The 62,450-nt window shown below is 41.0% G+C and overlaps 4 protein-coding genes across 6 annotated transcripts; 2 read left to right on the top strand and 2 right to left on the bottom strand.

The window, feature by feature from the left end:
- Positions 1–2,920: 2,920 nt before the first annotated feature.
- LOC117422859 (G-protein coupled receptor family C group 5 member C-like) lies at positions 2,921–13,534 on the bottom strand. The gene is made up of 5 exons (XM_034038062.3): positions 13,103–13,534; positions 7,205–8,266; positions 5,827–5,927; positions 5,276–5,404; positions 2,921–4,752 (listed from the first exon to the last, which is right to left on the bottom strand). The coding sequence occupies exons 2-5, from the start codon at positions 8,247–8,249 to the stop codon at positions 4,720–4,722; spliced, it is 1,308 nt and encodes a 435-aa protein (XP_033893953.2). The 5' UTR covers positions 8,250–8,266; positions 13,103–13,534; the 3' UTR covers positions 2,921–4,719.
- A 3,354-nt stretch (positions 13,535–16,888) lies between these two features.
- LOC117422860 (probable G-protein coupled receptor 142) lies at positions 16,889–25,835 on the bottom strand. The gene is made up of 3 exons (XM_034038063.3): positions 25,700–25,835; positions 20,262–20,416; positions 16,889–19,450 (listed from the first exon to the last, which is right to left on the bottom strand). The coding sequence occupies exons 2-3, from the start codon at positions 20,398–20,400 to the stop codon at positions 18,528–18,530; spliced, it is 1,062 nt and encodes a 353-aa protein (XP_033893954.2). The 5' UTR covers positions 20,401–20,416; positions 25,700–25,835; the 3' UTR covers positions 16,889–18,527.
- A 9,127-nt stretch (positions 25,836–34,962) lies between these two features.
- Positions 34,963–39,807, top strand: LOC117422858 (BTB/POZ domain-containing protein 17). The gene is made up of 3 exons (XM_034038060.3): positions 34,963–35,220; positions 36,897–37,179; positions 37,711–39,807. Exons 1-3 carry the CDS (start codon positions 35,127–35,129, stop codon positions 38,786–38,788), a joined length of 1,455 nt encoding a protein of 484 aa, XP_033893951.1. The 5' UTR covers positions 34,963–35,126; the 3' UTR covers positions 38,789–39,807.
- Positions 39,808–41,149: 1,342 nt separating this feature from the next.
- On the top strand, positions 41,150–54,398 carry LOC117422947 (dual specificity mitogen-activated protein kinase kinase 6). 3 transcript variants are annotated; one of them, XM_034038202.3, is made up of 12 exons: positions 41,150–41,522; positions 47,566–47,632; positions 48,062–48,110; positions 48,277–48,390; positions 48,685–48,804; positions 49,631–49,747; positions 50,111–50,162; positions 50,813–50,940; positions 51,290–51,367; positions 52,023–52,162; positions 53,336–53,381; positions 53,905–54,398. In XM_034038202.3, the coding sequence occupies exons 1-12, from the start codon at positions 41,504–41,506 to the stop codon at positions 53,980–53,982; spliced, it is 1,008 nt and encodes a 335-aa protein (XP_033894093.1). In that variant the 5' UTR covers positions 41,150–41,503; the 3' UTR covers positions 53,983–54,398. The 3 variants fall into 3 exon arrangements, with proteins under 3 accessions (XP_033894093.1, XP_033894095.1, XP_033894092.1); XM_034038204.3 differs by having other exon boundaries at positions 41,199–41,218; XM_034038201.3 differs by lacking the exon at positions 41,150–41,522 and adding an exon at positions 41,567–41,693.
- The last annotated feature ends 8,052 nt before the right edge of the window (positions 54,399–62,450 follow it).

Raw genomic sequence — 62,450 nt, 5'->3', positions numbered from 1 at the left:
ATGTTATTCTTATACAGTGTTGCATTGATCTGGCACTCCTGCAGATTAAACCAATATTGATTTCTGCACAAAAGCTAGTTTTAATATAACTTAATATATCTTCAGCTTGGCAAAGGGTGCAAGACAAACCCAACTCTGTTCATACTGGCTCCAGCACGGACTCATCAAAGGTGCTAACGTGCCTTACTTCAATCTTTTTCAGTATTGGAGGCCAAATTATCAGGAGGTTTGGCTTTTTATTTCCATTTTAGAACAGCCTTCACTGTGTTTCACTGTGCAAGTTTGTACTGAAGCTGGGGGAAGGTAGACCACAGAAGAGCAGAAACAGCAGCAGCAGCGGCACTTGACTAAACAAAAGTGACGTCAAAGTACGAGCGGCACTCAGAGTCAAAATCACCTAGAGACAGAAAGAACAAACAGAAAGCCAGTACTGATCTCTGTGGGGTCCCTGAACCTGAAAGACCGATACCTTCAGTGTGCACCAGGAATCATCTGACACTGTTATTGAACCACTTGAAGGGAAAGGGTCACAGGGGTTGTGAGCGCGCAGATCCAACAAAATATTGGGTTTTCAACCTAGACCAAGGCTGAGTACAAAATCACAGCGAGGGGAAAGACGATCTTCCAGGACAAAAAAAATCCATCCCTTGTTTGTCCTTCACTCACCTTATCGACTCTGTCTCTCTAGCACTCAGAGAGTGACAGCACTTTATATAGACACTTCCCATTGGAAATATATTACAGTAATATTGCAGTTTATCATGCTTTAAATCAGTGCAAAAAAAATTAATTGAGTCTTTAATTCTGCATTTCGGTTCTTCACATTTTTTTTCTGTAGGTCAGATTGTCTAATTGCAGCCATTAGAGTTTTACACACTGGGAACCTTTCATCAATAGCATTGTCTTAGAAATAAGTTTGACAATGCATGCAGGTCTCGGCCTCACTCTCATGCACATTACAATATCAGCTGCACTGCTGGCACCAGAGGTGTGCAGAAATCCAGATTTGACTATTCCTTCAAGAGTATTGTTGCTGTTACAGTCGCACTGTGTGCAATGCCTAAGAGAAGTTAACATAAAAACTAACTTGCTGTTAGAGTTGAGCAGGTCCAGTAACAGAGTACCGTCCTTGGCTCAGGAGGAAGGACACGAGAAACTGAGCAGCGCATTTAAAAAACAAAACCACCAAAAAGAAAAAATCTACTTTTCGATCTCATATTGCGGGACCAAAAAACAGTTTTCTGTGTTCACTTGTACACTTTCTTTTTGGAATACATGAAACAGTCTCTTGAAGGCACGTGGCATGATGTCATCTAATATCGGGTCCTAACCCAAGGCTATTCATATTTCTTTCTGTGTCTAATCTAGATAGCACCCTCACTGAGATCTTTAAAGCTGAGCCTCCCTGCGAGGGCAGATTCTCAAAGTGTTTCACCCCAGGCTGTACAGTAGTTTACTCTCCTATTTCAAAAGTGGACACATTTATTTTACAAAATGAAAGGGGAAACAAAAAACACGAGTGCCCTAAAGGCCCTTAGTTATATTAGTACATGAACAGGTGCTTCTCAACTTCATGAATAAAAAACACACACGTATCATACATAGATTTTCCTTCATACTGAATATCAAGCTCTCCGAGTAGGAGTGCCTCTTCACAGAGATTTGCCTTTTCAAAATGCTCTGCAGGAGGCCATGTGAATCCAGTAGGAATGTTTGTTAATTCAAGAGTGCATCATAATTACATTTGAATAGCCAGTTTGTTTCCTTTTCAATCACAGATCTGTGTTGACTCACAAAGCCGGCGAGTCGAACAACATGTTGAAGTGCAGTCTGGGATTTGGAATCCATGAAACCCGACACCTTGTTGATTTGAACTCTGCTGTTCTCAGTAAAGCCCGGAGCCATGAATAGCTGACTGTGCAGCGAGCAGACAGGAGAGCCGGGAGAAGCAGGCTCTGTGCTGCTGCTGCTGCTGCTGCGGTTTGATTTTCAGAGGCAGGCGTCACTGAGATCCCTCTCTTTAATAATTCAAAGAACAGCAGTGAGCTGATGCTGCTGTCATTGTGTAACAGGGGTCAGTGATCAGTGCCTAACTGGCAGTATCTATCTCACTTACACTTGTTTCCACGGGATATTCTCAAGATCGCAAAGATTGCAATCTCTGGATCCTGAACATGCTCTCCATTTGAAGGTGTTCTCATTCTATCAAGCATCCACCGCACATGCATGTGCACTTTAAAATTCAAGTGCCACGGGTAGTGTTGGGTGATACACTGCCGTTACGGATTCTTTTGCATTGTGGTTAAGATGCTCGCTTGCGGTGCAGGGGGTGGCCAGTTCGTGCCCAGCCTACGCCCTGTTACACATGCACGAATCAAGCACACAGAGATGAATGCAAACTCATAGTCTTATTAAAAGGGAACTACTGCAACTTTTCTAAATGCTCAGTAGGAATTAATAATGCAAGAAAAAATAAAAAACAATTAGGCAGATGGCAAACGCTCAGTTACTATTTGAACTTTAATCAAAAGCTCAGGTCCCATCTTTAAAAAAAAAAATAACAAAAAAAAAGATAATTAGATAGATAGATAGAAAACAGGTGTCATATTAAAATAGTAAATGTATGAATGACTTTACAGCAGCTGTGCAGGGTAGCAGGGCCATCACTGCCCCTTGTACAGGTGGGCTTGTGTGCCTGTCTCTCGACACAAGCTGTTCTACTGCAGAAATAAAATAAATCACATGAAAATGACTGCAGTCGGAGTAAGCGTACCAGGGTTACCTAATCGAGAGCAGAGATTATATATTAGATTGCACAGTTTAACTTGCAAACTGTGTGTAGATTACAGGTGTGTTCTGTGGCTGTAGAAGGGAGAAGGTTGGAAATAAAAACAAACACAATTCATGTTGAATCACAGGCTGCTGTGGAAAATCACATTTATTTTCCATTATTAACTCCTGCCCAGGTTCCATGACTTATCTTCACAGTAAACTAAGCAGACATTTCCTCCGAAGAGACATTTTGTAATTTTATAACCTTGGGACAACAATCAGTGATTAAGCCTTCTAATTTACATCAGAAAATAAATAAAAAATTACATATCAATGCACATTTGTCATATTTAGATATAGGTCAGTGTTATTTTAAAAGGAGTGTAGCCTACTGGTACTGGTCATATATTTAAATAAGTAATACAATTTCCATTACACTTTAATTCTTCATTCATGACAGCTTTTGGGCCCAATTCAATTAACTTTTCAGCAGAGAAATTCATGCAAAAAACCATGTGTCAGTGTTGACACCCCTGATTTAAGGTGGCATTGCAAGGTTATATTTTCTTCTCATTGATTGTCCGGGAATACCGTCTTTAGCTATAATATAACAATACCACCTTAAAATGTCTCTGTGTCTGTATCTGATACCACTATTCAAATGTGCTGTTGGAGACATATATCAGGGACATTTTTCTGGTTTATTTCCTGCTAAAACAATTCCCCCAGTTTAACACAATGATCACAGTTTGTTTAACATTCAATTGACATCCCCCGCTATCTTACAAACACTGCATTGAAGGAAGCGCTTAGTTAACGCAACAGAAAATGATATAAAACAAAACAAAAACAGAAATTCAGTCAACTGAAATGTAAGGCGCACTCCCCCTCTGGGGCACAGCTGGAGAGGCTGAAGACTGCACTCGCTAGTAAACTCTCAGGCACATCATACTACAAAAGGTGGGTTTCAGATCAACGGTCCCATGGATTTTTTGTTACTGAAGTGACAGCCATATTCTGGGCATCTGGAGAGCAATGATGTCTTTGTTTTTTTAACTGGAGAGGCATTTTAGTACTGCTGGTTAGGCGTTATTTGAACCCTGTATATTTTCTATGGTCACGAAGCAGTAAGTGTGCTTGCATTATTGATGCACCCAACTTTCTGAATACACTGGGTTTTGTATTGGTTCTGTACTGGTGGTTTCAGGGCTTCAGGGAACCTTTACTGCTGCATGTGGGTGCGTATCACATCTAGAACGGTAAGCTGCTTCCAGTCTTAGTTATTGAAACCCTGCATCTCCTCCTTGTCTGGCTGTCTGCGTCACACTGTCTGCACAGTCCAAAACAGCAGCAAAAAAAAAGAAAAAACATTCAAAAAGGTCAGGAAGGAGAGAAGGGGGTGTTTTTGTTTTTGTTTTTTTATCCACTGACCCCCTCCCCCCTCCCCCCTCCCCTCTCACTAGCTGACTGCCACTTCAGTTCTCTTTTCACAAAAGAAATCTCAGTCAAAATACCATTGTCTCCGTTCTGGACGTAGAAGCATTTGGGTTTTTTTGGTCACTTAGGATTAACATTTTGATAATAAAAAAAAGCGCCTTTGTCCGTGGGGTTTGTTATAGCCGTTCATACCGATGCCAGGCTGGTGCCAGGCTGACAGAGAGCATCCCTGGAGAGGCACAGCTTTTGAGATGATCTCACAAGGACCCCCTGCCTCCTCCTGCGTGAGGCTGTACCGAGAGAGTGAGGAGCTAGGATCTTGCTCTCTCTCCCTCTCTGTATCGGTAGAGGAATCTGCCATCAAGCATCACTGAGGCTGGGCCAGCAGTGAAGGGAACAACCAAAAAAAAAAAAAAAAAAAAAAAAAAAAAACAGAAAAAAGTCTTAGCTTTACAGGGTCAGCTGGGAGTCTTTGGATCACTGGAAAAGTTTGAGAAGTCTGAGGGATGTTTACCAAAGGGATTTGGAATAAAAGCCGTTTTCCTAAAAAAAAAAAAAAGAAAAAATAGACATAGTGAGTTTTACTGACATACTATTTTTTATATTGCAATGGTTTAACAGTAATCAAAAAAGGATCTTCCCTGATTAACATGTGACAGGAAGTAAAAGGGTGAAGTCCCATGTTACAGGAAGTTAAGTGATGAGAAGAGGTAAAAAAAAAAAAAAAAGCCTTTAGTAGCTCAGTCAAGAGAACAAGAGAACGTTGAAAATAACATGTCTTTGGAGAATGTAATTGTATCTATTACCCCTGTTTTGCACACTGGTATCAGATAAATATTGATCTATTAATGTAAAATAGATCAAAGAATATCCACAAACTGTACTGTATAACTACATGTCCAACAGACATTTACGTTCTTTATACAAGTGAACAGGAATGACGTCAATAGCTTTTTGGCTAATAAGAGCTTTTTTTGTGGGGTCTGGGTAAGCTAGAGAGAGAGAGAGGCGACGGTCAGGTGACACTGAAGCAACGGAGAGGCGAGTGTTCGTTCAGTTCACGTACGCTTCCTTTCCTCTGCTGCCCTGCTGTGGAGGCAGAGTCTTCGGCTCGGACTGTAGAGTTGTTGCTGCTCGCCGGCTGGGAGATTACACTCGCCCGGGGGATTACCACTTCATACTGCATGTCCGAGTGCTTTACACACACAGCATGCACCAAACCACACGCACAAACACACAGACGCACAACAGGAAAGGAAAAAGGGCAGCGTTAAAATCCAAATGCGACAATCGCACATAAATGTGTGGCTTTGCAAATACCCTTTAAAAACAGCATAGGGAAATTATAATCTGCTGTTATGGAATTGTGTGCAGGAAAAGATGGGGTGTATTGAATTGAGCTAAACAGCAGTGGATCTGTATACTAAATGGGTAGCCTAATTTGAGGGAATCTTTCATGGACAAGAGATTTAAGCCAGTTGAGCTGTATGAATTACACATGGGGTGCAGGTTATGTTGAAAAGCTGACTGTGCACACAGGTTAGGAATACTCTGTATCAGTGTGTTAGGGTGGATAAATCAACATTTATAAAAACTGTTTGTCTATCAATAACTTACATGTCCAGGGCCTTTACTGATCAGTGCAAGCTCTGTGGGTTGGTACACACAGCTGCGAGTCTGCCCATTGTAGCCACAGTATGGGGACACAGGCTTGTTAGCTGAAAAGGAAAAAATAAATGTGGTTACACGTGGAGAAGGTAAAAAGCATCAGAATACATTGAAACCTGTCTCTGCAGTTCTCTACTCTAACAGCCAACGAGACTGTGCTTTTCAAGTGACCGCCTTAATTAAAACTAATTAACTAAAACAAATAAGAAACAACTTAATCCTTCATTCGATTGTTTATTTCTAGCTTGGTAAATGTATTGGGTGTGCTTCTTCTTTCTGAATTTCATCCTCTGTATTTCACAGGACTGCCAGCACCTGTAATTCATAAAGGGAACTGGTAATAATAAAATATCTGTAAAAATCCACAGCAGCCACACCCCTGCATCCATCATTACCATGGGGTGCAACTGTGCTGTTGCTGATTATGAATGTCATTTGATGACCGATAAACCAGATCTCTCAGTGTTTTACTGGTCCATCAGTGAATGATGAGCAAACTTCATGGAAATGTTCTCGGAACAGGCAGGCGTTCTGTAGTCGGTTGGTGTTCTTTGTAAATGTGTAGTAGATTGGAAGTATACATTAACAATTTTATTTTAAACAGTGGGGTGCACTGGAACAACACTATATCTCACCATTCGTTTTTATTATTTCTGGCACAGAAATTAATATTTTTCTTTTCATACGTTTACAGTAGTAAAGGTTCTGGACATAAATAATAGGGAAATGAAACAGGAGCAGTCTCGATATCTGTGTCTAGCTGGAAGTAAAAATAATTGATTTAAATTCTGGCTTGATCTCAAAAATGATGTTTCCATTGTATTTCTGGATTTTGCCAGTGTCCTCTGTATATCATGTTATCATGGCAGTTATTAAATCATGGTTGTCTTTTGTCAGTTTTAAACATCATGCATGTGGAGACTTGTCATATTGTTAGCATGCTATTTAAAACTACACCATATGGGGATCCTTTTAAATCAATTGATGAAGTACATCAGCAATTGATATCTGTTGAGGTCAACATCCACAGTCCTACACATAGCATGCAACTAGTAGAATGTTTGGAAATGTAGCATGTTCCGTTGCGGAATGCAGCAGGTTGTACGCTACATCGCTGGCTGAGCTCAACATAACTACAAAACATTGTAAGACAGTCTAAGATCAGTGTTAAAGAGGGTGTGTGAATTCAAGATCTCAAAACTATGATTTTGTTAATCCCCAGTCCAAAAAACACCTACAGGACTAGGAGACAGTAGATCCTGGGTTTCAATCCCAACGGGCACCACCAACGGATTGATTATAAATTGGGAAAATTAATGCAGCATACCTGTGCTTGGTTCATCCATGGAGAAAGCTTTGTTTTCCACGAACATGTTCTGGGATGCCTGTTCCTTGAGGATGGTCTCGTAGCCCACCCCTCTGGTGGGGTACAGGTCGTCTCCGTAGCTTGGCTGCGCCTCTGACTCCTTGGTGAGCAGGCAGAGCTCGGGGATGATGTACAAGATAAGGAAGGTCCAGGCATTGGAAACCAGAGCGATGGCCAGCGTGGGGTCGTCCCAGAGGGAGCTCCCCACCCTGCTGTTCCCAAAAACGTACATCACGATCCACGCCACCCAGATGCCTATAGAGACGAGGGCCGTCAGCAGGATGAAGATGCCGTGCTTCCTCCAGTGCTTGTGCTTGCCCATCTGGGTGGAAATGCTTGACACCAGGGTGGCCAACAAGAGGACCATCACGTAGATGAGCGCCATGACGAAATCCATGTTGGCAATTGAGCACGGGTCCCCCACAACGGTGGTGCTTGGGGCGTTGCGGACTATGGTTATGATCAGCCACTCCGTGTTGATTATGACTTCAACCAGCCAGAGAGCCAGGGCACCCAGGCACAACACCCATCCCCGTGGACCATTGTCCTTCCGCACGAGCAGGTTCAGACGGATGCTGTGCACCAGCAGGCAGGAGAAGCAGCCGGCAAACAAGACGCCAAAGAGGAAGCGCCTGGAGGCACAGGTGGAGAAGTTTGGCTTGACGATGAAGTCGAAGGTGAGGGCGAACAGCCCCAGCGTGCACAGCAGGAATCCCACCTGCAGCCCCACCACGCTCTTCTTCTTCCCATCCGTGATGAAGGGCACGCTCGCCACAAGCACGATAGTTACCATGAAGGTGCCCACCATACCCGCCCCGGCGAACGCCTCCAGCACCACCCCCCAGGCCGCAGACAGGTCACACAGGTTGTAATAAAGGGAGTTCAGGTTTTGGCCGCAGCCAGACGGAGGGGATGGGCTGGCCTGAGCCCTGACCACCGGTGCAGACCACTGGCAGAGGAACAGCAGCACTACCAGGCGGAAGTGCTGGGGTAGTGCAGGGGTCATGTTGATGCTCCCAATGTCTGCAATTACAAAATAAGTGACAAAGTGGGTGATAAGAAGGATCTAGGAAGGGTATATATTCCATTGCATATCAATGAATGAATCAAGTGTATAAATTATGCTTTTCCTTGATGTTATGGAGGTGTATATTGTGATAAATGAACATCACTCTGGTCCTAGATTTGAGTGCCGAAAGGCAGGATTTCTATTTTCTAAAATTACTGAACAAAATATAAACCTGAACTGTTTACGCAACCAGATCATTTGTATTGTATTGTATTGCATTGTACTTATTTTACTGGACCAAAGGCAAAGCTTTGAGAAACTCTAGCTGGCAGGAGAACTGTTTAGTTAGTAGGTTCTTTTTTCTGTTCCTACCATAAATCACTGATAAAATTTTAAAACAAACACTGATTTGTGGAGGAGCTCTTTTTCCAGCAGTGAGGGGAAAGTTGGATTTGCATTTTCGCAGGGCAGTGAAGTGTGTGTGTCGATGGATTTATCACACAGAACAGCTAAGAGAAGCCATCCTGTATGTAAATACAGATGGAGGGTGATTGAATCGGGATGGGAGGGGTCCTTAAAACAAGACTATGGGGGTGGAAATGCTGGACTATGGAGTACTAGACCCATTAACCCCAGGCTATGCTACTAGAACTGGATTCACCTCGATCTCAGAAGCTCATTGTTTGCTCGACATTTCAGCTGAGTTCATTTGAAAGTGATGATTTTTAACTAAATTAACTTAACTCAATACTGTTTTGAAGGTCTACTTAAGACATGGTGCTCAGAAAATTTTAATCTTAAACTCTAAACAAAATGAGCTCTAAGTACACCTATTTGCAAATTTAATAAAAGGTTCAAATAACAAAAAAAAAACCTGAAATTCTTCAGTTCGGGCAGAATAAAAAAAAGCCCTAAATTCGGTATGGTTCAGCATTTGGGTTTCGGCTTCAAATGTTTATTTAAAAAGGGACTGTGCCTTGCACACAAACAATCTTTGCATATTCAAGGCGGCTGTGCCCAACACCATCAGCTCTATTGTGTTTCCTGTAATTTTGCTTCCTGATACTGAAGTATGTTTGGCTTAAAGAACGAGAGATGTATTGGCAAGCGGGTTTCATGTTTTCAGCTGTGGAATGATTTAGTAACCAATAGTGTAAACAAAGCAGTATACTGCAGCACTGCAGTTCAGTGTGTTCAGGTAAGTTTCAGTGAGATCTGGACACAGTGTTTCGATAAGTGTCTGAGGGGGGTTCTGCAAACAAACAGTGGCCCCCTACAAACATTCGACAGTATGAATACAGTGCATTCTAACAACACAGACTGGTCAAACAGACAAAAAAAAAAAACATTTAGTACTGATGCTAACTGTAGAAGTTTTTTCCATTCTTCTATTATACTGTGAATGACATGAAAGAACTTTGCAAGAAATAACGATCAATAGGTCAAACCTACACATCTGGTTAAATTGCAATATCCAGTTTCATTAAGGGTGTTTAAAATCTATGAATTGCTTTTATTTAGTAAGAGGTACTCTAGCCTTGTGTATTTTGGCTAGTTTTTCAACCCCTGTTACTGATAGTTACTGAGCCTGGTTAAATAAAGGCTGATAATTAGAACAAACAAACAGAATCGACCATTACGAATGTGGAGGATATGAAATCGCTTGTTTCCAGGGCTCAGGATGCTAGGCTGTGCCCTTCCCCTGTAGGGGGACCTCCTTCACACTCAAAGAGGCGCAGTGTAACAGGATAAATGGAAAGGAGTTCTGTTGCTTAATTCTGAGTCTCGTACTTTCTTTTTTTTCTTTAATAAAGAAAATGTTTTGGAGTCTACCACTGACTCTGATAGTGGTGTAACCCTTATTATGATCAGTGTCTGGCTGCAATATTTCTATATAATACTTTACCATGCACTATTTTTGTAGTAATGTGTTTTTGTAAAAAGGGTAACATCTTCAATAGGTCAAAATGCAAAGGTCTGCTCTGCAATGAATCAAGCCATTCCAGGCTTAAGTTTTGCAGGGAAGGTGTTTTTGATTTGTTCTTGTATGCATTTTGTGCTTATTTAATATTATTTAACATAGAGGTTATTATTTTTGACAAATGCATGTACTGTGCATGAATCACTGCAGGATGTATATTTGTATTGTGCAAAAGCATCCAAAATATTTGTACTTGCATAATTACATTTTGATTAAAACTTTGCCACATGGAAGGAAAATAAAATCTGTATTGTGCAGCACAGAGGATGTGACACGAAAGTGCTGCAGCCTTGTGTTCAAGTTTTATTTTTACGGATGGATTCCAGGGCTTGAGTTTTGCACATTTTGCAGTTGCACGACGGAATAAAAAAGACCATTGCAACAACACCATTGTCTGCTTATGTGTGACTGAAGGAGGCCTGGAATTAGAGGCAAACAGGGACTGGGTTATATCAGCAAAGGCTCTCAGTGGAAAAACAGAGGTACACTGAACCTGCAGCATCCCCCTTGGAAATGAGTGAAACAGGCGGATGCTTACTGGAAAGTGCTCCCGGTTACGTGGGGTAACTTTACAAGCAAAGAATTGCATCTGGTTTAATTCTTCCTTCTACCTCCCCACACAGGCATGGCAACACAAACCAGCCCTCAAGGGCAAACAGGGGGCGACGACATCAGATATGGAACACTAATTGCAATTCATTTATTTCTGTGAATTTTTATTTACCCAGAACAGTCCAGACAGACAGAGCCATGTTAATGCTGTACCTATGTCTACAGCAAGACCATTTAATGGTTAACATTGCTTTACCAAGGCTGACCACGGTTTTTACAGCATTTTAACAGAACGCTATGCCATTTACCATGCATTCACTGTGCTTTTACTTTAACTATGGTATACCACAGTAAACTTTGAAAAGGGCTAGAGGCTCGGGCTAAAAAATGGATGTGGGTAAATGGCCTCAAGGTCAAAGTGCTTTGCAGATCATTTGCAGCTGTCTTAATGTGCAAACCTGCAGCGATTAAACATTAAGCAGCAGGACCAAGCTCAATCACTGAGACGAAGCTAGAGGCGTGGGTGGTCAGTCGTGCCCGCCCCCACACCCAAGTGATGCCTTCACCTTGGAAACAGAGACAACACTCATTGGAGCCGCTCCTCCCTCCCACAGCTCCCCAGGCACATCCCTCACACTGGCAGACTAATTTCTCATGCCTTTCCTACATTAACACATTTCCTTTTGTTCTGTTTACACCTTGATATCAGAATATGTAAATCTGGCAGATGTTGCTAATGGTATCAAAACTAACATATATTATTTATATATAATGTGCAAGCCTGTGTTTGTTCAAAGGCTTGCCTGTTTCTTTTTTTTACTGTATTAGTACAACCTATTCATTCACGAATGAGCCCTTTTAAACATTGAGCTTCCTTCCTTGCAAAAGGTATTCGATGAAACACTACTTTAACTGTACCACACAAATGTGTGTGAACTCTTTAGAAGACATCAAATACAACTTGCGTTTCTAAATGCAATAATTCTGAAAGGAACTTTCAGAATTCTATAGCCAACGTTTAGACTAGAAGTCTCTCTCACTGACTTCGTTCCCGTTTCTAACTCGGGAATTAGCACGGCTAGGGAAGCCCTTTAACAGTCTGTGTGGTTCTATTTTTAAAGGATGTGAATGAAGACATTGAAAAAGATGTCAAGTCCAAACACTTACCATTTTACAAGCTTATCTTTTTGTATTAGAGTATCATTAAAAAGTCTAATGTCTTAATGTGACAGAACTTAAGAGTTTATGTAGGAAGATAAATAAAACATTGTTTTAAGTGTTGTTTAAGATTGTTTTGTTAAGCACATTTTGATAAATCAAAATTGCAGTTCTTAAACCCTTTTCACCTTGTTTTAGAGGGTTTACTAATTTATTCTCATTTTACAAACCACCGTTTAGAAGAGAATGTTTTCAAACACTTTTCAGAAAAACAGTCCTTAAAACATTCTTTAAAGTTTTGTGCCCATCAAGTCCCCCTGTGTATTCTCTAGTGTGAAATAGGACTAGCAAATCAGAAGTGCTGCCAGCTCTATCCGACCAATCAAATCAGTCTGCAGGCGGGACCACAGATCCCTGTTTATTTACTACCAAGACACACCTGAGCGGATAAACAATTGATCAAAAATAAATATTTTGATCAAGTTAGAAACTCTCGTCACAAAATATATTTTTAGCATTTAAAAAATAAAATGAATCCCACCAATAGACACTTTTAACTTTAGTTTATATTTAATCTTTCTTGATATGTTTACGATGTTAAATATATTTTTTAAAAAGAAATCGAAATCAAAACGAGTGTCTTTACACAAAAAAGTAAAAGGAAATAAATTGTTTGCATCTTCACAAAAACACGCAGGTATGACCCTTTGAAAAAGTTACAAAGTTCAAAGTTAAGTTAAAGGTGATTGTGAACATTTACCAACACCTTCAGTGTGATCCACAACGGAGATAAATTATTATTATTATTATTATTATTATTATTATTATTACCAGCCACAGTATAATACGGCGCAGTGAATAAAAAATATATAAATAAATAAAATTATATATATATATATATATATATATATATATATATATATATATATGTATATATATATACATATATATATATATATATATATATATATATATATATATATATATATATATAATGACAAACGCAAAATAATATAACAATATGGACATAATAGCATAGTGTGTTACACATCCCAAAAACGATTTAAAGAATTGAAAATAAGCGTGCCCTTATAAAAGGTCACAACTTTAACGCACACGGGTGTTGGCAAAATACACACCAAGGTAATGGTTTACTTACCTGCGTAGTTTTGTGTAGGAATCGGTTTAAAAGTTAGCTAGCAGGTCCGCGGCGTCCGGTATCCTCCGAGCTTGCCTATACTCAGGAAGGGTCCTGGTTTCAAATGGAAAACGTTGCGCTGGCCAACTAATCAGAGGTACTGATTCGAGTTTAGTTTTGTTTTTGGTATCAGTCGCTCCACTCTTTATCGCACGTGTATCTAAAATTTAGTGTCAACCCCTCTCTCTACTTTCTGCTTTTAAAAGTCCACTAGTGCCAGTTTAGTATTAGTGCCTCACTCCCGGTCCTGTTCTCTTTGTACTGTTTAGTGCACTTATGGTAGCATCTCTCCCTCCTTCACTGTCTATACCTCTCTCGCCCCCCTCCCTTTTTTCTGGCAGCTACCTACTCACCGCAGCCCTCCCACAACAGCGCGCGGCTAGCGGCAGTTCACACCTGCAGAATGATCATGCAACTCTGTTTGTTTGTTTGTTTGTTTCTTCTTTAACCTTATAGATTTACTATTGATATTTTTCTTATACCGAATATAGATCACATTTGTATCACATACTTAAAAAGTAACACATGTGATATATGAATGGAAATAAGTGATTGCAAGATTCCGATTCCATTGCAGTTCGATCCATTCCTGGTTTTACTATGTTTAATAAGACATACCTGAGATTGTTACCTGTACACTGGCGCTCATATTAAGCACATATTAAAACTTGGAATGGGTGAAACTGCTATGCAATAGGAGTCGTATTTCCATCCCTGTAAATACTATATATACATGAGGCACTGCACCGCTAACATTGGTAAATCTTTCATTCAGATTTCAGAAAATAAAGCTTATAAAGCTTCAGTGCCATCTAGTGGATTATCTGTGTTACTTCACTGCCTGGTACTTACCTGCAGGGTTAGGTGTAGTGGCTGTCAAAGGACCCGAAGCAGAACACGTTACCACTCAGATTCTCTATCAAAGTAACCAATTTGCACTGTAGTAAACAGTGGGTGACAGACCCAATTGATTAATTAGTGATTCCCATTCTTATAGGTACCTCCTTGATATTAATGCAGGGATCTGATAAACATGATACCCCCAAATGAAGCCCTCAAAGATAACGGAGATGTGTCTTGCATACATTTAAACAGTCATTCATTTTTTTCCCTCTGGTTTTGGAGAGAACAGGGAATGTTGTTGTTTTCACAAATGTCCACAGTGGGTGCTGTTTCTGTTTGCAGTAAACCCAGCCTCGTTGCATTTATCTTTAGTCAGGGCTTGTGAAATCTCTATATTGATGTACTAAATCAATAGCAGTACATCTGTCAAATAAAAATACTGTGTAAATAAACCAAATCTTGGCAAATTGCTGCAGGGTGTAGTTTAAAGGAACTTCAGTTTCACATTTAATTTCCTTTATGTGCTTTGTGTTCAGCAAGCTGACTGTGGGGCCTGTTATACAGTAAGTTACAGTCCGACAAGAATTGTAACTCTGTACTATACAATGTAACAACAGTGAAAGGAAAAACCGATACTTCCCACCATATAGGCTCCTACCTGGTTAATTGTCCCTTTTTGAAGGCTCTGTAGACTTTATGTTGTATATATTGTCGATGTGGGTAGAGCTACGCTCCCCTGCCTCCAGAGCCCGCTCCTTCTCCACCCTTGCTCCGCAGTGATGGAATGACCTTCCTACAGATGTCAGGACTGGCCAGTCCCTGACCACATTCTGGTGCCTCCTTAAGACTCACCTCTTCAAACAGCACCTGTAGAACTCCTCTGTTTGTATCCTGGGACACTATCACCCTTCATTTAAATGTGCTTTATTTTGCTCTTATCTGCCCCCTATTTTACTGCATTTAATCCTGTACTTCAGAATACTGTAATCTGCCAAGTGTTTAACCTGTAGTATTTTGTATTTAATCATATCCTGATGTAACTATCACTGTTATCTGCTGTATTATTGAATTGTGGTTTGTCACACTTGTACTTTGCTTGAACAAAAGTTATTGTATTTCTTGCTCTTATTGTATTACTTGTATTGTAACGCTTGAAATGTATTTGCTTACGATTGTAAGTCGCCCTGGATAAGGCCGTCTGCTAAGAAATAAATAATAATAATAATAATAATAATAGTAAAAAAACTCACATTACTACTTCCCTTATGATCAATGACTACGGTAGAGGCATACTGAAGTACAGCAAAGAACAGTTCAATCACATCAAAACTTGTTCAATCAAATGTTATATACAGTGTAACTCCACGTACTGCGGATTTTCTGTCTAACTGACTCAATTAAGTTCCCTTGATCATCTGCAAATGTTATAAAAAGGATTTGATTGATTATCTCACTGGGCAGTGTCTGCTGATCACAGACAAGTTAATAAACCATCCCATCTGATTATTAATTGATTACTGGCTCATTATCTCTTGATCTTCAATCCCAAGCATGTTGTGTTTCTTGCTGTCTTGGCTATTGTCAGCCAGAGGAAAGCTGGCTGTGAACTCCCCTCTCAGCACCATTCTTTCCTGGTAGCATCTTACCACTGGTAATCAGGAATAGGAATCATAACTGGCTGACACCAATGACACCAATTCATCTGTGAACTGTGCAGCCTGATTTTGAGAGGGCTAGTGTCTTTTTATAAATAGCAGGCATAAGTTATTGTTTGGAGGAGAGTTGGTCAGAAGGTTTAATTTATCCTTTGGGAAATTTCTTTTCTGTCCCAGGACGCCCCCCCCCCCCCCCCAGTATAGATTTACACTCAGAAACACACCAGGAAAAAGAAAAGCTGAGTTGCAGTGTACAGACATAAATGGCTGAACCTTCTCAGTAGCTGCTCAGTGATGTAGCTGTACAGCCTTAATAAATCTCTTTGAGAGCCTGTATGAGTTAGAAACTATATATCATTTTGTTTTACTACCCATAATAAAAAAAAGATATATACCACTATATAAACATGTAATCTCTATATACATAACCACTGATGTAGTTTTAATATATAATAAACATTAACTATCGTTGAAATATAACATCATTGGTATGTATAAATTAAAGGTGATCTGATATATAGCCTTAGTTTTTCAGAATATGTTATATTCCTGTCTTGCAGATGCCTCTGAATTATAAAGGACAGTTATTTATTCCTAGTTCCACAACATACATTTTTATTGTCGTCTGGGAAAAATGCAACATTTGTCTAGCTCTTGCTTTGTAATCAGGGCTTCATTAGGAAGCTGCCAGTTTTTAAAAGTGTTAAAAATGCTCTTGACAGTTAACAAATGTGCTTGGCGTAGATAAAGCCAGGATCTCTGGGTCAGCCTCCCTGTGGCTGCTTTTGATAGAGCACTGAATAGCAATCTGAATAGCGAACTGCACCAGAGCACTCTGGATATTCAGTTCACTCCATCAGCTTGGCTGCAGGTGGTGTTGGCATCAATACACTCAGTCTTTATTAAAGGTAATGAGAGTCCAGAATCACATTTTAAATGACTTCACAGTCAAGGAGTTTGCATAGGAGTGTGAAACTCTGAAGCAGCAGTCAGGCCAGCCATTGTATGAAGATACTGCAGTGAAACAGCATGCTCCTGCTGTACGCTCCATTTTTATAAAGACATGCTTTTCCACAATTTAACACAATATGTGCCCTCCTATCACTTGCTCTCTAACAAATATGAAAAGTAATTTATCACCCGAAAAGTTAACGAAACATAGTTGAAAATATGCTGTGGTATGTGGTGAGTATTTGAATGCATGTGAGACAACGACAGACGCTCAATTCAGAAGATTTATTGAGTGTGTTTATTCATTTATTTTACTTACAACCACAGCCCCTTTCAGGGACCCCAGCGCTGGCTGCAGTTTGCTTTGTATCCACCAGGTGTTGTAATTCAGTTTGCATGCTTGAATCTGCTAGGATTGATTCCAGCTCAGTTTGTGCTTTGTGGTCCAGACAGGTCACTTATCCTAGCATGACTGGATTTATTGTGCTCCTTTAGACCTAACCTGAAAATGAAGGAAATTGCAACTGGCATGCATGTAACGCATGCAAAAGAGGAGAGATACGTATAACAACTGTAGGTAGTGTGGCTCTTACCCTTTAAGATGGTATTGTTGGCCTTGCTAAATAAATTTAAAGGGAAAATCACATTGGAATTGTCCACACATCATTACATCAGGTTATTGAAATCCAAAGTTGGTGGTTTTTCTTTTTCTAACCTGGTTGTATAGGAGGCCACTTTAACCAATATAGAATGTTCTATGATACATACAGCATATAGTACTAGTATTGCTAACAGTAGTACTTTTGCAATAAACAATATCAATAGACAATTAAAAACAGAAACGTGGCTAGATAAGGACTGTTCACATTAACTTTAACACAATATAAAGGCCATTTTAGAGCTCTTAAACAAAGTTCCCAGTTTTTTTTTAATGATGGTTGGTTGTGTGTTTCATGGCGGCTGTGTTTCCAAGATCTATAAAAACTTCCACCCCATGGGCAGTGATATGGTGGAATCAATACAAAGTCCTCCACACACAGACTTCAAACGACAACTGGCATTTCCAAGGTTACATGACAGAACATAAATCTGCCATTCCCTTTATTCTGGATTTATAGGGCAAAAGCCATGCGTCATTTAAGCTCTTTAGACTGAGGGACTGGGGTTTAAAAAGCCTGTTTCACAAGTAAAGAGAAATCCATCCCTCCTTGTTCCAGAGTGTGCGGGCCCAGTCAAGCTCCATTATTACTTATACTCAAGTGTCTTCTATCGGGGAAGTGCTGTTCCAAATATAACTTCATTTAAAAAAGAAATACCCATCTTTTTCGACGTGGTTGCCACAATCCAGCCTTGTCCAGCTCTGCTCCAATGCAAAAGGATGATTCCAGGTCAGCTTTTTATTTAAACTGGGTTCTAAATATTATATGCATCTGGAATATGCTTTTTTTCCTGGTGAACTTTAAATACTAAAATATATTACTTAATCATTTAAATGTTCCCTGGACCAGTAAAAATTGAACCGTTCCCGAACCCTGACCATGTATGCTAATTAGGAATGTCCCCAATTGTTAATAACTAATCCTAACCCTACCCCTAACCCTAACCCTAACCCTGAGTAGTAATTAATCTCCAATAATCAGAGTTCTTGTAAACCTTTTATTACAATCAATTTGTATGATGTTGTTCCCAAATGTACAAATACTAGAACAGTCCCTTTATGATTCATTGATTGGGTGAAGTTGCATTATTCCTTGATTCTCTCATGGAACGCCTTCAGCAAATAAGAGATCCATCCCTGTAGGAATACTAAAAAGAAACTAATAGAAAATGATTTGCCAAACGTTTTGATGAGAAGTCTTTATCAATATCTTTCTTCCCATTCTTTAAACCCCACAGAATGGTTGGAGGACTGCCGTGTCTATGTGCTAATTCCTGGGTCAGAAATGGGAAGGGGTCACGTCAGGGGCGCTGAGGCTCTTGCCATCACAGGAGGAGTGCAGAGAATTGGGAAGTGGTTTGAGGGTCAGGGGATGATGGGGAGCCGGCGGGACCCCGCCACGCAGCAGGAGCACGTCTCGGACACCCGAGCGGAAACGCTTGCTGACGAAGCAGTACAGGAAGAAATTGACAGCGGTGTTGAGCATGGCAAGCATGTTGGCAAGGTCGTAGGCCAGGTGAACGAGCCAGTTGCGGTTCACCGTGGACACGTAGAGGTGGTAGATGATGACGAAAGTGCGTGGCGCCCACAGGATTGAGAAGGCGGTGGTGAGCGCCAGCAGGATGGCCGTGGTTTTCCCGCAGCGCCTCGGGGCTGGCTTTTGGCACTGCTCGCGGCATTGCTTCCTGTGCCGAATCTTCAGCCTGTAGATGATAATAGAGTTGAGCACCAGGAAGATACTGCAGGGCAGGAAATAGATAATGGTGCAATGGGTCCAGATTAGCGCCTTGTCCATTGCCGTCGGTGGGTGGGTGACCCTCCAGACGTCCGACCACCAGTAGAAGGGGACACCAGAAGCAAGTGCTAAAACAAAGACCAGGGCTATGACCTTTTGCGTTCGTTCCGGGTAGCTGAACTGCCGGTGGCGCAGGGGGTGGCACAGCGCTAGGTAGCGATCCACCGTCAGTGATACGGCAGACCAGATGGAGGCGTGGTTGGCGGCGAACTCCAGCACGCTGATGGTATGGAGCAGCAGCTCCGGGACCTCTCGATGGAAAACAGCCGTCTCCAGAAGGAAGCCCACGAAGACGATGAAGAGCTGGGTCAGGATATCGGAGCCGGTCAGGGCTAGCAGGTAGAAGTACGAGGACTTCTGGGTGCGGGCTGCGAGTCGGGAGAGGACCACTGCTGTCAGAATGTTCACTGAAAAGGGAGAAAAAGAAAGTGCGTACAACTAAGGTTAAAAAAACAGGTACTTCTAATAGAGGTCAGGCACTTGAGTTCATTTAGGTTTAGATTTAAATCAACAGGACTTAGTCTTGGATTTGAACCTGGACTTGGACTTGAATCACCATGTTTTGGACTTCAGTCATCCAGAATTGGCTTGAACGCATCTCTCTTGGGTATACAGGTATAGCATGGCATTAAAAAGTGTGTTTGTGTTTGTGGCAATGCATAACCTAGAGTACAGTACACACTGAAATCCTTTTTATTACCGGCATGCATCATTGATCCATGAATGGCAATCATCCCAAGGGCAGCAGTACAAATCTAAAAATATTCTCTCTGGGCATTACCTCATGGTTGATTAGGGAGCCTCGCTCCCTCCCAGAACCGAAGACCAATTTTTGGCTTGAAAATACTAATGGCTGCCAACATTACAACTCAGAAAGCAGCAGAACACCCACTGTGTCAATCAACTCCAATCCACACAAACAATGGCGTGTTTATTAATTATCTATCAAACATTTTATTACCCTAGGTTGATATCCTACTAAAAGTATTCAGGGTGGTCTAGTGTTTATAGCCGAGGGACTGGGAGACAGTGCTGCCTAGTGGTTAGAGCTGAGATACTGAGAGACAGTGTGTTCCAGTGGTTAGAGCTGAGTGGCAGATTAAGATATGCAGGTGCTTTCGTGGAAACTGAATTTGGCAAATAATATAACTGCTGAGACACATTTATCTAAAGCATTCTGATGGGAAGCATAGAGTAACTTGTGTAGCCTGGCTGTACCTGGCACTCCGATGCAAAGTAGGGCGCTGTAGTAAATGACAGGGATGAATCCCAGGACACAGACAGACCTTTGCAGCTGCCCTGACCCCTGGGTCCCACCCAGGGGGCTGGACGAAGTAGTGTTGAGCAAAGCGATCATCGCCCTCCGGCGTACCCTGCAACACAGAGAAGGAGGGAGAAAGATGGAAGGGTGAACTAACGAGTTCTAAAGTGCACTTTAATCAGCAAACAATGGCTTGTGTAATGGCGCTTGCGTACTTTCGGTATTCTGAAATCTGTTCTAAATGCCACATTACTTCTCCAGTCTGTTAGCATGCAACCCATGTGCTGACTCAGAGGGACACCTGAGTCAAGAACGGCAACTTGCCACAACTGGGATTTGAACTTTCAAGCTCCCGATTGAGGAGGACCTAGCCTTATCATGATTTAAACCATAACTATTCTTAATCATGCTTCTCTGTTTTCAGTATCTTACGGTGCTTGCCTGTGCTGTGGTATGCTACAGTGCACTACTATAAGAGACTCCAGCCCAATAATGCCCAATAATGGAGCAGAACGTTTTTCCCTCTCTCAGCTCGGCTTAACCCTGTCTCTGTGCTTGTTGAAGGTCTGTCCAGCCCTGTGGGAATGGGATTCTGAATGCAGACACTGAGCCCCAGATCACAGTAATCATAGTACATTTTGTGCTTTCTCCATTACGGTTTAATACAAAAAAAAAAATCTTCTAGTACGTTGTCACCTAAAGCCCAGCTCACTATGTGATCTACAAACAGTCTTTCAAACAAGCTGGTTACAAGGAAGGAGTTTATTATAACACCATTTGGGGGAAATGACAAAGGGGAAAGCTTGATTTCATCCAGAAAATAAAAAGAGCATTTGTCTGACACCCTATTGTTGCTCTGTCTAAGCAATTGCAGGCAGTGAATTTCAGCCACTCGCTATTCACAAGAAGTAAAAAACATTCTCTCTCTTGGATCACTGTGGAGCTTGAGTTTCTGTTTTAATCCAAATCTATTTTTATATGATAAACTGTACTGTACGTTTCTTAGCAACAGAAATCCACTTTATGTAGCCCGTTATGGAAACCCATATTTTACTTACAACTCTCAATAATGAGATATACACTGCCCATTAGTGCTAAAAAAGACTTATGAAAGACTTGTGATCAAAAAGTGTGTCTAAGTTGATGGCTATTTTTTTTAACAGTACAGTTAATACGCCACGAGCATTATGAAAATGTTAAAGTCTAACATCTTCGATGGCAATGCAATGATTGTGTACAGTGCACTATCAAAAGGGTTGCTGAGATAGTATTTTGACATACAGTACCAATCATGGTTTCACATGGTCTGATTGAATGCACCTTGGTAATCCATTGCAGTACCATTTCATTATATCAGAACCAGTGTGCAAATGAATCAACTGTGCAATATGAGATCCAAATCGGCTGCGTTGCTTGAAATGCTGATATCTGCTAAAGGTTCTGTACAGGGAGAGACAATGCTTGCTGGAGGATAGTGGAGATGTTATATTCTCCCACTCCTTTCCAGCATGACCAGTACAGAGTGGGAAGAAAGTGAGTCATAGCCCTCAAAGTACAAAGGGAAAGCAAGTGAAAAGTCAGCCACTGCTGTTTTCTTAAGTATTACAGCACAATACCTTCAGAACGTAGTATTCTGTATTGCTTTATTGGAAAATAAATTAAACAAAGAGTTGCTTATTACTCTAAGTACATGGCTCAGTCATTGGGCTGCATCGATAAAGCAATTCTTTACATTGAAATTTATTAACCTGCATTGATTTTCATCAAAGTAGCGCAATCAGTGTCTATATAGTTATATAGTTAGGGTTGAGTTCTGTGTGGGGATGATGACTGAAAGCTATCGTGAATGTGTGATGTTTCAATGCAAGAGTAAGGGCTAGGAACACCAATGGTGAGTCATTGAGGACATGGAAAAAAATCTAAATCTAAATGTGTTACGTGTTAGCGGTTCAAAATGTCGAGATCCTGAGTTTGAAATGTCCAGATAATCTTGACATAACCCATTTCTATAATTTTTTCCCCACTGTCCTTATAATGAGTCACCGTATAAACCTAATCCAAACCTTAAAGTCACTATCAGATTGCACAATTCCTCACTGAATTTCCGATTGAAATACTGTTCTCTGTGCAACATCCTTGCTATTCACCCCATGGATTCTCCCGGAGCATTTCAGTAATGGACAAATCAACAAACCTGCTGAACCTCTGTATGATTGCCTCACTGTGGAAATAATGTGCATCAGAGGTCTCCAAACAGCAGATGGGGTCTATTGTGAGAGCAGAAGGGAGAGAACGGGTTAGGTACTATCGGGGATAAGAGCATTGCAGGCCATTAGGGAACTGCTTACAGCAACGGAAGAGTGAACACATATGATCTCTTATCAGCCTTCCTGTCCCTTATCACTCTATCTAGTCACTCTGCCACCCTTCATCTTTCTATCTGGCTTCCTGTTTTTCACTTCTTCTCTACAAATAGTGCCTGTACTGGTGTAATTATCATAAAACATGTATATTTAAATATAAAACAATGACAATGTTTTTGTTTGTACAACAATAATACACTGAATTAATGCAAATGTAGCCTTATGTTTAACAGCTCAGTGGATGGAGAAACAGCTAAATCTGAACTTGTGAAACGAGTTGCTCATTAAAATCCTTAGCATATTTTTAAAGAAGTGACAATTATCTATTCAGGGATAGCAAGATATTTAGTGAGCAAGTAGCCTGAGTGAAGTTATCCAGTAACAAACTCCCCATCACCAGCTGTGCTGCTTTCCTAGAAAAAGGAGAACATTTCGATGTACCGTCCTATTTGGGAGATGTTTTGCTCGTTCAAATATTTTTCATATTTTATTATGAGGAGATGATGATCTATTCAGAGATACCAAGATATTTATTAAGTAAAGGGTCTGAGTGAGGAAAACTGGGCAATACAATCCCCACCCCTAGTCTTGCTATATATCATTTATATATGTGTGTGTGTGTGTGTGTTTTATTCAACCTGAATGCAAGAACTAATGTCAAAACTAAAATTACAGAATGAAACATAAAGAATGTGACTTGGAAAAAATTAAATAATTCATGCCCCTCTTATTATAAACAGTTTAAAAGCTTTAACCGATCAAATGTATGCCACCTGGAGCACCTATAACTGTTTTTTGCAATCCACAATAGGGTTAAGCATCCTTTTTATTAACAAACGAGATGATATAGTAACATTTCCACCACAAAGCTAATGGGGACAGCACTAATCGCATTTCTTTTTTTATATAAGCCCACCAACGATTTGGACAGATGTCATAATTACAGCCTCCCTAATGCTCATTAGTTACTCATCAGTTGAATTCAGAATTTGTCTGTGAGACACAAACGCAACACAAATAAGATTATTTCCCTATCTCGGTTGTTTATATAAGCATTGCTGCCTGTTGATTGCACTTTACATGTTGTACTGAGGCATCATGATGAAGTGTAATGATAAAGGACTGTGAAAGCTAGGTAAAGCACAGGCAAGTTTACATGCACTTATAACCTGCCTGTCTGCTTGGCTGCTTACATGCCATGGTGTCTGTCTGTTTGTCTGTTTAGCTTTCTTTACATCCATCTTTAAAAGTCCAGATGCATCCTAAACTGCTGACTGTGGTCTGGATTAAATCAAACCACAGCCAGTACTAAGAGGCAGATTTAACCAAAAAATACAGCCCTGATTGATGACCCTTGCTTCTGTTTAATGGCGCTATTCAATCACATTTTCAGCTTATCTAGGGCAGTGCCATAGACTGATTTAGTTTGAATTCAGGCATGGATATACTGGTTAGAGAACCTTCTGGTCTCCATTAGGATCCCGGTAGAGATCTTTCTAAGGGATCAGAAGCCTGGAAAAAATATTTTAGATGTTCTTCAGACAGATATATGACACAGTACATAGACAAAAAGGTCAAATATGTCCATCCCATTCAATATCAACTGTCATTGTTTATGATGGCACAAAATGGCTGACACATAATCTACTACCCCCCACCCATACAGAGGTGACTCATTTTGCCCAAAGATATTGTTGTAGTTTTTTCTGTAATAATTATAATTATTGAAAATTGCTTTGAAATGCTTAAAATCTCAAGGCTCTTTCCCCATGGATCATGGTTTATCAATTAAAAAAAAAAATGTCCATAGAAGTTGTTTGAGCCAAAGCGGTTATTTTCGCTGTCTCTTGAGAAATCAGGTTTAATTACCAATCAGCTTTATCACCACCGATCTGACCCCAGAGAGGTTTCTCTGACACTAATTATCGTAACCTCTATTTGTAACAGTCAGCGCACAGCCCCAGTGCTCCAGTGCTGTTAAATTCTCGCAGTTGTGAATGGTCTCAATCCTCCTTTGTTTCTCATTACAGACTCATTGGCATTGAGTGTCAATATTTCAGTCACTGCTGCAGCAGCAGTTTTTAATTATTCAGGGGTACGCTGGCTGATTTTTGTGAAAAGGGTTAGATCCCAATGATTTTCAATGAGTGCTGTTAGCTGTAAAATTATTTCTTGTAATAGCATTTATTTAGCCATGCTGCGCTATGGAATTCCGTATGATAAACAGACACAATCAAAATGAATATTTCAAAAGATTTTTTATCAAGGCACCCTCGGACAATGGTCTGTTCAAATTAACTCCCCAATACACGTTGAATGTATTTTGAAAATATTGTTTGACTGCATAAACATATCAATAGAAAGTCAATAGAGATTGAGTAAGCAAATAAGTATTTTTTTTTTCTTTTCTCATTTTCTTTAAATGGTGGCATCTGCTGTATTCCTATGTAAGATTGTGGTTGCTCTTATTCTAAATACAATGTCTCTAAATATATTATCATATGTGCCGATATATTTATTATTTTGCATATATTAAATTGCATATATGGTGGTGTACCTTTGTTATAAACCCCCCTATTTTTCCAAACAGGGGTTCTGGAGACAGGAACTTACACAACCAATAATCAATACATAACCTTGCAAAAATGTATGCAACTAAAAATGCAATGGTTTTTATACAGATAGATGATGTGCTTGATTTTATAAAACAGACTTCAATTCACAATGCATCTCAAACTCTAATCCCCTACATATCAAACATGTATTTATCATGTAAGTAAAATCTAAGTAAAATCTAGGTTTGAGTAAAAGAGATGTAAGATACAATCCGACTTACTGATGGCATTGCAGTTTTTAGATGAGGTAGTTTTCCAGTAAATGAATCCACAAACACATGTTAGTGCACTTCTGTTGATTTACTAGTTAATATCACACTATGCTTAGTTCTGTGCATTATAACTGCTATATTAAGTTCCTGATGCACCTTTAAGTAATTGACCCTCTCCCCTTAATATCAGAAACCTGGTTCTTACCTCTACCTCTGGGAGTGTCTGTCTGTCCGTCCAGTAGCCAGTGGGTCTGTCTGTCCTGCTGCATGGTCTGCACAGCTTGGGACCGTGTGGGGAGATAACACAGGGTCTAGTGAGAAGAAATGAGCTGCTAGCTGCAGACTCATTACTGCAGTGAGTGAGAGAGAGAGAGCAGAGAGAGGAGGGAGTGAGACGATGGGGGGGTGGGTGGGAATCAGAGGAACGAGGGAGGGAGACAGGTGAAGTACAGAAAGAATAAGAAGGAGAGGAAGACGGTAGTGTAAGGGAGGCAACGTGAGATGAGAGAGAAGAAAGGACACAGGTATTGATCTGCATTCAGTGAAGAGGGTAAAAAGCCAATTTATTTGTAGCATCTAGGCCAGGGGTGTCAAACTCCAGTCCTCGAGGGCCGCAGGGTCTTCTGGTTTTCATTCCAACTTAAGCTCTCAATTAACATAATTGATCTACTTGTTTGTTGAATTTGACATATTTCATATTTTTCAAGGTATTTTACAGTTGATGGTTTTAAAAATGCATTTGATTCAAGGTACACTACCTATGAAACATTTTGAGCACTGAAGAGAAGTGTTAAATGTGTCCAGTTAATCAAATAATTAGACCAATTAAGTAATTGAGAGCTCAGGTGGAATGAAAGCCAGAAGACACTGCGGTCCTCCAGGAACTGAGTTTGACAGCCCTGATCTAGGCTGTTTAGTCCTACTAATGGGAGTAGTGGAAACATTATATTTTGATGTTCAGAGTCTTTTTTTTTCTGCATTGGTTAGCTCAAAACACCTCCAGAAATTATTTAACATCTCTGATATGAGCCCTGATCCTGGAAAGCATTCTCTAAATGCTTTTTGAACCCTTGAAATGTGTTGCTTTTAAATTCTCACAGTGCTAAAAAAAAATAAAAGAGCAAGAATATTAAAACAAAACATTGCTGAAAATGCAGAGAAAAAGCGAAGAAAGTACAGCAGATTGTTGCATTGTGAAGTTAGCTGCACTTGCGATTGCATGCCACTTAAAAAGAAGTGTGAAGACTGGAGAGAGGGAGAGGGCTTTGAAGGAGGGGCTTCCTTTTGGGAAGTACCTGTCACGAGAGAGAGAGGACTGACCTCTAACGAACATACTACCCTGATAACGGTAGTCTGACCAACCACAGTGCAGGGAGCACACCGCTCAGGACATTAAAAAGGAGCGAGAACAAATTGCCAGCCGCATCTGAAACAGAAATATGCATGACCCTTAATGACCCTGAGTATTCATAATGTATACGATGTGGGGTGGTAGTTTTTTCCTTTATTTAACATATTTGAATTGAAATTGCATATATCTTTGATATATCATGCGTAACTATTAAACACCCAACAGCGCTGCATTTAGAAATACTAAAAGAAACGTTATAAATTCAGCTACATCGTTTTGAGTTTTGAAGACATCACGAAAAACCTTTAGTCGAAACATTTGTCATTGAATTTGTTACGTGTTTTTTGTATTTCTAATATATATTTTTATACAAATAATTCCCAAATGCGTACATTATTATCTGCAAATATATATTATGAATTCTCATATACAGTAAATATATAATTATAAAATACATTGTTTTTGAATACATTTGTATTATATAGCACGTAAAACAATACATTTGGATAAAACATTTGAATAGAGCTGTCTATGGCTGCAGCGATGTGATTTAATGACTGCAAGATGGTTTTATCTAGGTTTATATCAAAGTGACGCACAAAGTGACGCACAACTTTCAAACACACTGCTCTGATGCTGTTTATTCAAACTGAATGATCCCCCATCTCCACAGCTGCAGCTGTGTTTTTAGTGTTGGCGATTGAGAAATAAATAAACTGCACAAGCTGCATGTCTCCTCCCAAGGACAGCACTGACAGTCAGGGGTTACCAGTAAAATGTTTCAGGCTTCGTTGCCATGTTCTGTATTCACCCCCCTCATTCTTTTCCCTGGTGTTAAACCTGGAGTGGAATGGCACTCCAGGACCGTGATTGGACACCCCTGATTTAGTAGCTCAGCCAATCAAGTGCCAGTACATTGACAGGACTTTAAAATAAATGTTCATCAAATTTGGGTGAAACGTTCAGAGCATTCATTAAACCCCAACCAATCAGAGGCCAGAAGCACCCATACATATTTATTTCTGATTATATTTTAACCAAGCCTTCATTTACATTTTATTTTAGTTAGGCACAAACCAAAGTGAATCACTCCCCCTGGGACCTGGACGCACTGGTTTGTTACAGTCAGTTGTGTGCCTCAATCTTCTCAATGTCCTCACATCACTTTTCATTAAGTTGTGTATGGGCCTCCTGGGCTGAATGCAGGATCTAGCATTACAGCTGTGCAACTTCAGTGCAACACCCCAGCAGGTGGGAAAGCGCTGCGCTCTCAGGAAAGTAAAACAGTCGAGGGAACAGTGACCTTTTTATTTTCGGTTGAACAAGGTTGCCATGGCACCAACGCATACAGTAGAGATGAGTCAAACACCCCCCCAGATCTATACCCTTATCAAATACACACTGGTTTATTTGAAACTAATGTATTAATTGACCATTTGCTTTAGTAACTTGTTAGCACTTTATCAGGGTTGCAAATATTACTGTAATCACTCTACATGATGATCCCTCCGCCCAACACAATGCTGGTATGGTGCACTGCAGACAGAAGGTACTGATCGGAATATGACGATCACAGTGACAATGATCTGCAATGATCACTGTGATGTAAGTGTTCAATTGATTAGTACAGGCTCTGTCCCTCTCTATCACCGGCGGACAATGAAGCTCAGCGCTAGATAGCAGAAGAGCAGAGCAACGGCAAACGCTTCTCACTGAGACAAGCCAGCCGTGCTCAGCAACATTGAGCTCATTAATCTGAACTGCTGAGGAGTGGGAATAGAGGAAGTGTGTGTGAGAGAGAGATAGAAAGGGGTGATTCGTGGGCTTGTATGTATATTCACATACCCCATGACTCTTAGGAATTCTACAATAAAACAGCTCACACATTCAGGACAAGATTTATTCTTCCCAAAAGTATCCTTGGGGACTTCATGAAATTATAGTGATGCCACTGAAAAAATCTCTAAAATCTCACACAGCACTTGTGCGTCACATTCGAGAGTTAATTTCTAATAAGCAATGTCCTACTGTTGTGGCTGTATTGAAGGATTTGCATTCAGTGTGTTTGTGCAGTCTGGATAATTTGGCACCAGCTGGTTCATGGACAGAAAATCATGTGCTAATTAAGAAGTTTTTTTTTTTGTTAAGGTATATCCTACCCTACAACAAATGCATTGCCATCTTGTATTGGTCTCTCTATGTATGGAGCACATAAAGGATTGTGCTTTTACCTTAGAATTCTGATTGAGCGTATTGAAGTTATAGATGAAGCTGTGTGTAAATGTCTCCAGCAGGTGGCATAGCTGTATATACATGCATTATTATTGTCCAATTGGTGAGCAACTATTCCCTTGACAATTCAGTATAGTGAAACCTGTATTAACCAATCACTGAACTTCTGTGCCTGCCAAAGACAGATGGCTGCTTAGTCAAGATGCTTCTGTCATACCGAAATCCTCTTTGGGGTTTACTGGCTGGTAAAAGCAGGTGACCGCGTAGCTCTGGTGACCGCAAAGACTAATTTGTGCAATCCTTTTTATTATTCCAAGTAGTGGAAAGTTTTGAACATACACAGAAGGTTATTAAACTGGGGCCCTCGATAGGGTATTAGTATAAGCAAGTATTGTAAGATTGATGATGATAAAACCCCTTCTACACCTACTACTTGTATGTGCATTTAAAAGCAGCCACATGCACCTTCCTGTACTGCAGTAAAATATTCTGAATCGCAGAATCGCATCAGAGCTCATTAAACTTGACCTTCGGCAGGTCTTCTGTTATGGCTTTGCTCTGCTTTGGGAAATAAATTACTGGGTGTTTACAGAGTACGGCACGGGATGTAAAGAAGAGTGATGGGGAAAGAGAGAGAGTGAGGGATAAGAGATCAAGAGAAGATAAGGATGGGGGAAGGAAGATAGGGAGGGAGCAGGGGCAAATTTGATTTACTGTAACAGTCTTTCTGGGTACTGCTGGAGGAAACACAGACAGAGAGATGAGGGGAGCCCTTGCAAGGCAGAGAGAGAGAGAGAGTGGAGAAGTAGATGAGCTCAGGCAGTTTGATTGGACTTTGCTAAGAGAAACACTTTTAGTTGCAGTTCTAATGTTATTTAGATACATTTTTTTTATACAGTAAATCCAGCAAACGTTATGGGTTCACAAAGCTGTTTTAGACTGTTGTTAAAGTGAAACTGTATTTTGTTATCATTAAAATATTCTTTGAAAAAAAAATAAAAAAAAAGGTTTGTCAATAGTAATACATCAAATATTTATTCGGCAAATAGTGTAATTAATGTAAACATCATTTTTATTAGCATTAATACATGTCTGATACCTGACCTGTTCCTGTGATATTTAGTAAAACCAGGCATGTTATGTTAAGCTAAGGTTGCTTAACTATAACTGTATGAATGTTATCATTTTCTTTCTATATATTCAATATATTTACTTTAGGAACACCTGTATAATTTCAAATCAAATAATAGTTTTTTAATTTGAGGTAGAAAAGAAAGGGTAGAGGAGGCACTGAGGAGAGAGAGACAGAGAGACGGAGAGAGCGATGCCTCACAGTAGCTGTGTTTGCAGAGCACTGCAGCTGTGCACTGAACCGCAGCCCAGAGCCTTGTAAACGATGTTTGCTCAGAGAAACAGGGCAGAAAATCTGATGACACAGAGCCAAGGCTACCTGTGCTACTGTGCATTAAGAACAAGATGGGAGCAGATTGCAAAATGAACACTTCATCACCCTGCCTGCTGTCACAGTCAGGAGCATGATTTTCTCAGAGCTGCATTCGTTAAACCTCTCCACATCAGCAAATGCACTGCAGCAGTCATTTACCAGCATTCAGCTGCTTTAGGAATACAGGACTGAGAAATATATTTCAATTAGCAGAGTTTAAAATCAAATTCAAATAAATCTTGAAAGAATGTCTTCATTGCATTTACACACATACAAAGACAGACACCCCCACACTAGATTCAACACTGGCCACAGTTGCAGGCCTTCTAACCTGGATCTGTCTGAGGGAGAGAGAAAGGTTGACAAATGGTCTAAACCAAGTACTGAACCATGCTTGCTCATGCTTTACCAGGCTCGCTCCTGGTAACTTCTCTGTTAGATAATAGCACAACACAAAGTCGAGGGTCGTGAACTGTGACAGAAAAAGGCATTGCCTACAAAGAAAACTCTGCTTGAGAGGGGATTATTCTTATTGTAAACCAAAACCACAGATTCTTATCAAAATATTTAAAGTTGTTGAACACTGAATGCAGGGCTGCTCTATTGATATTATCTTAGGCTGTTAATAACAATGTTTTATTAAATTAATAAATGTTTAACTCATGCTATTTCCATCCTTGCTTAGTGAGTCCATTCCCAGTAGATAATGGCCGTTCAAGCTACTGCTTTTTATGATCCCAGGTTAATTCCACTGTGTGCGCCTTATTGCTTAATTGAAACACTCAAGGGCTTGTAAAACCCTGTGCAGTCATCAGCTATTGCAGCACTGTCAGTCCTAGAATCCCTAGTGCAAACTGAAAGGGTTTGTTTGATCGCTGAGGTTTAGCAGGTTGGACTACACTGTCTACAGTATGTCAGTGTCAATAAGTATAGTTAAAAATAGGAGTATCTGTTGAATTGGGATATGAATCCATGGCTTTTGAAGTATCATGGCACACGCAGGCAAAAATGTAAACCGTTCATGACACCGCGATAGCTATACTTTATCATTTTCATCATTTAGATCTTAGTAACTTGATGTTCTCTTACTTTCTTTTACAGTTGCTTCTTACCAAGATGAAAAACTCAAACCCTTATGAAAGTGTACCAGTTTAGCAAAGCTTTGTGAATGTTAAATAGACACGTAAGGTATTTTATGGTCAATCAAACCAAGGTAAAATGTTACCCCCGTTTTTTCTCCCTAATTACAATGGCCAATTATGTTCCTTCACCATAGCAAGAGCTCAGGAGAATTGCAGGTCAGTGGTTGTCCTCCAATCCTAGTGCAAAGCCAGTCCTCTCTTTACACCCAGGAGCTCAACAGTCAATGTTGGCAAGCTACCAGCCCCTGGAGGACAAAGACCATCCAGGCAGTGGTCAAGCTCATCAGGGGCCACTGCAGCACGGTCGATTTGATCTCCCCAGCCCCTGGTTAGCACTTAAACAACAACAACAGCAAAAAACAGTTAGAAATGTGATCATATTCTATTGGATTGTCTTCATTAGTCCTGTCAAAGAGATGTGAAGGTCCTGCCCTCTAGTGGCCAACTCAAGTAGTTGATGTGAAAGACGTTTGTGGGAAGATTTGATCTAGGGACAGTAAACAGATTCACACTGCAGCAGTGGTGACTATGTCCTACAACCAGGAAAACAACACGGATTTAGGAGGATCCTGTACCTCATTTTGACCTCAAGGGGCAGGATGGTGGGGGATTTAAGAATGGGGCTCATTTCTAGATTTACCTTAATATGATGTTTGTTGTGTAATGGAAAGATGGGCTTGAACCCATTCAGTCATCAGTATTTGTGCAGAGAGGTTAGCAAGTGATGATGGTGTTCAAGTTTATGCTACACATTCTCAATTGGATTAAGATCCGGGGAATGTGGTAACAGTCGAAGATGGCTAAAGTTTCTGTCATGTTCTTCAAATGATTCACACCCAATTCAGACCTGGTGGAGGGGTGCTTATCATACTGAAAGCTCTTATAAAGCAGCCAGACCATGTGTGCTGTCCTTGATTCAACTATAGAGAGATTAGGACAACATTACCCTTCTTGGCAGGATTTATCAAGTCAGGACTTAGAGAGCTCTGCCAACAGTCTGTGTTTAACAGTAATCGGGAAAGCAATTGGAATTGATTACAATGCTATACCACTGTCCTAGTCCTCAGAGATATATATATATATATATATATATATATATATATATATATATATATATATATATATATATATATGTGTGTGTGTGTGTGTGTGTGTGTGTGTGTGTGTGTATACAGTGTATAATGCACTCTGGTATTGATACAGTTAATATAGAGACAGAGGAGAGACAGAGCATGGCAGCCCACTGCTCAGAGGGAAAATAATTTGATTTGTGTCTCAGCTGGGGACAGCCAACAGCACTGAGTGGTGAATTGGATGTTATTATCTGTTGTCAAAGAATTGATCTGATCTGATGGAATGAGGGTTGTAATCTTCCCACTAGCTGGTTCAACTACATTTATGCATTTATTTAACACCCATCACCCTCAGACTAAAAATGTGTTATCAGAAAGTGAAATGCCTTTCCCTTCCGCAGTATGGGATTATGTATTTATTTATTTGTTTGCTTTTGCCAGGGTGTATATTTTCAGCCTGAATTCAAAAAACAGCGTTGCTATTTTATTAGGAAATGGGTACGTGTAAAAAAAAAAAAAAAAAAAAAAAAAAAGACGCAGGGCACACCCTCAAAGAGGCGGGGTGTTGCACAAGCGACGTTCTTAACCCCTGTACAGAGCCAGGATAGTTTGCACCAACAATTGCAGAGCCCAGTTTCAACTGCAGTCAGAATTCTGAATAGCGTCGATTACGGTTGCTAGGATACACTTAATGCTAAAAATCCATCATGTGGAAAGCCTTGTGCATTGTTCTGCTCGAAACTTGTACACAACCACGATTAACTTTTTGAATCATTGTGCTTATTCAGGGTTTAAGATATCACAGTCCTCTGCAACCATCATCTTCCCTTATTCCATGGTAGTTGTTTTGTCAGACATTTATCATGCTTTTAAAAATATTGTCCTACTCTATAGCATGCTAAACTAACCATTTCCCATCATACTGTGTATTTTTGGCTCTGCTCCCCCATGCTTCCCTGTTCTTTATCATGCTTTTAACTACAGTAGGTTCCCCTTTGCTTGGCATCCCAATGCTTTCATATGCTGTATCCTGCTTTCACTTCATGAGATTCACATTTTATATAGGCTCCTGCTTTACACCTGTGTAGGGGAGAATGACTTCTTCATGAGATTTCATGACAGTGGATTGAACTCAAAGTGTGCTGCAATCCTGGGAGAATATGTCAGACTGCACAGGTTCACAAAGAACCCTGAGACCAGTTTTCATTTCATTTCGTTTTATCCTGCTTGCTCTGTGGAGGCAGCAGTCATTGCAAAAATATTCCACAATCTTTATTGTCATTATCATCACGCACTTCATCATGCGGTTTGATATATTCCCATACTTTATTCATACTAATATACTGTACTGTATAATATGACCTCAGAGACCATTGCATATGGAAACAGCACTGTAAAGCAGTTTCAAAATTGTTTACTACTAAGGTCAGTGAGATAGGGAAGTGGGGGATGAACATTTTGATTCTTCATTATAATTCAGACATGTTTTAGCCTGCAGCTAAAAAAAATATTAGAATGATTAGAATTGTTTTATACATATGTGTTTTTTTTATATATATGATATAATAAACACATGTACCAGGTATATTATATCATAAAATATATTGTCTGAAATTAACTTCTCCTTTTCCTAAACCTGTTTTCTCTCCAGAAATAAGGTTTATTGACTTGGTCCATAAAACAAAACAGAACAAAAAACCTTTAAAAAAAGGTTTAACTTCCCCACGCTGGTTATATTTTTTTTAAACTATTAAAAAAATTGTGAAGAACCAGTACAGACTGGTAATCAATTGCAGTACCATATCTGTACCAGCAACTTTATGAACTATGGATAAATAATCTTCTATCAGGAGAAAAGAGGTGTCGCAAATCTGGAGGCATTAGCCACTGTATAAAAACAGTTGCGTGTATTCCCTATCTGAATGCCTGAGTTCCCTCTTTGGCCCTGTGTGCATCCAGCACATTTCAATGTTACCCTGTACTGAGACCAAAGTCACAATTTTGCATGCACAAAAAAAAAAAATAACGATCCTGCTAGGAGTTGCATGTTTAAATAAATTGCATTCATTAAAGAGTCCATTCACTGCATTACTCAGAAGCTGGCTGCTGATCAGTGTGACACAACATTGAAAAGGGACACTCAAAATCAAAGTGGTTGCCTTAGCAACGGCCTTGCCAGATTCCACCAATCAATGGGTCCGCTGCGTTGCGATTTGCCTGGAAGGACAGTTTCTTACATAAAGAGTGAGGGTCGGGGACTAGCGAGAGCCACAAGGGGAAGCCAGCATCAACCAGGCAAGAAGGCAAGCAGACAGGACCCGCGCTCAGGGGCTAGGAGAACAAACTAGAAGAAAGAAAGGAAGGAAGGAAGAAGAAAATAAAACAGAGAAATGGCCATCATGTTTCAGAGAATAATTCCAGCTCGAATCCAATTGGGGGTACTGTTCATTGCCTTCTGCTTTCAAATTCTAACAGCTAGTGGAGGTACAGTACTATGGCTTTATGAATTCAACTGCATGCCAATCTATCTATCTATCTATCTATCTATCTATCAATCTATCTATCTATCTATCTATCTATCTAATTACAACCAGTGAAGTTTATTCATTTTGTTTAGGGTTCTGTTGCAATGCCCTCCAAAGAGCGTATCCACAAAGGAGGGAAAGAACAGAAAAACACTGATTGGCTTTTTCAATGATCTCATTATTATTCTCTTTCAATAGCACCGCTGCCAAGTGGTACGCAGTTGAATACACTCAAAGATAACCAGTAGCACCTTAAAGGGGAAGCTACAATAATGTCCATGAACGCTGTACATTTGTGCACATCTCCAGTTTCTGAAAATGTAATTATCAGCGTGCTCTGCAGCACACCCTGCTGAAAGACAAAGGGATTTCGTAGCTGTGTCTCTATCACTTTTCCACTCTGAGAGATCGGCACTTTACTGGACAGCGCCCCCTGCTGTAAGTAGACATGCCGCTCTTGGAAATGAAGTGTTGCATCTCTTTGGAGTAACTGCAGGCGCAGAGCCTGTCTGTTCTGGTTGGTTTTTGATCAGTTTAAAGAGGGGGGAGGGGATGCAGCTGTCTAGCACACTGTGGCTCCCTGCTGCTAACTGATGGTCACATGGTCTAAAGGACAGGGGTGCCAAGGTCCTAATTTGCTTTTAATTGATTTTGCCCTTCAGGCATCAGTGCCTTTATTAAGTGCAGTATGATCTGTATGCTGGGCAGCAACTACAACTGGTAATAAAGGACTACTGTGTCTGTCTTGCTTCTTTGATCAGCTAATATCGCCGCTTTGCATATTTAGACAAATGTTTCTAACACATTGAGACCTAGAAACACTTTACAATATGCATGTCTTATAAGTGGTTATAAATTCTCTATATATACTGTACTGTACATGCTCTGCCAGCCCAGGCATTAAGGAGGTATATTTTTGGGAACTGCATTACTGTTTGTGGTTTGTGACTTGCCTTACTGGTTTGATGGACAAGGTTCAAGTAGAACTGAGATGTGGATTTCCGTAGCTCTGTCTTGCAGCAACACCTTCAAACAGAATGAGGTCTGACTCTATTCCGTTAAACTGACAGCTGTACTTGGAGCAATATTGCATTGTTGTGGAATCAAATATTAATAAAAAGAGAAGATCATGCAGAGGGGGGATGAGGAACCTAAGGGAGAGAATATGGAAACGTGCAGATTATAGATAGTGTGCCTACACTGTCCACTGTATTTTACTCCAGTTTGAGGGCTGTACTGATACTCGTAATTGCCTTTAAGAAGTATTTATCGGCAGGTATTAAATAAATCCATTTATTAATGTGTTGATTTCAAAACAAGAAAAACAATCTTTCCCTCACCTTTGCAATTGAGTACCAATCAACTTGGAAGTGAATTTTCCTCTCATCCAGGACACTGACATTTTTACTGCCATACTGCAGGAACATTAGCTTCCAATCTGCTTTTAAAACACTCAATGTGGAAGTTAATTGCCATTGATCAGTACTCCATTGTAAAGGTGAGTGAAGGACAGTTTTTTTGTTTTAAAATCAATACATTAATGAACGGATGTATTCCGTACTTCATGAAAGTTCATAGTGTATCCTTGATATATACAATGTGTATATGAGGGTGTCTGTGTTGTGCCCCCTGCAGCTCAGAAGGTGGAAGCTCTCCCTGAGGGCAGTGGGGCCCTAATTAACCACTCCCTGATGCTGGTGCAGCGGCTGGAGGCTCTGCTGGCTCACGGGAACAGCAGCGACGTGGCCCTGCGCGTGCAAACGCTGCACTCGGATGAGGTGAAGGTGTTCCAGGCACACTCGCTGGTGCTCTCCCTGCAGAGCGAGGTCTTCGAGGGGCTGCTGCAGCACCGCAACGCCAGCGGACTGATCCTGAGAGAGACAGCCGACTGCGCCACTGTCTTTGACAAGTTCATCAGGTACTATCAGCTCCACGCACAGCGACACACAGCCTATACACAGCACGTCTGTAATGTCCAGTGCTAATTATTCTTTGTTTAATACATATTATATGATGCATTTGTATTCTGTATTATAATATAAATGCAGCTCACCAGTAAGCGTCAATCCCTTTAAAGGGTGGTAGCTCTATCTATACTATACTCCTTACCCAATACAATTATTTCTCTACATCTGTTTCAGCACCTTATTTATGTGTATACGAAACAATTACTTGAAGCATACTACACATTTATAAGGGTTGGTTAGGTGGCTGTTGAGCGTCTACTTTTATTTATCAGACTTGTATAATAAACAGGCCAGTGGAATATCGTGCCCTAAATGTGAAAAAGCAAGAAAACAATACTGGCCATGGTGCTGGAGTGCCATCTAGTGGCACAGTAGATAATAGCAGAAGCAGAAAGACTGTACCTGCAGTCACTTCACACTGGTAACATTTCACAATAGTTGGCTGGACTAACTTTTCATTAATAACAGCCCTCTGTTTCCAGGTATCTGTACTGTGGGGAGATCACAGTCTTGCTGGAGCAAGCCATCCCACTACACAAGCTGGCCAGTAAATACCGTGTGTCTGCTCTGCAGGAGGGGCTAAGTCACTACATGACCCAACACCTGGCCAGCGACTCCCCGCAGGGCCACGTGGTCAGCTGGTATGACTACGCCATGCATATCGGGGACGTGGGGCTGAGGGACAGCTGCCTGCAATACCTGTCCTGGAACCTGTCCTCGGTCTTCCAGAGCGGGGAGTGGAGGGCGGTGAGCGATGACCTGCTGCTCTCCCTGCTCCAGCGCTCCGACCTGATCCTGCAGAGCGAGCTGGAGCTCTTTGGGGCGCTGGAGAGCTGGATCGGGCACAACCAGCCCGGCGGGACGACCATCGAGAGCGCGCTGCGGTCTGTGCGCTACGCCATGATCCCCCCCGGGCAACTCTTCCGCTTGCAGAAGCAGTCCCCTGTCCTGCTCAAGTACCACGAGTCGGTCCAGGACCTGCTTTTCATGGCTTTCCAGTTCCACTCAGCCTCCCCTCTCCAGTTCGCCAAGTATTTCGACGTCAACTGCAGCCTGTTCACACCCCGGAACTACCTCTCCCCAGCCTGGGGCTCCCCCTGGCTCATTAACAACCCCACCAGGGACGACCGCAGCACCAGCTTCCAGACTCAGCTGGGCCCCAGCAGCCACGATTCCGCCAAAAAGATCATGTGGAACGCCTTGTTCTCCCCGCGCTGGCTGCCCGTGAGCCTGCGGCCGGTGTACACAGCAGAGCACGGGGCGATGCAGGCAGTGAGGGCGGAGGAAGGGCGCCCCCGGATCATCGTCACCCCGGCCACCTCCAGTGTTGACTTCGCAGGCGTCAGCTTCCAGAAGACGGTGATCGTGGCGGCGCGCCAGCAGGGCAAGGTGGTAGTACGCCACGTCTTCAACTTCCACCAGAGCACGGAGGAGAGCGGCGACTTCCTGGCGCAGGCCGACCTGCAGCGACGAGCCTCCGATTACCTCATCGAGAGCGCCATGCACCTGCACATCATCATCAAGCCCATCTACCACTCCCTCATCAAGGCCAAGAAGTGACCCCTGCCTCCCCCTGCTCCTCCCCTCACACACTCACCCACGCAAATGCAGCCGCAGACGCCACCGCTGTACAGTACCAGTGGTTTTGGAATTGCACTGCGGCTGCCTTTCTGCTCCCTAGCCCCCTTTTTTAATTTAGTAATCGCCAATTATTATTATTTTGTATTACTATTTTCTCCCAATTAGGCACCCCTCGGGAGGGCGAAGACGAACACACGCTGTCCTCCGATGCGTGTGCGGTAAGCCGACCGCTTTTTTTCACACTGCAGACTCACCGTGCAGCCACCTCAGGGCTACAGCGTCGGAGGACAACGCAGCTCTGGGCATCTTACAGGCAAGCCCACAAGCGCCCAGCCAGACTACAGGGGTCGCTGGTGCACAGTGAGCCGAGGACACCCGGGCTGACCTAAGACCAAATGTCATTTGAATTTCTAACATTTTTTTTTACAAGGGAGAATAACCATCCCTTATAAAAGTCTCCCACAGTAAAAGCATAGCAAAGTGTAAAAAAAACAAGGAGAGAGCATGGTAAAGGATAATTAAGCACTGTAAAGAATAGCGAGGTATGGTACAGCATACTAATAAACATGGCAAACCAGGGTAAAGTAAATGCATAGTATAACCATGGGAAAAGCATTGCAAAATTGCAAAAATACTGTGCAAAAATACCATGCTAACCTTCTATAAGGGATTCTCCAGTTTGATGTATATTCTAGATAATAACAAAGGCATTGTTAAGCAGGAGGAAACATGTTTTCAACCAGGAGCAATTCTGTGAGAATGTGACTCATTGATCACATGACCATGCAAGATGGCAATTACCACTGAAGACAACATGGTTTAGACAGCTACAGCAATGTGGTATTATTATTATTATTATTATTATTATTATTATTATTATTATTATTATTATTATTATTATTATTACTATTGCATGTTAACACTTTATCTGCTCATCAGCGAAGAGCTCAGTCTGCAGTGTGCTGCTTTGTGTTGTTAATAAAGAGCTGTTTTTCTCAGTCTCTGTCTACAGTGTGCTGCTTTGTGTTGTTATTAAATGTGTCTCCAGATCTCTGCAGTGCTGGCCCATGACAAACAGGGCCAAGTCAGCTGCTGCTCACACCTATAGATGAGGTAGAAATTACGATTTGGAGTAAATTGATTTGAGAATGTGTGTGCTATTTTTAAAAGCCACAATGGGACATTAGCCCCAAACACCTCCCTGCCTCCTTAAGGTGTTACTAACAGTGGCTCTAGTCTTTGCCGGTCAACACTGGCTATATGCTGCACTTGCCCTGTGTGCTCGCTTTTCAAGTAAACGCTGCCATCTAGTGTTCTGTGTAAAACATTACAGATACATCTCTGTTTCCTATGAAAGAGGACAATTTTACACTTGTCCACCCATTGATAAAAATGGGAAGCTCAGGTTGACTTAATACTCAGTGTAGCACATCCTAGAAATGTTTTCTGAAATTGATCTGCAAGAATGTATTGTTACTGCATGGAATTTTAGGAGTTTTATTTTTTTATGTAGACTGAGATTTTGACTTGAAGAATTGCGTGAAAAATATGCACGTTATACAGATAGGCTCAAGTCACAACGTTTTAGATTAAAAAAAAAAAATCTAATTATTATATTCAATCACGAATCCTAATGGATAGCAAACATAATCTTTTGACTTTAAAAAATAGCTTGCATTATAATGTGATAAAGGTTTTATGTTTGATATTCTTGCTACGAAATGCAACAATGACACAGAACTCACAAGCGCTGCAAAAAGACCACGTGATGAGTGCAAAAACAAGGATCATTTTTGATGCAGTTCTTTGACAGACTTTACTGGCTGGTTTCACAGACCCTGCTTAGTACTAGTCCTGGACTACCCAATGTTAACGTAGGTAAGGTAAACGAAGATGCAAATCTGGGTCTGTGAAACCAGCCGTACGTGCTTGATGTAATTACACACTCAGGATACGCACGCACACACACACACACACACACACACACACACACACACACAAACACAAACATGCGTTCGCTCAACTACAAGCCATTATGTAAACAGCAGATCTCAAACTGAACCCACCTCTCCTTAACTAAACCATCACACAAAAACAAAATCTAGAATAAAAACGGCGTGTTTTTATTTTAAAAACTTTTAAATAAATAATTGCATGTATTATCACAGGAACTGGGGTTCTGAAATGACTGTGTAAGGTCACTGTATATTGACTAAATATACTTGTATATTATTAGACATCTATATTTTATCCGCGTAAGTGTGAAAACATTCTGAAAAGGTATTTATTTTGTTGGTAAAAACTACATGCCCCATGGTGCTTTGCGTTACGTGCAGGAAAGACGTCTGTTCACACAGTCTCTCCGCGATCCAAGTTTGGAGCTTTCAGCTGCCAGCCTTGGCCCATCATGTAAGTGCAGCTGAGCTTTCCTTGCAGTGCAATTGCAAAATTCCTCTTTCCAGACTGTTTTGCAAGGTGTGCATTTCTTCTTTCGCTCTCTGCACGGAGACCTGCAGCCCACACCCGGAAAACCTCCAGTTGCATGAAGATCGGAGCCTGCATTTTTCCATCTTTGTTGCAAAGCTTGCCACTGAAGCTCCAGTCAGAGAGAGGGAGAGACAGAGAGAGACAGAGACAGAGAGAGAGAAGGCAAAATCTTGTGATTCCCCTCCCCCTCTTCAAAGCAAAGGGGAAATGTCTGTGTCAAAGGGAGGTAAGATTAGTACAGTGATCTGTGCAATTCTTAATTAATGCAAGTAGGATTGCATGCCGTGCAACATGCATGGGTGCAGCTCACGCTTTGCTATTGCATTTTGAAGTTTGAGTTTTTGCAAGGGTCAGCTTCCTGTTTAGGTGGTGCCCTTTTACACAGCGAGAGTTCCTGGTAAGATGAAGCAGTAGTTCAGCTGTATATTTATTGACGTTATTTGCATGCTTCGGGAGCCGACCTGCTTGTCTATATAGAATAATATGCTACAGCCTATTAAAGTAGCTGTGAAAACAAACGATTTCTTCAGTCAAATTATACTAATCCAACTTTGTTTGACATATATGAAATTATCATTTATGTACGGTAATACAACTGCAAGGTGAATCATGCATTTGGAAACTTTTTTGTGTTTGTTTGGTGGGTGGGTACTTTGTTTTTCTACATGAAACTGATTTCTGACCGACTGTTAATATGACCACTTAATAAATAGTTGCGCTAAACGAGATGCTCACAAAAAGAAATGCGCACATATTGTTGTATGCATTTATTTAAAAGCCCGTTTGTGTGCGCAGCTGGAAATGAAACGTTTTGAGTTCAAACGTCTCGTCTTTTACGCCTTGTTCTTGCTGTAAATAATAGGTGGACTTTGCAAAAAACAACAGCCTAAAAATAGCCGCCTTGCTGTAAATGTAAAACACGGTTTCGGAATTGCGGCTGAGACCTGAAATATTAGCAATTTTAAATATGCATGCATTAATATTAAAGTTGTTATATAACGTGTGAAATTTGAAGTATAGCATGTCATCTCTCACGGAAGACCATACGCTTACAGAGCAGGGTACGTGTGGAAGGGATAACTCGAGAAACTTTTCTTTATATATATATATATATATATATATATATATATATATATGTATGTATATGTATGAATAATCGATTAACACACGAGTGTTTGAGATGGAAACTGATTTAAAAAAAAAAGTAAATGGAATTGAAATATACAGTGGTGTGCGTGTAAATTGGTAGAAAATAACGAACAGGTGACGGCATCCGTCCGTCACTTCATCTGCGTCAGTGTGGCTTGGATGTCACACTCAACAGGGGAACAGAGGGTTTCATTCGTACTAGTGCAAAGCAATGTACTGGATGTTGTGCAGGTGAGAGCACACGTAATTACACCCGCACCGCTGTGGTAATATTTGGGAGTTTTTGTTTTGGCTGTTTTCAAGTGGTGGGAGAAACGCCTATTTATTCTCTTAGTCTCTCATTGCGAGAGATGATAGTCAGCCCCACACAGTTAGTGGGTTCATGTTATTTCAGCTGCATACAAAATCTATGTAATATATATGCATGCAATATTTAAATTATATATATATATATATATATATATATATATATATATATATATATATATATATATAATTTAAATATTGCATGCACAAGCTATGTATTTTAACAATGCATGACCTATTACATTAAATCCTAGTACACTACTATTTAAAGAAACACTATTTAACACAGACATTGTGCGCCTGTTTATATTTTAAAATTGTTACTGAATCTGTGCTACTCCTGGGCCTTGCTGTATGCAGTTTACACAGGATGCAATGGATGTAAGAAATCAAATGTTGATGGCAGGCATGCTTCCAGAAAATCATAAATAATATCCCCAACTTCATGTCATTTAATGTTACTGAAGATGTATTCTCAGTTGTGGATGTGTGGGGACAGTGCATGTCGTGTTGTATTGATGGATTTGCAGAATTATATGTGGTAATATGTGGATCTCGCTTGATACATGAGTGGGACCGTTCTGCTTGATCCTTATCTTCCGAGCTGCAGCCCAGCACTCTTACCCCTGAGATACTCAATCCCAACTCCGTTGTCACAGCACCGTGCCTAAATCTCTTTTCTTCAGGGAGTTTGTCCTGTTACAGTGCTATAGTGGTTACTGCTGCAATAACAGTAAATTGTCAAGTTTATTGTTCCAACAAGATGCAGAATTCCTTCTCTGCTTGTGCATGTATTTTGTTTCCGTTGATGTGGGGTCCCCTATAAAGAACTGCTGTGCAGTACTTTCTATCTCTTCTTCATAAGAAATCAATGCACCACATGGTCAAATGTTGTGCTTGCAGCAAGGACTGCAGAAACGTTGCTTTTACAGCAACGGTGTAACTTTCATTTAGGGGATTCCCAGTTTAATCTCCTTTATTCCCTTTAGATTTTCCTAAAACCCATGGCAAGCATTCCCCAATCCCTTCCGCTCCCCATTCAGATGTCCAGCACTTTCCCAGTGAAGCATAACTCAGCCAATTGAAATTGTTCATTTTGTGACAGAACTTCTAATGTAATAAAATACGCCGGCACGTGTCTGTTATATTGTGCCAACGTTTGCACCAATACATTTCAATTTCATTTACTACTGTTTTTTTGTTTTTTTTTAGCACAGTTTCCATACCAGACATTAATTTATTAAAATATATATATAGTGGATTACAAAGGTTAAAGTTGCTTTACCCCATATATGCTTGATCATAGATGAAAGAGATTTTCTGTACGATCATGAATGCAAGTTTAAGGCTATTCCAGGAGTCAGAGGTTCATTTTACATGATGTTGGAGGCACACTGCCAGACAACGGGGGTCTGCAAGGGAGAGAATTAAGTTTTTGCATTCATTTGTATTAGAAATACATTCTTTTGCATCGGTGAAGTAATAATACTGTAGTTTTATACGCACGCACAATTCAGCTCCCTGGAATTTAATGCCAAAATATTTAATTTTATCGTCGCCAATTGCGAAACTAGCTTGAATACAGAAATGAATTTGAAGTGAATCTAAAATGAAGCCGGGTACTTTGGCTCAGGAATGGCTGGTTCAGGAGGCAGATGCTGTCTTGACAAGTTTACAAACTCAAAGAGTTTCTTCTCTCTGAATCATCCTCCAAGCAGTCGTGGAATTCCATTGAAAAATACTCAGAATTCCTGAAATTCTCAGCAGAGCAGTAGCCAGGAAGAGAGGGGAGGGGAGGGACCTGGCCAAGTGGGACAGGATTAGCTGTAACTGCTGGGGATGCAGGCCAATGCAGGGCGCCTGAGTGGTAGGGCAGTTAGGATTGGATATTGCAGGGCTTTGTTTTCTTCTTGACAGTGTTGCTGGGGTAACTGAGTACAGTCTGGTACATTAGAGGGGAGATTGACTAACTGTAGTGGACTGTGGTGAGGCAGTGCTGACTGAGGGGCTCTCTGTGATAATTTTAAAGCAGTAGTAACTTGGAAGCAGTAGTAACAAATTGTTAATGTATCATAGCGATTCGGAAACAAGATAGATGCTAATTAACCCTCTTGAATCCTGAGTTTTATTTCTAATTTATTATAAAAGAAAAATCGGTGAAACGGTAATTGATGGATTAACCATTCAGTGCCCCTTTTTGGAGCCACCCACCTCGCGTATACTGCAGAGATGGAAATAAGACTCCTATTGTATAGCAGTTTGATCCATTTATTAGGACTAACCTGTGCTTGTTACCTATTACACTGGGGCTGATCAAAGAGGTATTAATACCTGGAATGGGTGAAACTGGTGTGCAGTAGGAGTCTTATTTCCATCCCCTTACTGTAGGCTGTATTCTGTTCATATAAGCATGTTTTTATTTGTATTTGAAGAAAAAAAAACGTAGCTTCTTGCTTTTGAATAATGACGTGTTCTCAACGCATCGATTTGTTGACGACAATTAAGTTACATATTCGATTACTTTCACTAATATGCACTGATATTTAAATGTATTAATATTGCAGCCAAGGCCAATGCAATTCCCAATTTGGCTTCTGATCATCATGCGTTTGCCATGACTGCAATATGGTCGTCTTCTCTCCATTTCTAGGCATGTTGTAAAAAGCCAGGGGGTGTAACACTCTGTAATATTTCTACATTACCTGCAACACAGTAAGTCTGCTTCCTTAGTCATTCAAAACCTCAAGTACTTGCTTATTTTACACCCCCATCCTTTTTAGGTTATAATTTCATTGTCTCTTAGTAACTGCACAACGTTTAATTGCTGCTGCTGTAACCTTTGCAATCCACAGCCCATTACAGTTAGAGATTGTTCCACTTCAGGGCTGTTATTGCACAGTAGTGTTTGATACTCTGCTTTCTTTCTCTTGTTCACATCTGGTAAAAGGCAGGTAGTGCAAGTAATCTATTTAAAACAAACAAACACAAATGGATTGAACAGTGAAACCATCAGGCGATACTTCACAAAAACAAACTGTTTCTATGAAAACTTGCTTGTACAGTAAGTGTATTTCTGGGTTGGTTTGTATAGAGGATTTCCTGGTAATAAAAAGAACGGCAAACACATACTGTATACAGAATGCCTGCGTATGTTATTATAATGTGATGTTTGGTAGACCGCTTTGGGCCTGAAGCTGTTTATCCCAGGTCTTCATTAGCAGAAAGGAATAGAAACCACAGATGACCATTCTAACGTGAGTAAAACCGAGAATGTTTACAAGCCCCTATGTTTAAATGTTTGTGTTGTTTTCCTCTGTTTTGGTAGTTTTGTGGGATGCATTTTTCCGTTCTGAAAAAAATTGGGTACTGACAATATCTGAGAGCCTATGTTGCTGTTAGTGTGTGTGCGTGTGCATGTGTGTGTGTGTGTGTGTGTGCTTGCGCCTGCCTGCTCGACGGTTTGCATACATTTCTAAACTTCATTGCTCAGCCCCTGTCTTTAACCCCTCCTCTTCCTGGTACTCTGTGCATGTTCCTTCATGTGAAAGATCCAGAGATGCCACTGTTTGGAAACAGGATTTCTCTGCCTTTACTGCAGGCTGTTAGGAGGTGGTTCGAGGGCTGCAAAGTTTGCAACCTTGTTTTTGTTCTATAAATCTTACCTGTCGTGCACCTGTCTGTTTGCTATATAGGTCTAAAATGTGGAGTTTTGAAAGAAAAGTGTGTTTGGAATTGGGAATTGATTTTAAAAAGGTATTGAAAAACCGTGCTGATGCATGTGCTTCAACCTCTTTCTAGGACCAGTACGAAGATGAAATGTTAATTCAGGGCTGTGTGTTATATAATATAGATGCACATGTTTTCAGCCCCAACAATAAGTCAGTTCTCATCTTCCGAGGAGCACTGTGGATTACAAGCAGCTCTCAGTAAGTTTGCTGGTGTACGGTGATTCGTGTCCTGCAGTGAAGGATCATGAGTCCCTGTTGCACAGTTTATTGTCTGGGCGCTCCAGCTGTGTGTGATAGGCAGAGATCCTAGGAATTAGTTCGCTGCGGAATAAAACAGAAAAACACAGATTTTCTATGCTGTCGGAGAAATTTTTGTTTTACATTTAGGATGGGGCAAAAAACATGCAAGGCTTTTGTTGTTTGATTGACAACCAAATCAATACACTTATATATAATCATTAACACAGGCAATTTAGATTTAAATTTAAGTAAACATACTTGTTCAATAAAAACGCTTCTGGTGTACAGAGGTGAAGGCTGAACAAGGCGCATTCATGTGTCTATACGTGGCTTGCCGTTTTCTTCAGTTATCCAGACGTGGGTTGTTGTAACTGAACAAGCTTTTAAAGATGCCAAACAATAAGATCAATGAGTTTGAATTTAGTTCTTTTTATTGCTGAAGACTAAGATCCCTGGTAAGAATGTATCCTGTGATTTGAGAGTCTGGGCAAGGCAGTCTTGATGCAGACGAATGAGACACAGTCACTGTCATGCTGTGAAGAGTGATTACCCGGGCGGTAAGGTATTAAGCACAGTAACGTGTACTGCACTCCTGACACTAAAAATTACAGGCAAGTGTATGAAAACCAAGCATTTAACTCGTACTGAGGATCTCCACGCTTTGCACTGACTTTATTGCTGAACTGTAAAATGGCAACAGGAATATAAATTGTGTATAGTTTTAAAATTTGTGTTGTACATACTAGGCATCAACATTTTTTTTTAACAAACTACCTTCTAAGTAGACACAAGTTTCAGCGAATGCCTTTGACTCACTGTGTGTGTCTGTCCCGTTCTCATCCAAAGGCAAAAAGAAGACTAAGAGGCTGACGCTTCCCAAGGAAGTCTTTGAGCAGCCGTCTGCAACCGCAGCGTAAGAGAGCTCTCCATTACACCTGATCTGAGATGAGCTATAATAGTGTACAGATTGAGGGGGAGCTGTGGGCTGTGTTACGGTACAGAGGGGTACAGATTGAGGGAGAGTGGGGGGCTGTGTTACAGTATAGAGGGGTACAAATTGAGGGAGAGTTGGGGGCTGTGTTACAGTAAGGTATAGAGGGGTACAGATTGAGGGAGAGTTGGGGGCTGTGTTACAGTATAGAGGGGTACAGATTGAGGGAGGGTTGGGGCCTCTGTTACAGTATAGAGGGGTACAGATTGAGGGAGAGTTGGGGGCTCTGTTACAGTGAGGTATAAAGGGGTACAGATTGAGGGAGAGTTGGGGGCTCTGTTACAGTATAGAGGGATACAGATTGCGTATAGGAATATTCTGAAATTTTAAAACATGCCTTTTCTTTCTCAGACCACCCAGAGACTTGGACTCCAAAGCCTGTGTCACGATTGGGGAGAAGGTAAGACCTCGGAAGAAAACAATTAAGAAACTCCAACTCCAATCAATTGGTAGAAAAGAAAGTGAAAGTGTTGGAAGATGGAATGTCAAGCATGGGAGCTAGACTGAAATCCTCCCACAGTGCATTAGGGTCGTAGTTTGCTATTGTTTTTTTTTTCCCTCACCAGAACTTTGAGATGAAGGCAGATGACCTGGAGCAGATCAGCGAGCTGGGCCGTGGGGCGTACGGAGTGGTGGACAAGATGAGACACGTGCCCAGCGGCCTGATCATGGCAGTGAAGGTGGGAACCTGGGTCTGCCTCCGTCAGAGCCCCCTACCCCCTCTTTACTGTAACACAGCCCCCAACTCTCCCTCAATCTTTACCCTTCTATGCCCCCAAATCTCCCTCAATCTGTAGGTTGTTTCTTAGGGATGCAGTACAGTAATATTGCAGGTCAGTGCCAGACTGAAGCCCCTGGAGCCAGACGGTCTGTGCACGCTGCCTTTCTGCTGTCGGAGACATACACAGTAGATGTGGCAGTTTCTGTGGGTGGGCTGGTTCATCACAGCCTTTGCTTTGTGTTTGAACTCACAGAGGATCCGAGCGACTGTGAACAGCCAGGAGCAGAAGAGGCTGCTGATGGATCTGGATATCTCCATGCGGACAGTGGACTGCCATTTCACTGTCACGTTCTATGGGGCGCTCTTCAGAGAGGTACGGTGTAGCGTTCTGGACTCCACTTCAGGAGAATTTTCCCCATAGTAAGTCGTGCTGGACCTTCGGGATCGTTGAAATAACAAGAGACAGTTTCTGCAATCAAGCTGAGTTTATTCACTGGAATGAAGGCTATACAGAGCGCCTTTCTAGTTGCTGTCTTCTGAGTACTTATCATAGCGAGTACACATACAGGCAGAAGCAAAGTATAACAAGCAACAAAGCTGATGGTTTCAAACAGACTTAGTAAGCTGTAGTAAAGTAAAATAACAGGAGCGCACATACTCTGTTGCTAGGAGTTATCTGCCATATTCTCTTCTTTCATGATCTTTTGACTACTGAGACTAGCTACAAGGGGCGGAACTTCCTAGGGGAGTGGCTAAGCATAATAAAAATACATTTCAGTGCAAGGTATAGCAGTTCATTACAACGGCATGGGGCTGAGAGAGAGCCAGAGAGTGGTGTGAATATCTCCACACTCTCAGTACTAGACGCTTTCTACGCTCTGCTCTGGTCACAGTCGTCGCCATGTTGGCTAATCAGCTGCCTTCACCTGGGACATTTGGAAGTCCCTAAAGACCTAGTTGGGCACCCACTCTTTCAAACCTCCTTTTAAACATAAATCTTTGCTTAGCCAGCTAATAAACTATTACTGTTAACCATTAACATGATCACATGATCACATGGTAGGTGCCATTCCCTACTTGATGTTCTTTATGTTAATTTATATTCATTTGAATGCCGGTCTGTCCAGTCCACTGTTACTTGTGCATGCCCATCTCAAACCTGTCTGTCCTCTTCATCCAGTCTCTGTGTCTGTCCACAGGGGGACGTGTGGATCTGCATGGAGCTGATGGACACCTCGCTGGACAAGTTTTACAAACAAGTGATTGAGAAAGGCATGGCCATTCCTGAGGATATCTTAGGAAAGATCACAGTCTCTGTGAGTCTGGCCCCCCGGCTTTGATTCTGATTCCATGACAACACATATGCCCAAACGTCACTTCCATATAACCCTTTTTATCCTAGCAGGCGAAGTTGGTAGCAAAAATGATTTTTTCATCATTGTAACCTCATCTTTTATTTGTGCGATTTTATTGTGTGTAATAATATATATTTTTCAATATGTTGCCCTGGATGTAACACCTGCTAGACCTGCAGCTGTATTCAGGATCAGATTGCGCTGCGTTTGTGTGTTATGCATGCAGAGAATAGGAGCTGCTATATGGAGTGTCTGACGACTACACCCTGTGTGTTTTGGAATGTCACGTTGACTGCATTAACCATTTCTTCCGTGTCTCTCCAGATCGTCAAAGCTTTAGAGCATCTGCACAGCAGGCTGTCTGTGATCCACAGAGGTGAGTAGTGTTGTAAATCGAACCCTGACATTGACATCGATTACCGTGCAAATTCTAACGGCGATTATCGATCATTATCTCGTTGAAATGCTTTTAAAAAAAAACGAAAAAGGTTGCGGATAGTGCATTGCTTCAAAACGAAACGGTAAAAAAAACTTTTTTCTGAAACAGCGGCACGTGACAATGTAGCAGTATTAAATATTAGTTTCGCTCAAGACAGACGGCTAAAGGGGACTGATTTAAAACAAAATAATATGTATAAAATAAAGCAGGTTGCTCTTCATCTCTGCACCATTATCCTATATTTGTTCACAGACGCATATTCTCAGTGACTTTTAGAAGCCACAACAATGGTTACGTTCTTGACAGTAAGTTAATATATACAAGACAAGTTTTTAGAAGTAGATAGTTTTTTAGAGATAGATAATTTGATTATTATCGTTACAAGTCTAGAGGTGAGCCTCTATTAGCGGCTCCATTGCCAGGTCTAGCGATTTTAAGTGGGTTTGATTCACACATACGTGTCTCATTTACTGTAGTTGTGGGGGTTGTAATGAGCTAGAGCTTGATTGATCACCAGGGCAGCTTCGCAGCCCCTCCCCACTCACAGCTGTGCCAGTCTGACCCCGTTTCCTCGCTCTCCTGTGCAGACGTCAAGCCCTCCAATGTGTTGATCAACACGCTGGGACAGGTGAAGATGTGTGATTTCGGGATCAGCGGCTACTTGGTGGACTCTGTTGCCAAGACGATGGATGCTGGCTGTAAGCCCTATATGGCTGTGAGTCCCGCTTTCTTTGAACTGGGAGTAACACACCAGAGGTTTGGTTCAGTGGAGCAGGGTTTAGATGCTTGTGGGGGGAAATATCACAAGTCACCTAGGTGAAAATTCTGGTGAGCTGGTATAATAAATCCCAGACAGTTTACTGGAAATGAATTTGTTTTTAGAATGAGAGTAGACAGCAAATAGGTGACTTTTTTTTTTTTTTTTTTTTTTTTCACCATCTTCACCAGCTCATCCAGTACAAAATCTCCTGAACCAGCAGGACTGTTTTTTAAACCAGTGCAGCTCATTGCTGGAATTTGCAGTATTGTGGGTATAAGAATTCTCCCTGTGCTTTTCATTCCAGCCTGAGAGGATAAACCCTGAGCTCAGTCAGAAGGGCTACAGTGTGAAATCAGATATCTGGAGTTTAGGAATCACTATGGTAAGTCCCTTGTGTGTGTACACTATGCCCCTCCCATGCTGAGGGTACTGTATCCCTGTCTAATGCTCACATCTCTGCAGTCTCAGTGGGATGTTACACTCCACCCATACCGAACTGTTTATCCTCTAGTTTCAATGGTACAGTTATAAGATCTAGGGGCCTTATTTTCAAAGTGTTTTCCTTCATTCTTTAATGAATTCTTTATTTCAGAAAAAATCATCTTGTGTTACAAAAATGACAGACACCTTTGGAGTTCTTAAGACCACTTGGGTTATGTTGTTCAGCTGTTTGGTTGTAGTGTTGCAAAATTATGCAGGTTTTTTTCCTCTCAAAAAAAAAAATAGGCGGTCATTAAAGACCGGAGAAAACGCTTTGAAAAGATGGCCCGAAGTCAAACGTTTAGGCTTGTGACTTCTTCAATGTGCTAGTGCCGCAAATTGAATTCATTGGTACTCTGAACGAGGCGATACCCAAAGCGCTTGTCTGCAGGGTGTGTGCACTCCTGTCTGTGATGGATTCTCTCTCTCTCTCTCTCTCTCTCTCTCTCTCTCTCTCTCTCTCTCTCTCTCTCTCTCTCTCTCTCTCTCTCTCTCTCTCTCTCTCTCTCTCTCTCTCTCTCTCTCTCTCTCTCTCTCTCTCCCTCCCTTCTCCTCAGATTGAGCTGGCCATCTTGAGGTTCCCCTACGATTCCTGGGGCACGCCCTTCCAGCAGCTGAAGCAGGTGGTGGAGGAGCCATCCCCACAGCTCCCAGCCGACAAGTTCTCAGGAGAGTTTGCCGATTTCACCTCCCAATGGTGAGCTGAAACCTGCACAAGGGAATGGCCCGGGTTCTGAGCAGACCTGGGGACAATTTATAATTACAATTATAATTCGAGCAGAATTGTTTGCTGAAATTCCAATTCCAATTCCAATGATATTTTTTCAATTACAGGTACAATTATGCTGCAGTAATTACAATTACAGTGACACAAAAAATAACAAACTACCGTCCACATTTAACAAGTTCACTCTGTTTATTCTAAATAACCAAGCAATTAATCACAGGTATAAGTATAGAAACATACTGTATAACTTCCATTGTAACTATTACTAATTAGGAATTACAGTTACATTTATAATTGACCCAAGGTCTAGTTCTGAGCAAAGACAACCTTGCCGGGAATAACTTTTACATAAAATGAAACTCAGGGGGAAAAAGTTCAAATGGGCTTTCTGGTAAGAGAAATGCTGAGGTACGGGATTGGGGGCAGGTGGTGTGTTGCACCAGGCCAGCTCGGAGCTGTGTGCTTGGGTCCCGTTCCAGTAAGCACTTCCAATAGAGCTTCCCTCCTCATGACCTTGCTGCTCAGGGCTGGTTCCTGTCAAACTGCCAGGCCCTCTTTCTCACTGAGTGGAGTTCTCTGTCTTGCTTTGAGCCCTCCAGGCACTTCAGACCCCAGAAGACAGGATGTGTGTGCGCTGCGTGCATCCTTGAGTCTCACTTTTCCCAAATTAGTCAGAGGACGGGATGGAGGCTGAACGCTGTTGTTGTGATCAGAAGCCCCCAGAAGCATCTTTATTCAAATGTTGGGGTTTTATACCCAAAGTAAAAACAGGCCTTTGCAATAGATGCCATGTAAAATACTACTTTTGCAGAGCAGTTTGATTAATTCCTGGTTTTACTATGAGTTTAAGAAGACACCTGAGCTTCTTACCTACACTGGGACTAATCAAGCTTGTACTAAAACCTTTAATGGGTTAAATTGCTATGCAATAGGAGTCTGATTGCCATCCCTGATACAGAGTAAGGACACAGTGCTAGAGACACTGGGGCATTGTCACCCTTCTCCTCTATTGGGGCAGTTCTGGGTATACCCAAGGGATTGATTTTTAGTTTACTTTTGTTGTACTGGAAATAGAAAAAAGATTCCTGTTGCATAGCATTTTAAGCCATTCTGGATTTACAATATTTAAAACTTTTTTTTCAGCTTAAAGAAGAATTCCAAAGAGAGGCCAACATATGCAGAGCTCATGGTGAGTACCCTTGCTGTGAATACCAGTGTATTGAGCCCACAGTGCAGGAGTGTGTACCAAAATTATAACTGTATACTGTATGTGCCGCTGTGCTCAAGTTACAGATCTAGGGAATTTGCTAAATCCTGCGCAAGAGCAGCTGATCATGATCGTGAGGCACTTCATTCATACTGCCACAAGAGGGCAGACCTGCTCCTCTAATGACAGCCGTTCAAGCTGTTTCCTATGTCTGTTTGTTTTTACATTGCTGTGCTTGAGCTAGGATCTGTGTGCAAATGTATGTGAATACATTTACAAACCTATAACCCATACCTCCGGTGCTGAATCTGGTCCAACATTGCTGGATCCAGTTGTAGAGGTTGGAAAATAGTAGATAAGTGTTGAGCATTTGGTTAACATATCCCACATCATACTGTACTTGATCTAATTCAAATCGTCTTTAATCTGTGCAGAACTCCTGTGCGGTAGATGCTAAACTAATAATACGTACTGTTCTTTCTCTCTTGTGTTCTGAACCCGGCAGCAACATCCCTTTTTCACCCTCCACGATTTCAGTGAGACTGACGTAGCCAGCTTTGTGAAGATAATCCTGGGGGACTAAGTGAGCCTCCGGGTCCCCGCCCACACGCCTGGGGGAGGCAGGACTGCTCCACCTCCGCACCAATCGCAATCCAGAAACCGAGAGGAAGCCACGGCAAAGGGGGGTGTGGAACAACCCACGCCCCTGAGACTGACGCACGTTACAGAATGCAAAGGGTTGGTAGCTGTGCTGAAGTGCACCAAGCACAAAGAGCAGACTAGACAAGGGACGTTTATCACGCGAGGGCCCTCTAGGTGATAGACGATATCGGTAAAAATAATATCCTCTTCTCAGACCCCCTCTGCTCTGAAACAGAAGTCAAACTTGGCTTGCTCCTCCCCAGGTGTTATGAAGTTGTGTGTGCGCGCGTGTGTGTAGAATTTGTTTGTCATTTCAGTGATTTTATTATTTATATTAAATGCTTCAATGAATCTGTTTTTAAGCTGCTCATCTTGTGTGTTTTTACAAAACAAATATATAAAAAAAGAGAAAATAAACGGAAAAGGATGTTTAGAGAGTTTTGCTGGTAAATGGGGTTTTAAAAAAAACAAAAAACCATATATACAGTGCCGAGAAAAAGTTTGTGAACCCCAATGGTAATTATGGAAATTCCATAGTTTTACCATGATAGCCTTCTTTAATGAAAACCAGTTTTTCTTAAATAATAGGGTTTATATTAACCAATTCCATGTCTTTTGAAACAAAATGATGTATGAATTAGACAAACAATGAGTAATTAAGATTCAGGGTATGTGAAAAAGTAAGTGAACCCCTGGTTTTATCAGCTCAATTAAGGGGATAATTAGAATCAGGTGTTTAAATAATCAGGTTTAAATAATTAGTTAGATCTTCAGGGGTGGGTTTGGGAGACCCCACCCTATATAAAGATCAGAAACTTTGTGAGTTTGGTCTTCACCATACAGGTGTGTGGAAACACATCATGCCATGATCAAAAGAAATCTCTGAGCACCTCAGAAAGACAGTTTGATGCTCATCAGTCTAGAAAGGGTTACAAAACAATTTCTTAGGATTTGGGGCTCCACCAATCCACTGTCAGACAGATGGTCTACAAATGGAGAAAGTTCAAGACCACAGTCATTCTACCCAGTAGTGGTCGTCCTACCAAAATCTCTCCAAGAAAAAAACGGAAAATCATCAAGGAAGTCACAAATAACCCCAGAGTAACATCCAAGGATCTACAGGCCACTATCGCCTTGGCTAATGTGAGTGTTCATGACTCAACTACCAGAAAAAGACTGAACAAGAATGGTGTTCATGGAAGGATAGCCAGGAGGAAACCACTGCTCTCTAAAAAGAACATTGCTGCCCGTCTGAAGTTTGCCAAAGAGCACATAGATGATCCACAAGGATCCACTTCTGGAACAATATTCTCTGGACAGACGAGTCAAATGTAGATCTTCTTGGCCTCAATGAGAAACGTTATGTTTGGCGAAAACCAAACACTGCGTTCGAACAGAAGAACCTCATCCCAACCGTCAAGCATGGTGGTGGGAGTGTGATGGTTTGGGGCTGCTTTGCTGCCTCAGGACCTGGACGGCTTGCCATCATTGACACAACCATGAATTCTGCATTGTATCAGAAGATTCTAGAGGAGAATGTCAGGCCATCCATCCGTGAGCTGAAGCTGAACCGAAAGTGGGTCATGCAGCAAGACAATGATCCTAAACATACAAGCAGATCTACAAAAGAATGGCTGCAGAAGAAGAAATTCTACATTTTAGAATGGCCTAGTCAATGTCCGGACCTATACCCCATCAAAATGTTGTGGCAGTACCTGAAGCGAGCTGTCCATGCAAGGAAGCCCTCAAATGTCACCGAGTTGAAGCAGTTCTGTAAGGAGGAATGGGCCAAAAATTCCTCAAACCTGATGTGAGAGACTGACCAACAGTTACAGGAAATGCTTAGTTGAAGTCATTGCTGCTCAAGGGGGTGCCACCAGTTACTGAATCTAAAGGTTCACATTCTTTTTCACACATGGATATTGAATGTTGAATCATTTGTGGATAAATAAATGTTGAAAAAGTATCATGTTTTTGTGTATTTTGTTTAATCAGGTTAGCTTTATCTATTAGGACTTAGATTAAGATCTAATAACATTTTAGGTTTGAAATATGTGAAAATCCTAAGGGGTTCATAAACTTTCTCGGCACTGTATATATAGTTTTGTTTTAAGTGTAGTGCACGCGGCAATTGGTAATGGCTTATATAAAATCCAAATTAGGTAGCAACAGACTAAATAAGAATTCACCTTCTGTCTGCTACTGCCCCCAGCCCCCCCCCCCCCCCCCCCACACATTTTCTAGATGAATGTGATCTAGGCTGCAGCAAGACTGTACCATACACTGCCATCTGGTTTTCAGATTGTGTAATTGCAGTTTTTCTATTACTTAGAACATCATGTGCTATTCTCTAGCTAGCAAATCCTGCTGGATTAAGTCGATTTTTTTCTGATCCATGCACAATTTCTACTGTATTTTTTAATATTGTGTTGTCTCATAGTCACACAATAGTTATGTCAAAGGTAGCATGGGAGTGTTGGAATAAACACCTTTGGGGTTTATGGATCCAGATTCATTCACGGAGCAGGTACAGGTACCCTCTGCTGGATCAAAACAGTACTGCAGCTGTAAAATTTTTACTACTGGATATGGTTGTGTCAATGATGGATCTTGTAGCGGATCAGAGTTCTATTGTGGCTTAAATGCGTTCCCTTTTTAAGGTGTTATTGTTTACCTTTCATTTCTGTTGTGGCTTTTACTTTGCACATAATATTAATTGTGCTTTTTAATATTTTTAAATGTTTTTTTTCATGGTTTTCTTAAAGGGGATGTGAAATCCAAAGGGTCTGCCCAGTCCCTAGCATGTGTGCGGCACACAGAAGTGGAGTGAGAATTGTGCATTAGTAATCTTGTTTTTAAATCATTCTGGCAACAGTTTCTAAACACTACAGCTATGGAAAGAAAGGAAAAAGCAGGCTGTCATTGAATCACTGTGAATGTAGCAGCTAGCTGGAAAAGCATGTAAAACATACCTGCTTGCATTCAGAGTTATATTCAGCTAATTGTGCAATATGAACCAGCAGTAGTGTCTCGCCATGCATGTATTGAGGGGTAAAGGTTGTAGTATATTACAAGGGTGTGTCATCTCCTTGCCCCCCACTCCCAACACAGACCTATGGAGTGTCACAGTTTACCCCCCAAAACTGCATTCCCAGATGGCCAGCTTTATTAGAAAAAAAAACTGTGAATAAACAAATGAAGGTGTTTTCGGTCAGAACTACGCTTTCGTTTTTAGGGATTGAATTTCAAGTTCCCAAGTTAGAGTTTGACAGACAGATGTTTAGTCCACATCTCTACCACACAGCGTGGCACAAAATGCAGCCTGTACTTTGAGAGCCCACGGACTGCTAGGATTGCAGAAAGTGTCCTGGAGGCCCATTGCTTTGGGTCATCTTTCAAAATGTGTTTAGTTGTATCCCTAACCAGATTTCTAACATTTGGGTTGGTAGAAGAGATTATATATATATATATATATATATATATATATATATATATATATATATATATATATATATATATATATATATATATATACCTTATTTTTAAAACAGTTGAAGGTTTACAGTTTTGAGGATATTGAAAACTATTGGTTGTTTCTGTGACAGTTATGCAAATATGTAAAATACAAAATCTTTCTCGTATATATCTTAAGTAGTTTGTATGCAAATGACTTGAGCTTGAAATTGTTAATATGCAAATGAGGTGTCACGTGATTGGCTCATTTATTCATTGAAGGTAAAGTACAAAGGGCACACTGCCAGTTGTGTGTGTTTGCTAGCTCGTACTGATGGCAGAGACAATGACAACATCGGGGTCCTACCCTTGTTATTGGCAGAGTAAGGGCTGATTCACATTTCTGCAAATGTTGACATTTTGCAGCTTTATCCGACCCTGTGAGATTTGAGGTCTGAGACTCATAAGAAAATTCAACTTTATCCGACCCTGTGAGATTTGAGGTTGCAGACGCATGAGAAAAGGCTGTACGACTTTCCAAAAAAAGACGCACGTCGCCAGAGTGTCGATGATGCGATTCCAACGTGTCGCACAGGGTCGGAGACCCGTGACTCCGACCAGAAATGATGTGAAGTATGTGTGTGAAGTATGTGTGTGAAGTATGAACCAACCTTAAGGCTTAAGAACAGGAAGCATGTGCATCACTCTGCATCCACAAGGGGTGCTGTTCTTAATGAATAGGTGTTTGGTGTCAGAAGGGCAGCTTTGGAACTCATGTCTTCTGCTAGTATAACACAGATAGGGCTGTGGATTGTGTTGATACAAATAAAGCATAGTACTACTGCACATCCAGTACAATCAGAAATACTCATTGGTGCTATCGGTATCTTCTAGAGTCGTTTTACAGTATTTTCAATGTTCCTTTCTGATGGACAAAATGCTCCCGACTGTGGCATAATCATTATTATTACTGTTATTAATAATTCAACAAACTCTCCTGCAGCCATTTCTCTAACTGGACCCTGTTGTGCATAGTGTGAGTCTGGGTCTGCAGACTAACATACTTGACTGTGAATTCATCAAGAGACTGTCCATTCTGAAGCTTGCAGTTCCTTTGCTGGCTTGTATACGAATAGAGCAGCCATGCATGTCCTGATTTGTTAGAGTCTGCAGAATACCAAGGGTGGGACCCTGTACTCTGAAAGAGTTCTTACAAAAATGAACTTGCAGTCAGCATTTAGCTGAGGTGCTGTACTACAAGTCAACCCCCAGGGATAACAGTTCTCAGCATTCCTACACATGACTGTACACCATCTGCAAAGACTAATCACTGTTCATTTAGAGTTGAATACATTTCTATGACTCTTTTAGATTGCACAGTCTGATTGTGTGCAATTGTAATGATGTAAACTCAATAAAGAGGTATTTTTACACAATAACGATGTAAGTGTGTTTGGGTGGTGGTGTGTTCCGTTGATTTCAGAGAAACTTTAATATCTGCCTGGTATTCAGGAATGGAATAAAGCGAGATTAGGACTGTGCTGAACTGGGGTGGAGTTGTGTGTGTTTTGGGTGGGCAGAATTCGACCATAGGTCTCTGAAGTACATATGAAAATCACACGTTTTATGATTTTTTTAAAATTAAAATTTTTGTTCAGCTTTTACGTGTTACAAATTATGGATGAATTACAATGAAAAGTGTTACAAAATAGTCTGCAAATAAAACTGTAAAATCTTTGGCTTCCTCTCTACATTTGCCTCTACATTTGAATGATTTTATATGACTTGGGATTCAGGAATTCTACATTTTATATATATATATATATATATATAATAAATTAGGAATTCTGGTTTATTTTTTCTGATGTTTTCGAGTTAAAAAAATAGGTTCAATTTTGAATTTAATAATTGTTATTGGCATCTGCCACTAGGCAGCTCTCTGTCTGAAATGAGTCTCTACAAGAACTTGCTGGGTACATGCTGTTCAGTAGCTATCAGCCCCACAATCTCAAGAGGTAAGAATTTGTGTCGGATTCCCGAGTCCCAGCTACCTAAAACTGACTCCGTCCTCTTTTAAAGTGTTTCATTCCAAACTGCTGAAATGCAATACTGAACAGATCCCTCCTAGATACCTTTTACTAGCCATGGTAATCTGAGATGTGCTTGTCAAAGCAGGATTGTACAGGCTGAATGATGCACAATGCAGGGTATGAAAAAACAAACATACATGTTTGAATTGAACTCTGCTGTTCTGTGGGCACGTGGTAATTCTGTGATTGCAGGTAAGCAGGGTCCTGTCAGGTGTGATGTTTGCAGTCCTGTGCTTAATGCGTCCTGCCATTAAGCGATGTTCCTGTTTTTTCAGTGTAAACTGGTTTTAGAACAGGAAGTAATCCAACCTGGGAGCCTGTGGTCTAAGTATACAGCTCAGGCCACAAACTTTGCTTCACCCTGTAGAAAGTCGAATGCAGTCTGCTTTTGTTAACATATTGAATTACATACCCCGTTATAGTTTCCAATATTCTTAATGGAAAACTGACAACAATTGAAAAATGTGACATTTAGAAATCTAACATGAAACACTATTGCTCTGGCTTTCTGATTACGTGTTAAATAAAATATCTAAATTGGGTTTTATTTTTTTATTATGTCTCTATCCTGATATTGTAGGTGCGAAAAATATGGTTTGTAATCTTACAGTGCGGTAGAAGAAGAATTTCCTCAATGAACCTGTTGCCCTTTACTGAGTCATCTGCATTCTTCTAATTTTATATTGGGGTAGGTGCACTGAGAACAACGCCCAGTTTGCAGGGAGTTCAAGAAGCTGTTTAATGAGATTAGGGGAATTGTATCCTGAATTGAGTGTGTCTAGCGGGAAAAGGCATTATTCTGAAGAGTAAATCTATCCAGCAAAGTATTATATCAGATCTTCTCGTTAAGATGCATGGCATTTGCGTTTTGTGTGCAATTGGTAGGGTTATTACAACTCTGAAGCAAAGCCGGTGAGCATTGTTCTGGTTCTCCTGCCTTCTGCCCCAGTCTCTCTCTCTCTCTCTCTCTCTCTCTCTCTCTCTCTCTCTCTCTCTCTCTCTCTCTCTCTCTCTCTCTCTCTGACAGTCGCCCTTAGTAGGAAAATCTGAGAAGGATTTTCAGTTCAAACGCACTAAATTTAGCACATGAATACGTGAATATGCTTCTTCTGTGTTTCTGCACGTACGTGATTTTTATCAGCCTCGATAACCGCTTCAATGCAACACGGCTGTACTTTTAATACTAATAATCACCATCACAGGTTGGTGCAATTACACCAGTCTTGAAATGAAGCGGAAAAAATGTAAAGTATTTTTTTTTTTTTTTTTTTTTACAAAACAGCAAAAGAGGTTCGAGAGTTCACATGTGCTCCACAAACAATGAGAGGAAGAAGGAATTGAGGATTGAAAGTGACCCTCATGCTGATTTCTCAGAAGAGAGCTACAGAGGGTCAAGTTAAAACACGTCCGTAATGAGACACTAGTTTGATGCAGCAGATCCAGTAACAAAAGCTGATTTTAAAATGTAATAACCTTACATTGTTATATTTCTAGGTTCTAAATATGAGTGGAAAATGCCAGTCCTAACAAAACACACTATGTAAATATAACCACACAATTATAGTGGCAGTCTAATGGTGGACTCCCACAAACACTGTTGCCTATGAATATCTATTGACTGTTTAAAAACTTCAAATTGGGTAATTGCATATTCAATTAAAAAATATTCATGCCACTCAAAGTAAAGCGTGACCTTAATCAGGGAGGAGTGATCATGTACAGTAAACCTCCTGACCACCCATGGTGGGCTTATTGACAGTGTTTTGGCAGGTACGACATCCTTAAGAGTTTAAGCAGTAAGGACCGGTGAATTTGGGAACTGCACAGCCCAATCTGCAAAACCAAAATGTGAAGAAGTGAATGCTGTGAACTGCAGAGGGCAGTGCAGCACACCTGACTGACCAGGCATGAGAAAGGTAGGTGACCGTGTAGAACTGTGACGGACTGTCATGATGGAATATGGAAACTGGAGAGATGCAGAATGGTGAAGAAAGCTTCTGAAATGGAACCACTCTATGCATTGTAAAAACTGCACCAAAATGTACGGTTCAATGTATGTCACGTTACTTATGAATGCGTTTTGCACTTGAGAGGATTGAAGGTTTTTAACAATTTTACTGTTACAGGTACCAGGTCCAATTACATGGACCTGATTGCTGTTCGTTTGACCAATCCGTGATTGTAATTAGAAGCAGCCTTCTGCAATTCAAGCTAAAAAGGCAACAATTCACATTGATTGAAATGTGAGGTGCTGACTTGAAACCAGGAAATTAAAGTTAACTTTGCAAAAGGAGGCCTTTGCATAATCTACAGAATAAGGTCATCATTATGAAGGTAGAGATTAACAGCTAGTTTGAACACTAGTCTTGGACTACCTTACCCAAGGTAACATAAAGGAGTCCAGGATTAGTGCTAATGAGGGTCTGTGAAACCGTCCGTTACAGTTTACTAGAAGGATAGATCCATGTGCTATCATAACCTGACGTGTAATTGAGCAGAAATGGAACAAGCCGTTGTCACAAATCGATGGTTGGTTTGCAGAAGTACCTGCAGACAATCTAATTGGGTGGATTTTGAAACAAGTTTCCTTCACGTTTTGAGACCTCATCTCGGCACCCCTGGCTGTGCAGGTTCCATGTCTGATAACCTCTCTGGTGAGGGTGTTCCTGCAGCTCACCCCAGCCCGGCTGTGCCACCTGCTCCAGGCTCACGTGCATCTGTTTTGACGCACATCCCAGCCTGGGAACCCCTCTGAATCTGTGCTTAAGTCATCCCCGTTTCTGGGAGAAGGTATTTTTAGCCTCTCCTGAGCACAAGTTGTTGACCTTCCACAGGGCCGAGGAAGACCTTCTCCGCACTTTCCTTC

This window comes from Acipenser ruthenus, chromosome 17 (genome assembly GCF_902713425.1).
Source record: "Acipenser ruthenus chromosome 17, fAciRut3.2 maternal haplotype, whole genome shotgun sequence".
Taxonomy (NCBI): domain Eukaryota; kingdom Metazoa; phylum Chordata; class Actinopteri; order Acipenseriformes; family Acipenseridae; genus Acipenser; species Acipenser ruthenus.
Note: the sequence above shows the minus strand (reverse complement) of the source record. Positions and strands in the feature narration are given on the sequence as shown.

Excerpts from the sequence above, each read along its gene's own strand:
- LOC117422860 (XM_034038063.3), bottom strand. The coding sequence starts at position 20,400 with ATGATCGCTTTGCTCAACACTACTTCGTCCAGCCCCCTGGGTGGGACC. Across the intron at positions 19,451-20,261 it reads ACTTTGCATCGGAGTGCCAG|TGAACATTCTGACAGCAGTG; the intron begins GTACAGCCAGGC and ends CTCCCTTTTCAG.
- LOC117422858 (XM_034038060.3), top strand. The coding sequence starts at position 35,127 with ATGGCCATCATGTTTCAGAGAATAATTCCAGCTCGAATCCAATTGGGG. Across the intron at positions 35,221-36,896 it reads AATTCTAACAGCTAGTGGAG|CTCAGAAGGTGGAAGCTCTC; the intron begins GTACAGTACTAT and ends TGCCCCCTGCAG. Across the intron at positions 37,180-37,710 it reads GTCTTTGACAAGTTCATCAG|GTATCTGTACTGTGGGGAGA; the intron begins GTACTATCAGCT and ends CTCTGTTTCCAG.
- LOC117422947 (XM_034038202.3), top strand. Across the intron at positions 48,111-48,276 it reads GTGTCACGATTGGGGAGAAG|AACTTTGAGATGAAGGCAGA; the intron begins GTAAGACCTCGG and ends TTCCCTCACCAG. Across the intron at positions 50,941-51,289 it reads GCTGTAAGCCCTATATGGCT|CCTGAGAGGATAAACCCTGA; the intron begins GTGAGTCCCGCT and ends TTTTCATTCCAG.
- LOC117422859 (XM_034038062.3), bottom strand. The coding sequence starts at position 8,249 with ATGACCCCTGCACTACCCCAGCACTTCCGCCTGGTAGTGCTGCTGTTC. Across the intron at positions 5,928-7,204 it reads CATGGATGAACCAAGCACAG|CTAACAAGCCTGTGTCCCCA; the intron begins GTATGCTGCATT and ends TTTCCTTTTCAG. Across the intron at positions 4,753-5,275 it reads GGCAGCAGAGGAAAGGAAGC|GAAAACGGCTTTTATTCCAA; the intron begins GTACGTGAACTG and ends TTTTTTTTTTAG.